At 42.5% G+C, this 72089-nt stretch overlaps 4 protein-coding genes and 1 pseudogene across 5 annotated transcripts; 1 reads left to right on the plus strand and 4 right to left on the minus strand.

Moving 5' to 3' along the window:
- Positions 1-8576: 8576 nt before the first annotated feature.
- LOC115537701 (proline-rich extensin-like protein EPR1) lies at positions 8577-10218 on the minus strand. The gene is made up of 2 exons (XM_030349747.1): positions 9481-10218; positions 8577-9325 (listed from the first exon to the last, which is right to left on the minus strand). Exons 1-2 carry the CDS (start codon positions 10216-10218, stop codon positions 9287-9289), a joined length of 777 nt encoding a protein of 258 aa, XP_030205607.1. The 3' UTR covers positions 8577-9286.
- Positions 10219-11680: 1462 nt separating this feature from the next.
- On the minus strand, positions 11681-15900 carry LOC115537785 (CD276 antigen). The gene is made up of 4 exons (XM_030349818.1): positions 15664-15900; positions 13217-13534; positions 12395-12661; positions 11681-12075 (listed from the first exon to the last, which is right to left on the minus strand). Exons 1-4 carry the CDS (start codon positions 15731-15733, stop codon positions 11696-11698), a joined length of 1035 nt encoding a protein of 344 aa, XP_030205678.1. The 5' UTR covers positions 15734-15900; the 3' UTR covers positions 11681-11695.
- A 6822-nt stretch (positions 15901-22722) lies between these two features.
- Positions 22723-42631, minus strand: LOC115537782 (butyrophilin subfamily 2 member A1-like). Its single transcript, XM_030349812.1, has 5 exons — positions 42412-42631; positions 41036-41353; positions 24708-24974; positions 24088-24387; positions 22723-23776 (listed from the first exon to the last, which is right to left on the minus strand). Exons 1-5 carry the CDS (start codon positions 42479-42481, stop codon positions 23448-23450), a joined length of 1284 nt encoding a protein of 427 aa, XP_030205672.1. The 5' UTR covers positions 42482-42631; the 3' UTR covers positions 22723-23447.
- Positions 28121-39373, plus strand: LOC115537788 (uncharacterized). 2 transcript variants are annotated; one of them, XM_030349822.1, is made up of 8 exons: positions 33550-33620; positions 33707-33793; positions 33893-33946; positions 34060-34095; positions 34199-34428; positions 34616-34775; positions 35347-35447; positions 39286-39373. In XM_030349822.1, the coding sequence occupies exons 2-8, from the start codon at positions 33754-33756 to the stop codon at positions 39346-39348; spliced, it is 684 nt and encodes a 227-aa protein (XP_030205682.1). In that variant the 5' UTR covers positions 33550-33620; positions 33707-33753; the 3' UTR covers positions 39349-39373. The 2 variants fall into 2 exon arrangements, 1 of the variants encoding a protein (XP_030205682.1); XR_003974882.1 differs by lacking the exons at positions 33550-33620; positions 33707-33793; positions 33893-33946; ... (2 more) ...; positions 34616-34775; positions 35347-35447 and adding an exon at positions 28121-28659.
- Positions 42632-59841: 17210 nt separating the features above from the next.
- LOC115537702 (craniofacial development protein 2-like) lies at positions 59842-60890 on the minus strand (annotated as a pseudogene).
- Between the last annotated feature and the right edge of the window lie 11199 nt (positions 60891-72089).

A 72089-nucleotide genomic window follows, 5' to 3' on the forward strand; every position in this document is an offset into this window, starting at 1 on the left:
GTACTCTCTTATGTTAGCAATTAGCAACCTTAAGGTTCCCTTTTAAGTTAAAGCCATTAGAAATTGTATCGCACCAGATCTAATCGACTATTTCTCTGACTGTTGTTTCTCTGATAGTCAAAGACTTACGGTGTAACCTCATCGTGGCTTTCCTTGCACTGTGTTCATTGTGGACTGAGCAGCTGTAGGTCGATTCTGTGTCACTGTAAACAGTCCTTAAGGAGCCACTGATGTCATAGAGTCCCTGGTCATCTTCATGGACCTCGGTTGTGTTCTGGAGGACAGTAGCCGGGCGAGGACTGACGGACCAGGTGAGCTGTGGTATTGGGTAGATTCCTCTAGACTGACAGGTGACAGTGTTGTTCACTAGCCGAATGTCCACTCCAACAACTGGAGCTGCAACAACATGGTACCACATTAAAACAAGCAAATAATGGTTACTATATTTCACCTGATTGCTACATATGCATTGCTCCTGATATAAATGGCGTAGTTTGCTATTGTTGCTAACCAAACCACCAGAGGCAGGCATAGCCACGGGGAGGGCCTAGGCCCGCCTACTTGTCAGTCTTGCCCTTCCGATCAGAGGGCTTTCCTTGGTTTATGTTCACCATCTTAAAAAGACACGTAAGTCTGCATTCCGCTGAGAGCTCAAGAATCAGTAAATCGCGACCAGCCATGTAGCTCACCTCCCCCCCTCCCCTCCTGAACTTTGCTGTGAGAGCCCTCCCACTATACAATTGAGCAGAGCCATTATATCTGCATGGGTTCATGCAGTTTTGCACAAGTTTCAAATGATTTCGCGTAATTTGTCAGCTGTTATCAAATGCCTTTAATAAATTCCACCTTTATGTCATAAATGTAACATGCTATTGATAATGTTTGCGCGGTACATTTAATCTAGGCCTATTTTATGTTCAATCAAATTGGCTTGTCAACCCGTTCTTTTCTGTGCCCGTCCATTTGAACCGTTCTGGCTACACCACTGCAAACCACATCAGAAACCAACCAAAATACACAGCGAACTGACATGGGAACGTTGCAATTTAATTTAGTTGTTGATCAAACTCAGGTCTCAGATTAAAGTAAAGTTAGTTAAGGGTAGTAGAGTAAAGTTTGTGAGGTGTTAGTGGACCATTAACTGAGTTATTGACCTTTGTTACTGTACTTTATGTAAACATATAGCCAATGTTCAGCACTTGAGCTCACCTCTCACTGTCAGGGTGACGAAGGTCTCCTGGTTGTACTGTGAAGTGCTGGCGTAACACAGGTACCTGCCCTGGTCCTGGAGGTTCACCCTGGTCAGACCAAGGGATGCGTTGCCCCCTGAGATCTGGTCATGGAACAGGGAGGTCCTTCCCTTGTAGAGAGGGTCCTGGTGTCCCAGTTGGTCCTGGTCATCGTAGTAGGAGTGGACCTGAATGATCTCCCCATCCTTCTTGACCCAGTGGAGGATCGTATCACTGTTTGGTTGGAAGTGGCAAGGCAGCACACAGCTCCCCCCAAACACACAGCCCACCGGGGTGTCTGGAGATCAGAGGGTACAGCTGTGGTTGGTGTTAGAACAGCACACACTTCTTATTCACTTTTTGGAAAAGGCATATGTAACTGTGAGGGAAAGGTGTAACCTCAAAGTTTCAAGTGTCTGAGCAGAGCTGCTGCCAGCATATTGTCGTAATGATAACTATGTATAAGTCACTACATGTAAATATTCCAAACTTCCACTTTCATGTGTAAATACACCCCTTTCACTTTCAGTTTTATCTCAGAACAGTACAGTAAAGTACCGTACTGGAATTTTCAAATGGTTTCTGTATGACTACTGTTCAAAAATATGAACTGCATTATCTAGTAGTAATATAACATATAATGTACTGTAAAACTATTATATTGTACCCTGTTTCCGTGATCTGTTGTTGCTATAACCCAAAATCGTTGTAAATTATTTATGTTGTTTCAAAGCTGCAATACGTCGTCTATGATCTTCAACACAGTAATCTATTCCATTTCATCACTATTAGAGAAAATGCTCTGTTTTGCAAGCCTCTGCCAACCAATTTGCCAACCAAAGGAGGGCCGTGTCATCCCCATGGTTACGACCCAAGGAACTTTGTAAGACTTTATAGTCTACCCTCATTGTGTATGAGCGTTATAATGAGCGATGTTGGTCATGAAACGCGGCACACAACGTGGCGTTATAGCCTACTAAGAGTCTGAGGAGTCTAACCCTCTCTCGGTTGCGGTCATCAACCGCTGCTCGGACAGAGCAGCCCACACACACCTCACCACCGGTGTCCCTTCGTCGGCACGTTGAAGAGTAGCCTATACTAAAGACACTTTGACGTCACAAAAATATCTCTACCTGCATTCGGGAGAAGAGTGGAACGCGCACTAAAACATAGGATTGATTTTAGGAAAAGATGACAGGGTTTAGGTTCTACCCCTAGATTTAAAATCATCAGAAGAAATGAAACGTTCTCCATATTCATACATTTAGTCAAGCTTACCTCCCTGAACGAGGACCTCCAGCATAAGAAACACGGCAGTGTGGACCAGAACGCTGTTGAGTTCTCTCATCTTGTTGATCCTTTCTGACTCTTGAGCAGTCGGCTGCAGCTCAGCTCAACCAGAGAGTGGAATTAACATATGCCTCAAACTGCGTTCCCTTCATAAAACTGCACATGATGGGGGCCGGGGCTTTAGCCCTCCTCAGTTTCCTGAGAAAGTAAAAGCGCTGTTGAGCCTCCTTGGCTAGCGATGCGATACGATTTTAAGCTTACCTCCCTGAACGAGGACCTCCAGCATAAGAAACACGGCCGTGTGGACCAAAACTCTGTTGTGTTCTCTCATCTTGTTGATCCTTCTGACTCTTGAGCCTCTCAGTCGGCTGCATCTCAGCTCATCCAGTCAGTGAAACGATCATATGACCCGAGTGGGGCTGTCCCCGACTCGGAATTTTATGAGTCGCCTTTTCAGTTCAGAGATTCCACTATTTGGCGGCCGTGCGGGGCAGGTCTTTTGGAGTTTTAAGAAATGAGTTTTCTATATTAACACTCTGCTTTGGTAGGGCTATAGGCCTTTTATATATGCTTGCGCGTTGGGCGCTCATTACGTTCTCACCTGAACAGTTTTCTATCAATCAAACTCGTTGGAATTGTAGCCAACTTATTCCTGCCGGGTTTTAATTAGGCTCCTGCCCATGATGAGGTCCGATAATGAACACGGGGGCTCATGTATAGGCTAGTGGATAATCCACTATGAGCCCCCTGTTCACGATCTGATTGCATTTATTGAGCCCGAAAGAATATACAGCGCTGTGTCGCCACACTGACTGCGCTCCTAGAGAAAATGTGGCAATAATGTAAGGGGAGACAGCCGCTTCCCTCTGCCAGATTCTGTCCAGCAAACAAAGTTACAATGAATCAATCGCCACAGTGACATCGACAGTGTCTAAATAAAGCTCCTCTTTATTATTATTAGAGCTATGAATGATGTAAATGGTGAATATTAAGCCTGTGATGGCATCTGTATACGCGCAGCTTGCAATTTATTTTCAGCACCAACTGCCGCTGCAGAAGAATAATAAAAAAACACAATAAATGTGTCGATTCATGCATATGGTCTGCCACGCCTAAACTGTAGGTTGGGTCTTTTACTGAGATCAAATAAAAACTCCTTGAAAATACACAAAGTAGGCCTAACGCTCCTAACCTTCTCCCCCACTCTCTCCTTTCGGCACGGCACCAGCTGTCTCTTCGGAGTCAAAGTCATATTTATTGTATTGTTTGTTTATATGTACTTAAGCCTACTTTAGACTGGATGCTGCTTGTTGCTGCCAAGAATGAATTCTTAAACTGTATATAATATTTCCTTTTTTTTGCCACGGCATGGGGCTTTTCCGCTCGCTTGTCACCGTTTGTAAAGAAAAATAGAAAAGGAAGACGGCGGGAAATCCCGCAGTCGACTACATGTAAATATTCCAAACTTCCACTCACACCAAACCCCTTTCACTTTCAGTTTTATCTCAGAACAGTACAGTAAAGTACCGTACTGGAATTTTCAAATGGTTTCTGTATGACTACTGTTCAATATGAACTGCATTATCTAGTAGTAGGCCTAATATAACATATAATGTAGCCTACTGTAAAACTATTATATTGTAGGCCTACCCTGTTTCCGTGATCTGTTGTTGCTATAACCCAAAATCGTTGTCAATTATTTATGTTGTTTCAAAGCTGCAATACGTCGTCTATGATCTTCAACACAGTAATCTATTCCATTTGATCACTGTTAGAGAAAAATCTCTTTTTTGCAAGCCTCTGCCAACCAATTTGCCAACGAAAGGAGGGCCGTGTCGTCCCCATGGTTACGACCCAAGGAAGGAGGGAGAAGGTTAGGGAGAAGGTTAGGAGCGTAAGGCCTACTTTGTGTATTTTGAAGAGTTTTTATTTGATCTCAGTAAAAGACCCAACCTACAGTTTAGGCGTGGCAGACCATATGCATGAATCGACACATTTATTGTGTTTTTTTATTATTCTTCTGCAGCGGCAGTTGGTGCTGAAAATAAATTGCAAGCTGCGCGTATACAGATGCCATCACAGGCTTAATATTCACCGTTTACATCATTCATAGCTCTAATAATAATAAAGAGGAGCTTTATTTAGACACTGTCGATGTCACTGTGGCGATTGATTCATTGTAACTTTGTTTGCTGGACAGAATCTGGCAGAGGGAAGCGGCTGTCTCCCCTTACATTATTGCCACATTTTCTCTAGGAGCGCAGTCAGTGTGGCGACACAGCGCTGTATATTCTTTCGGGCTCAATAAATGCAATCAGATCGTGAACAGGGGGCTCATATGGTGGATTATCCACTAGCCTATACATGAGCCCCCGTGTTCATTATCGGACCTCATCATGGGCAGGAGCCTAATTAAAACGTAATAATTGTTTCACATAAAGGCATGTCAAACAACCTTTGATGTATTAAATGTCTCTTAAACTAATCAACCCTGTTTTAGGGAAGACTATAGCCTACTGTAAAATAAAAGAGCAGCAATAAGTGTGTGTTGACACACTTTCAACAACAAGGTGGCCCTGTTGGGATTGAGAAGACACCAGCCATGCTTGGCCAGTATATTATAATAGAAAAACCGCCAACACCCCTCCCCTGCCGTCTGAGCGCCCGTCTGTGGAGTGTGGGGGGGGGACGACGACCACGACGACGACGACTCATGTGCCCGCTCTGGACCGCCCCGCCTGGTCCCTCAGCTGCTGGGCGAAGGCGAAGGGTCGGTCCCCCTCGCTGAAGGCCAGCGCCCGGAACCGCCGCCCAGAAAGTTTCCCCTTAACTTTGAACCACTCTAAATTGGATTGCAACAGTTCTGATCAACGCTCTACTACTGACTGTTGTCCGTCTGATATTCAAAGACTTATGGTGTAACCTCATCGTGGCTTTCCTTTTTGGGGTCAGAGCAGTCTCATTAATAATGAATGCACAGAGAAGGATTCACAAATTTATTTTGTGATTTATGTATAAATTACTCTCTTCTCACAAATACATTTAAATGCACACACAAATGGATATCGGTATGTATAAATGTAAAATAAATCCATAAACAAAAATAAACACATTTCTGATCCACACACAAATGTGTCTTGTTTTAAATAAATGTAATATAAATCAATAATCATATTCATTTTAAAAATATTAGCAATTTTCATCAAAAATGTATTTGGATGTTGTTACATTTATACAAACTGTTAAACTTGAATTAACAAGACGCTTTTCATTTGTGAACTTGTTTGCATTTGTGTGTGAACTGGACTGTATTCATTCTTCGTTTGCAACTGACGTCACAGCTAATTAAAATTCGTAACCAAACCGGAAGTCGGCCATCTTGGTAGGAAAGCAATCACAACATTGCGCCCCGCTACACTTGTTTCAGTCACTTAGAGTTGAGGTCATTCAATCGCAAAGCGCGTATCAAACCTCAATTCTTTTGCTATTACATTATTTTGTTTGGCTAATAATGCCCACCAGTTGTGCCGTGCACGGCTGTGCGTATAATTTCATACGGGAGAATAGGAATTGCAGTTTTTTAGGATTCCAAAAGTGATCACAACTCAGGGTGAGCGGACTCGACCGAGGAGCGACTTGGATTTCGAACATCTACCGGGGCAACATGGCACAAATAACATCGCCAACACTCGTATTTGTGGTAATCACTTCATAACTGGTAAGTTTTGGGGCTCAATCAATTTGTGAGTGGTTCTTTGCGAGGATTTTTGCGCCTGCAGTTCTAAGTTTTCTTTTACCAGGATACCCTTAAAGGGCAACTTCACCCATTTCACATAAGCTTTGTATTTTTAGAACCCCCCGCATATTTTTGAATGGTCTAGCATCATTCCCTTATTTTCTGGAGAGACTGGAGAGATCCGTATCGATCTCCAACACTTCCTGTTTTCAATGACGCAATATGACGATTTTTGCGTACAAGAAAATAGGAAGTGTAAGAGGGGATGATTCTCGTAAGACTACAACCACTAGTGGGGGTGGGACTAGTGTGATTGACAGTGCTCTGCCGATGACACGAATAACAAGCGACTTTCGCGGTTGATTTTGATTTCCATTTTCTGGAACCATAGTCTCATCTCCATAGGACGCGACTAGCAAGCACGCGTCCTAGAAAGGCTGCAGCCTTCACTTTGGGAGACAGCCATGGTTCCAGAAAATGGAAATCAAAATCAACCGCGAAAGTCGGTTGTTATTCGTGTCATCGGCAGAGCACTGTCAATCACAGCCCGGTGAACGGCACATGTGATTGGAATGTACGTCAGCCGAGAGCAACCAATAGGTTTAGAGCTAAATGGTCCCGCCCCCAGGAACGTTCTTTTTTTTTTCAGATTCGACTGTCAGGAGTTTCAAAATGAGTGGCGTCAGAACACTGCCAATATTCACGTGACTCAAAGCTTGCGCCTGTGTGGTCAAATCTCTGAAAAGTCAGTGCTGAAAAGTCATTTCTGAAAAAATACGTTGCAATGTCGTAAACGTACACCTTTACAAGTTTTTAAAACTAAATATTCAACCTTTCAAAACGTATTTCTCAATGTATGAACACCTGTTTGCAGAATCCCATTTACAAGGTTTCAAAACCGGGCAACAATGAAATACACTGTTAGAACAGTGCCAGATTTGAAACTCTGCAAATGCGCTGGTGAAATTGTTTGAACTTTGAAAATGTGTTGGTGAAAATGATGAAGAAGATAAAATAGAACACAAAATCATGTTTACAGATGTTTGAATTATAGTTTTAGTTTTTTTCAGGTTAAAATCTCTTTTTTCAGTGTTGCAAAACCTTTTTTACAAGGTGTTGAGTTTTCAAACCCAGACTTACAAGCCTTTGAAACTTTTTTTTTCAGGTTTGAATTATGGCAGGAAACTGACTCCAGAGGAATGCTGTTGTCGCGGTAGCATTGGCAGAGGACCAGGCGCTCCAAAATAAGTAGGCTATAGGCCATAGGCAGAGATACGGAAGCAGTTAGGTATTGCAGTAATACGAGTGATTGACATTGGCATTTAAACCACCAAAGTGGTCCAATCACAATGAAAACGGTTCATACTTCAAGTCACAATGAGCGCAGCCATCTTGAATTCTGTCTCGGAATTTTACTCGGTCACCACTGAGTTCAACCGAGATGGCGTGTTCGCCGTCCGAGGAAAAGGGGCGTGTTCATGCGTGTCGTTAGGCAACGTCCTCGGACCTCCGAGACAGATGAATAATAAAACACAGTTTTTGAGACTCGAGACGTGGCTGGATTCACAAATGCATTCTTTTTTAACAAGGAACTCTCTGTAGCAGATGCCTCCCTCGTTTTCAGCCAATCACATGACTGCACTTCCGACCTCTGAGTCCAGCCTCCGAGCCTCCCGGTTCCCTCGGTCAAATGTCTATGGGAAATAACATGTTTTCTTTTAATAATCGTACATAACAATCTCTAGGTGGCGAAGAAGTAAAAGCTGCGTCACGTTTTGAACTTCACACTTTTTCTATCTAGTTTCGACTGGGTTTTAGGATTGTCGGTGCCCTTAAAGTAGTAAACGGCACCGACAATGTAAAAACCCAGTCACTGCAGTCATGTGATTGGCTGAAAACGAGGGAGGCATCTGAATCCAGGGTGAGATCATTCAGCCATGTTTCTGTGAGGAAAGCAAGGCTACTCTCCCGGTATCTCCGCTGCAGTCTGGTTGCGCTCAGCGTTTGTTTTATCTAATTCAAAACATATATCAGAGATCTGAAGTTTGGTTGAGTGTAAAGAGACATTTTAATGGTAAAGAAACTTTTACTATATTATTTATTATAAAATATTATAGTAAAATCCGTAAGTCTTGTTAATAATAATGGGTTAAGTCTAATATTAGAATTCTCTGCAATGTATGGGCTTAATATATGTAAATGTGTCATTCATATTTGATGGATTGATCAGGTGGAAAAGATAACTTAAACACAAACGACATCAGAGGAATATAACACGCAAACAGCAGGGAGGGGAGAAATGAAGGGGAAAAAAAGAGGAATTTATTTTAATGTATTTATTTACTTGATTTGGGCGTCACATTAAAATAATAGTTTAAAGTGCACAGCACCAGATGAAGTGTAGGACTGTTTGCAACAAAACAATACAAGAATGGAAAACCATAATTTACATATAGCTGACTATATACATATATATACAATACACTGTTTTTCAAAAAGTATTTGAAAAAGGTTGATTACAACGTCATAATACTAATAAAATTAACAATATTAATAAATAACAAGTATTCTGTTGGAGATGCTTTTCTTTTAAATCTGTGTAGAAGTCCAATGACACAGACGGTACGCTAAGATAATGGATGCATGTTACAAGTTTCACGACTTGTTACAAATCTCAATGTAAAAGAAATTTGTGGGATCATAAAGATTACAAAAATCTCACCTCTTTTCAAGTGATCATCAAATCATTGTGTATTTAGTCTGAAAATGTTTCATTCCCATAAATCCAGACTCATGTGTCTGCACTCTTGGTTGTGTGTCACCAAGGTCGTCCATTTTGTCGTTGTTGTTGTTGTTGTTGTGGTGCTGAAGTTGCCTCGGTTGTATCCATCACATTGTCCGTCTGACCTTTTCAAAGTCTTTCTCTGGTGCAGAATAAAAATATCCTCCCAGTCCATCTCAGATGAAGACACCGGGCAACATAGCAGCAGACTCTAATCCCAGCAGAGGACTCAGAGGTCAGAATCAGCCCCTACCACTCCCAGTCAACTCCTAAGCACCGCAGTAGCACCTGATGGAGATAGACAGAAAGAGACAGACTTACAAGATGAAATCTGCAGAGAGAATGGACCATGAAACAATTCTTCCTTCCATTGGGATTAGAAACATTGGGATATATTAATATTAATTACCTGACTGCAGCTGTAACATATAATGAACACCCACCTGCTGCAGACTGTGTTTCACTGGAGGTAGCTGGAGTGATGGATGTTGGTAGATCTGCAGGCTGTGTTTCACTGGAGGTAGCTGGAGTGATGGATGTTGGTAGAGCTGCAGGCTGTGTTTCACTGGAGGGAGCTGGAGTGATGGATGTTGGTAGATCTGCAGGCTGTGTTTCACTGGAGGTAGCTGGAGTGATGGATGTTGGTAGAGCTGCAGGCTGTGTTTCACTGGAGGGAGCTGGAGTGATGGATGTTGGTAGATCTGCAGGCTGTGTTTCACTGGAGGTAGCTGGAGTGATGGATGTTGGTAGATCTGCAGGCTGTGTTTCACTGGAGGTAGCTGGAGTGATGGATGTTGGTAGAGCTGCAGGCTGTGTTTCACTGGAGGTAGCTGGAGTGATGGATGTTGGTAGATCTGCAGGCTGTGTTTCACTGGAGGTAGCTGGAGTGATGGATGTTGGTAGATCTGCAGGCTGTGTTTCACTGGAGGGAGCTGGAGTGATGGATGTTGGTAGATCTGCAGGCTGTGTTTCACCGGAGGGAGCTGGAGTGATGGATGTTGGTAGAGCTGCAGGCTGTGTTTCACTGGAGGGAGCTGGAGTGATGGATGTTGGTAGATCTGCAGGCTGTGTTTCACTGGAGGGAGCTGGAGTGATGGATGTTGGTAGATCTGCAGGCTGTGTTTCACCGGAGGGAGCTGGAGTGATGGATGTTGTTTGACCTGCAGGCTGTATTCAAACATACAGTTCAACAATATTGTTAAACATCTGCATTAAGTCCACACTTTATGTAATTTGCCTAATACATTCATTTAACAAGACTTTTATGTTTGCTTTAGCTTTCTGCTAAATCTTAAATACTTTAGCTTTATTTTCCTTTTTAACTTTCTATTTTACTCATTTCTTTGCATATGTTTTCTTTTACTTATCTATTATTTTATTTTAATGTATAACAATGTTTATATGTGAAGCACTTTGAGTCTGCCTTGTGTATGAAAAGTGCTATATAAATAAAGTTGCCTTGCCTTGCCTTGCCTAACACAAAATGTAATTTTTTAACATTCAACAATATATATATATATATATATATATATATATATATATATATATATATATATTTAAGCAATAGATCACGCCAGGCTGTGGTATGTGCTCATTATACCACTGTTAAGGGGCGTTGTCCGGCCCCGACGCGCAGCGGAGGGCCGGCGACCCCCTTCACCCCCTTTATACAATGGTTACTGTTACGGCGAAACGAAAGTCATAGACACACTACATTTAAAAAGAAACCAAGAAAGTCAAAGTAGCCGTTTTATTAAAGACTACCAAAAAGTAGTCCCTCCTGGCTGCCGCTATGCATCGACGGTCGCTATGCAACACACTTTAGCGTCCCTCCGAGAGAAGGCTCCGATAGAGCGGTTCGCCGGCAATTTATCCTATGGAGCAGTTCACTCGCCGATTTTAGACTTCAGTGAACTGTGCTATTGCTTTTAGACAACTGTTAAAATTATGGCAAAATGACTTCACACACACACACTAGTAAAAATACGGTTGTATTCTTTTACACTTTCCACTTCAAGGCGCGGAGTGATACTTTCACAAAATGATTGGGCATCATAGCAGTTATGTATACGCTCATTATACAACAGTTAGGAACCAATCAGATCGCTGGATTCAGGCCCCCCGTTGTATAAATATATATATATATATAATAAGATAATATATACACAATGACGACATAGCAGTGTATTAGCAAATAAAAAAAGAGACCACCAATAATTGGATGAACGTACAAGCTCTGTAGAGAGGAGAGGTGTAGACTGGGTACCAGATGTCCCTTCTCCATCAGAAGGAGAAGGTTTTTTTTTCAGCAGCTTTCTTGAAAAAAAACATATGTTAGCTATAAGGATAACTGCAAGGAAGACTCCAACTATGATCCATAGTGTTATTTTGGATCCCCCTGAAACAGAGAAAGAAAAGTTGATTATTCTAATAATATTTACTTACAATAATAATAATATTAAGATTTAAAATTATTATTTTCATTTTTAATAGTAGTATAATAATTACAAATATTAACAGGAGGTGCAATATACATTCAAGTAGCTCATTACCTAGTCAATAATATTTTCAACACAATGTCTAAAGCAACTTATCATTTATCAGCCCAAAAGAAAGTGTAATTCTTTTTTTTTCTTTTACATTTGATGATTGACATCGTCAAAATATTGTAAGCCCAATAACGCATTCACACCACGGATGGTTTAGCATCACACAGATTGATTTTGTATTTTCACCATGAGCCTCAGGGTCGTACGGTATCTTCAGTTCAATGTTGGCTACGTCTTCTTCGTCTGCGTTCCTTCGAGTACACCTGTACGTCCCTTCACTCTGGGCTGATGAGGTCACATACAGCAGGAGGCTGCCTGATTCAGACAGGTTTCTTACATGCTGCTGCCACTCTGTTTCAACCACCTTCTCTTGTCCTGCTTGTCTTCTGAGGATGGTCTGGTGGTGGTTGAAGGTCCAGGTGATGTCATCGAGCCCCGAGGCGTTACAAGGGAGTAACACCTCACTCCCGGGAGTACTTTGCATTCGAGCTGATGAAGATAGACACACGAGGGGACAGACAGACAGGCATATGATATTGTTATGAAATCTGCAGAGCTTTTAGACTATGATTAAATTGTTCCTAATTTGACCAATGGAGAACGCAAATCCCAGACCAATGACGTCAATGGTCCAACTTTTCTGCCAATTCTCAGCGGAAACGGAATAGACTTTGTAGTTCTCTCTTATGTTAGCTTTAAGCGAGTTGGAAGGTTTCCCCTTATTTTTTAACCACTCTAAATTGGATTGAAACTGTTCTAATCAACACTTTACTACTGACTGATGTCTATATGATACTCAAAGACTTACGGTATAACCTCATCGTGGCTTTCCTTGCACTGTGTTCATTTTGGACTGTGCAGCAGTAGTTCGATTGCATGTCATTGTTAACAGTCCTTAAGGAGCCACTGATTTCATAGAGTCCCTGGTCATCTTCATGGACCTCGGTTGTGTTCTGGAGGACAGTGGCTGGGCGAGGACTGACGGACCAGGTGAGCTGTGGTTTTGGGTAGATTCCTCCAGACTTACAGGTGACAGTGTTGTTCACTAGCCCAATGTCCACTTTAGCAACAGCAGCTGGATCAGGATATGCAACGACATGGCACCACATTAAAACAAAAAACAAATAAGTACCATGCCTCATTTGGTTTGCTGCATTTGTATTGCTACTGATATCAATGGAGTTGTAAGGCATTATTGCTCACCAAACCAGCAACGTTACATCAGAAAATATACCAAAATACACACACAACTGACATGGAAACGTTGCAATTTTATTCTGTGGTTGAAGAAAACACAGGTCTCAGATTGTAGGGTAATATTTGAAAAGTAAAGCTTGTGAGGTGTAAGTGGACCCTTAACTGAGTTATTGACCTTTGTTACTGTACTTTATGAAAATATATAGCCAACTACCCATTTGCTTTAGATGCATAGAAAAATTACATAATTCCGTAACTACACAACTTTCTGCATCGACTTGTTTTGACATTGGTTAAATCCCATGCAAAGGTCCCATTATACTTTTGCTAAAACCTGAATATAATTTGTTTATGGGCTCAAACTACCCGTCAGTGGGTTGCATTATAAAAATAATTGTTTAAAATAGGATGTGACATCAGGACTTGAGCTCACCATTCACTGTCAGAGTGACGAAGGTCTCCTGGTTGTTCTTTGAAGTGCTGACGTAACACAGGTACTTGCCCTGGTCCTGGAGGTTCACCCTGGCCAGACCAAGGGATGCGTTGCCCCCTGAGATCTGGTCATGGAACAGGGCGGTCCTTCCTTTGTAGAGAGGGTCCTGGTATCCCAGTTGGTCCTGGTCATCGTAGTAGGAGTGGACCTGAATGTTCTTCCCATTCATCTTGTTCCAGTGGAGGAGCGTATCACTGTTTGGCTTGAAGCGGCAAGGCAGCACACAGCTCCCCCCAAACACACAGCCCACCGGGGTGTCTGGAGATCAGAGGGTACAGCCGTGGTTGGATGTTAGAACAGCACACAGTTCTTTTTCACTTTTTGGAAAAGGCATATGTAACTGTGAGGGAAAGGTGTAACCTCAAAGTTTCAAGCAATAGAGCTAAGCGTTTCTGGTGATTGTGTAAAATGTTGGAAAGATACCCACGGGTGTGAAATACAGGATTGCACGCTGTCCAAGCAGAGCCGCTGCCTTAGCATATTGTCATAGTGATAGCACTGCATAAGTCACTACATGTAAACAATGTGATAAACAGTATATACCAAACTTCCACTTGCAACAAACCACTTTCACTTCTATCTCAGAACTGTACACCTACTGTAATTAACAAATGACTTACTTGCTTGACTTACAAACAATGCTTGACTGCCAGCGAATGTAATCAGGAAGGTTTATCCTCTGCTGGAATTTTCAAATCGTTTCTGTATGACTACAGCTCAAAATTATGAACTGCAGTATCTAGTAGTAATATAACATATCATTTACTGCAAAACTATTATATTGTACCCTGTTTCCGTAATCTGTTGTTGCTAAAAGAGGTAGTGAACCCAAAATCGTCCTCAATTATTTTTGGAGAGTGGCACCAATGATCCCCTCGGCCGCTCTCACGATGCACTGGAGGGACCTGCGGCCGGATGAGGCGCAGGCCCTGTACCACGCCGTGATGCAGCTGGTTAGGATGCTCTCGACAGTGCCTCTATAAAAAGTGCCCATGATGGGGGCCGGCGCTTTAGCCCTCCTCAGTTTTCCTGAGAAAGTAAAGGCGCTGTTGAGCCTTCTTGGCTAGCGATGCGATAAGATTTTAAGCTTACCTCCCTGAACGAGGACCTCCCCCATAAGAAACACGGCCGTGTGGACCAGAACTCTGTTGAGTTCTCTCATCTTGTTGATCCTTTCGGACTCTTGAGCCTCTCAGTCGGCTGCAGCTCAGCTCAACCAGAGAGTGGAATGAACATATGACTCAAACTGCGTTCCCTTCATGGGGAGGGAAATATGTTGCGGTGCCAGTCCTGTCTCACCTGTGCAGGTGGACTGCAGTGATGTCATGCCTGGTTGTTTGGAGGTTGTCTATCAAATTGTAGGATTTATCTCATAATGCCACATTTCGATCAGGTGTATTCAAATGAGTGGGTGTGGTCTTCTCAGACCAGAGCAGGCTGATGGGCCTGGAGCTCACCGCCTGGAGTGTCCAGATTCGGACGTCCCGCACTGTGCTTGCAGGAACTTTAATTCCTTTGACATTTTCCACACAAACACACTGCTCAATCGGTCTGCAACTGTTTAGGACTTGGTCACCCATGACCAGATCTTTAAGTGAACTTATCCGCCTGATTATTTCTAAAAAAGTCTTCAATACGGGGCAGACGAGTATCTGCTGCTCAGCAGCACTGCACAGGGTAGTTAGTGCTCCTATACATTACACCACCACGACGAAGAGAAGTAGGAGTGGACCTGAAGCTTCTTCCCACTTATCTTGATCCAGTGGAGGATCAAATCACTGTTTGGCTTGGAGCTACAAGGCAGCGCACAGCTCCCCCCAAACACACAGCCCACTTGGGGTTCCGGAGATCAGAGAACAGGGGGGTGTTGGAGGCATACTCTTCATTAACTTTAGAAGCAGGTCCATAAGTAATACTCTTATGGTGATAACGGCTAATAAATCACTACTAATTGATCTTGAATCACTCATAAAACATGACCTTTAGACCTCAGCAATCTATTATTTTTTTGTTCAGCAACACACATGTTATCTTCCCTGGCCTGCTTTTATTTCGCCTTCTCTCACACAACCTGACCCACCTTAGAACCTGGGTTAATCTTTAGACAGCTTTGGTTTCTGTATAAGCACAGTTCCAATGAGGTCAAAAATTATACGAGAATCCAGTAATTCTAGTAGGAAGTGAAGGTTTCAGATTTAATCAATGTACAATAAAAAAAATTATATTACCTATTACTATTCATTTTCAACATTCCAAGTAAAACCTAAGAATAAAATGATAGATAGAGTTCTGCTGCTAGTCCAAATATCAAGCATAACAAACCAAACAAAGAAGAAGTCTTGATAATAGGTTTGCCATAGAGACGGTTTACATTCGGTCCAGCTTACCTCCCTGAACGACGACCAGCCCCGTCAGTAACACGACCGCCTGAATCACAACACTGCCCAGCGCTGTCATTGTCTGTGTCGTCCTCTCTCAGCTGTACCTGTTGTTGGTCTGCTGACAGGACCGGGACACGACAATCTTTAACTGGACTGATTAGACCTCATGCCTGCTGTGATATTTATGAGTATCGTTTTCTAAATGATCAAGCGGAGCTTCGCACTATGTTGCTTTATGGCTTTGGAACATTCCAACACACGCGCCCAACATATCACATCATCATTATCCAGTTGCCGCTGATAGTAACGTAATGATGTAAGCAGTACGTGCACGCTTATGGTAATCATTAACACATATTTTACAGCTGCCAGTTTCTGTCATTTTATTGTCTTTTGTGTTTTTATTGTCTTTGGACTCATATTTATAACACGAGTTACGGATACATTTGCTATTATAGTGATTTTAAATTTTTAATAAAGAGAAGGAAAAATACTATTTAATCGAACAAAAGTTATTTATGTAAAAGGTGAGCCGGAACACGCAGGCGATCCAGGGGCAATGATAGCTCACGCCCTAACATCAAGAGTGCTGGTGAGCTGTCCGTTGTAGTATGTCGAGTAGCCCGGTAGTGCAGCAGGGTCCGCAGGAGTACTGCTGAGACCTGAAATCCCTCTGATTCATGCGCTCCACACCCCCATTCGCCTGAGGGTTGTAGAAGGCCGTGCGTATGTGTCTGATTCCCCGCTCACTCAGTAAAGTTGTGAACTGGGGTTACCACCCTTGCTCTTGTGCCCTCATACATGGTACCTATTGCCCGAAGTAGGTTAGGTGCGACACTGTAAGCCTCAAGAATGGTCATCATCACTTCTCTGTTTTTTGAGTCAAAAGCTTTTTTGAAATCAATAAAACACAGGACCGCCGTCAGGTTGTTCTTTTTTTACCTCTTCGATGATCCTCCTTAAGGCTAGGATCTGGGATATGGTAGCTCTCCCCTCTCTAAAGCCATTTTGGTTCTCTCTCAGGTGAGTGTCGATGGCTCCCTGTATATGATTCAGTATCATACGGTTGTACATCTCTGCGATGATACATGTCAGACTGATGCCTCGGTAGGCTTTGAGAGATCTCCAGATTTAGGCACAGGGATGATGTTGGATAGAGACCACATATCGGGCTTGATGTTTTCCATCAGAGCTAGGTTGCAGATCTCCAAGATGATGTCGTCCAGGTTGCAGTTTTTAAGGACCTCTGGGGCAAGGCCGTCTGGCCCAGCACTTTTCCCTTGCTTCAGGGTGGATTTTACTGCTGCAGGCTCGCTAATTGTAAAGGGGCCATCGTCAATTTTGAGATCTCTTAGGCCTGCCGATATTTCCTCCTCAGCTCCATCCACTCTCGGATTGGTGCCGAGGAGATCACGGAAGTGGGTGAACCAGGTGGTCACTCTGTCCTCTGGGCTGCAGCCTGTTACCTGTCCCTCCAGGGCCGGCCCTGACCAATTTGGCGCCCTAGGCAAGATTCTTGCTGGCGCCCCCTACCCCTTTGGATCTGCTTTGTCTTTGATTTTAGATAGAAAATTAAACACACGAAACGTATTACAAACCAAGTAACAAGCAATGAATCATAAATACAATATGGTATGCACAAAATACTGCAGACGTTAGAACTTTTAATAATTAAACACTTTGCAGTAAAAAAAAAAGTCTTGCAAAACAAGTGACAATGAATCATGTTGAAGATTAATCGAGATATAAACACTTAGACTAATTCAAGAGAGAGAGAGAGTAAAATAAAACGAGGGGTCCGGAGCAAGAATTGACAAAAGACTTTATCGTGAAGAAAAACAACAACGACAACAGCCTGAGTAGATCTATAGAGTCACTGTTCGAACATCGATTCCAGCTTCTCTTTATACACACAAACTGAGCGGCTTCTCCTTGAGGTGTCTGCCTCCATTCAGTCATAAATCCATCTTAAAGGCCCACTATGCAACTTTTTTAGCCAAAATTACATTAAGTATGCAGGTTGAGAGTTATGCTGATGGTTCTGCATCCATTTCTGGGTCGATTGGTGGGTGTGTCATTTACCCATGTCGCCTCTCCAGTGAAAAAGCGCATATGCAACTTGCTCTGTTTGGACCGACACAATCCGGATGTGACGCAGCGGAAGTATCCTCGAAAATGTAGTCAGATTGTAGTTTCGAAAATGCTTTACGGCACAGACACACACCCAAACATGGCACCGGCTAGATATAAACAGCCAGTTGCGAGGCATTTGTTGCATTCATCATGGATTAGAGATGCACCGATCAATCGGCCGCCGATTAAAAAAGCCGGTTTTGTATCCAATCGGCCACAATCGGTGACCTGCCGGTCACTGTCGTATTTTCCGGTTTTCGGCCGATCAAACTCATGCGCGGTGCGTAGCAGCTCAAGGCGCCCAGAGCGCGGGAAGAAAACATGTCGCATTAAAATCTGAAAGGACGCACTAAACTCACTATCCATGCGTCCCGGGGACGCATCTCATTTTCCCCATGAAAAACGATACATTGTGAACATTAAACAACTCGTGTTTAATCACAGTAACTGGCCAAAGAAACTTTCTTGTGAGCAGACCGGACAAGCGCTGTTTCAACCCTCTGCGCATCTACTCGGCGCAGACGTGATCCCCTGTACAAAGTATCGCGACATGCTAATTTAGCCGCTACCAAAACAACTAGCTCATCACCGCTGATTTCATTTCAACAATTAAAAATACGAAAAAAAACGGCATTGAACGGCAGCCGCCATATTGTTATGCCCAAACGGCGCCTGCGCATACATCGCGCTTCCAACGAGATCCCGTTTTTCTCGAGAAACAGGCAGAGAAGAGAGAACGCAAAAATACCACCAAAGAAAAAGATTAAACCTATTGCAGGTCAGCAAACTATTGCAGCTGCATTTTCTGTCCCCACTACCTCTGCACTCCTCCCTGACTCTGATCAGCCTAGAGAGAGTACCTCAACATTGCCTGTACCTACTTCTGCCTCCCCCTCTACTGAGCCTGATGAGCCCACTGCAGAAGAAGTGCCTCAACCTTCTACATGTTCCTCCCAAAAAAAGCGAACTTTTCTGAAGCAGTGGCTCACCACATACAAATGGCTGCACTTTTCAGATGACAATTTCATGTATTGAGTTTAACACTATTAATTTAATTTAAGAAATAGAATAATAATAAAAAAGAAACACATTTTTTAAACTGGGGAGTCGGGACCCATTGAATTTCTCAGGGACCCACCCAACTCGCCACCTGTGGGTCCCGGGGACTCACTACATTGAAAACCTATCAACATCACTGCTATTATATGATTATAATTATTTCTTAGAAAATCGGTATCGGAAAAACCGGTTTTGGCAGGTCAGACCTCCTTAAAAACCGGAAATCGGTATCGGCCAAGAATTTTGCAATCGGTGCATCTCTATCATGGATCAATTGACTGATAAGGGACCCAAGAGGCGACCGTCGGTGGAACAAAAGAAGAATGGACCAGAAAAGAGATCCGACACGAGTGAAAGGGGAACTATGCAACTTGTTTGGCTTGATTTACCTTAATATAACAGGCTAAGAGTCATTGTGATGGTTCTATTATACATTTTTGTTCGATTGTTCGTTGTTTCGACTCACCCTTGCGCATCTTGGCGGAGAGAAGGAATATGTTTCTGCCGGCGACCCGCCGCCCACTCTCGCGGGAGTCTCGGGTCTCGCAAAGTAACGAATTGCTTTACGGCACAGACCCCCAAACACGGAACCGGCTCGATATAAACAGAAGTCACTAAGGGATTGTTATATTTATCATAGATCAGCCGACTAAAAAGAGACAGAGAAACCCAATGTCGGAGGAACAGAAGAAGAGAAAAGGGAGACTGACCGGCAGAGAGGCCAGACACGAGTAAACATTGGGCAAGCTTTTCAGGAATAGCGTGAACTGAAAGAAAAAGAAGACTGCAAATCAGACGCCGACTCGGCCGTGTTGCTTTTGAAATTGAAAGTACCCTTGGGTGGCCTTTGTCTTCGTGGTATTCTTGTTTTCTCGACCGTTTTGTTGTGAGCCCTGTATGTTTCTAGCTTGCTTGGTTGCAACCATATAAACACCTTTGTTTCCATGGGTGTTTTGCTGTTCGTCTGTCTAGTCCCCCAGATACAGACTGAATCCCCGAATCCAGGTTCTTGTTTGTTTAGATTATTATTTTGGCCAAACCTCTTACACTGATTGTTCTGTTCAACCTAAAATAAAACAATTATAATCTAGGATATAAATTCTCCCCGTCAACTATAAAAAAGGATGGATTTATGTTTATTGCAATACAAATACACCCTTTTAAAAATGTATAACCTTGCCTACACTTTATGAACATCTACTTCGGACATGGCTCCACGCATTCGCCGGCTTCTTTGAAAACAAATGCACATGGCTCGCGTAGAAGTGCATGGGGAAGGGTCGTCAACGAGTTGTTACGACAGTGTTGTGAAATATCTCCTCCGAAGCTGTAGGGGGCGCTGTGTAGAGAAATGTGCGTGCCAAAATCAAGAAAACAGCGAAGAAATGCCCGAAGTTGCATAGTGGGCCTTTTGACCTGAATGGTCAGCAAATGGTCAGCAAAGATAGCCCAAGACACTAGGCTGAGGTCAGCATGCCTTAACCCCGTAGCTCCCTGCTCCTTTTAGGGGTTCCACCATCTGTTCTGAACCCAGACTCCCAGGCACCGTGTGTTTTCCACTATTAGATATACAGACCTCATAATAATCATGGTTTACCATAGAATATACTCATTAATTTCTACCACAATCACTCATACAATAAGGTATGCACAAAATACTGCAAAGAAATGCATGATGTTTACTAAAGGCATTCATAAGCAAAATAATGGATAGAGTTCAGATTCAAATTATTGTAAATACAATTAAATGTAGTATGGTTTATCTAGTTTGGTTCTAACCAGAGATTAAACAAGCACTCAACTGAAGTGTAAAAAAAATACAATAATGTATCAGGGCTGTGCAGAGGTAGACGGGACAGCAGCACCTGATGCTGTGTCACTTGGGGTGGTACTGACATTTTTTAAAAGTGCATCTGAAGAGAGAAGAGAAGTATATGTGACGATTGCATGTTACATTTTAATAAAAAAACAGATGCTTGGTGTGCTATACATGAGACTAATATAGACTAATAATGAAAATGTGATGAGATTCTTTCAACTTTATTGTCATCGCAATGCAATTCAGTCTAACCACAGTGCAAAAAACAGTAAAGTGCAGTGAAATGAATATATATGTATATATAGGCTATGAATGATATGTGAAAGCTAATGTATATATAGCCTATGAATGATATGTGAAAGCTAAGGTATGAAATATTAACAGTAATACACTTTAACTGCACTTTAACACTGATGTAATCTTTAACAAACATAAACTGTGACGCATAAAACCAAATGCTTACAACCACCCTATTACAAAGTCGATGGACAACTAAAAGCATTTTAACTGACATAAGCAGGAAAGACACCTGTAAAATAACACCTGAACAGGCCTAACGTTAGGTTTCCAAACGTCCCTGATGAATTTAAGGTGGAGTAACATTAACACACACTCAGCTATTTATTGATTATTAAACAATGCTATCGTCCGAAGTAGGCTAGCAAGCTAACACTCTGCTCCAACAACGGTAACTACGATGCATTAAACTATTAATTTCATGCACTTCATCACATTGACATTACTGTACCTCTATCTTTTTCACGTTTTTCCTCCTCTTCTTTCCTTCTTTTCCTTCCTTGGGCGCCGGATGGCTTCAGTCTTTTGGACATAATTCCGATACAGTGTCATTAATCTTTTTCTTCGTCTCTGGGTCACGGTCCGGTCAGATTCAGGCAGCTGGCCTCTTGACCCCGCCCCCCTCACAGAGGGCAGGTACAGAGTAACGAGCCAGGCAGGCACCCAGAAAAAAGGCTTCTCCATTATTTAATAGTCTTTGCTATGACTTTATGTTGCTGTGGGCTTAAATAATATTTTGAAATAATAGTAGTAATGGCACTGGTAAAAAAAAAGTAGTATTTATACACATATATATATATATATATATATATATATTTTTTTTTTTTTCTCCCCCCGTTTTCGGTGCCCCCCCGCGGATGACGGCGCCCCTAGAATTTGCCTATACTGCCTATGCCCAGGGCCGGCTCATTTACGCCGATACAGAAACCACACACACCGTGCGCAGCCCGAACTGTGACTGAACGAACTAACGCAGGTTAGTTCACACACACACACGCACAAACGCGCACGCACGCACTGCACTGGAAGGGACATTGCACCACTGTGCATTCCGTGCATATACCCCACACAACCGCCCATTGAACTGAACTGTACATTAGCGGCGCTGGTTCACACGAATAACTGTTCAGTATTCGTGTGTCTTTCTTGCCCGTTGTGTGTTATAATATATATAGATAAGATGTGATTTGTGCGTATGGTGATTTAGCACAGAAATGTGATGTATGTTTTTCCGGTTTAAATGTTACTGTTTATTGGAACAAATGTATGTACACCGTGTTGAACGTTGGCAAGTGTCGTTTGAACCATTTCTCTGAAAAATAAGCTGTTTCATTTTTTATTTATTTTGTATTTGGCTACTTACCTGGGGGTAGGGGCGCTTCACCTGTTTAGTCAGATCTTAGTAAAGTAGGGTGGTGTCAGGTCGGTTCGGTACTTCTAAACACTGCACACACTTCAGGCGGTCATTCAGGACATCCTGAACCCTAATTTACCCTGTCTAGGAAGCTACCGTTGATCTAGACGGCTAAACAGTGCACAACGTGTTCACTCAGCTGGACATTGAAGCCATAGGCATTGGGTGTGGGGGACCTAGATCCTGTCCCACTCAGTCCTCTCCAGACTAAGAACTGTGTTACCTTTACAAGGCGGCGGCAATAATCCCGACCGTCACACAGAGCATATATCTAGTTTGGATTGATTCAGATCATTGTTCATTGATTCAAGGATTCTTTCTGTTCTCAAAAAAATCTCGGAAATTTCTTGAATTACGTTTTATAGATGAAAACAAAATCACAGGGAGACTTCAAATGACAAGCAGTAGAGGATTCAAATATATATAACTAATGTATATGTAAATATATGTAACTTAATGGGTACAACATTACAAATCTGTGCACCACCAGAGGCATCCTGTGTTTGAGGTGAAGCTTGCTTCACCCAACCACAGTGAGGCAGTGAAGGCAAAGACAAATGATATAATTTACAGATATTTCCCTAAAATATATAAAGTGGTTGATATGACATTATAATGCAAATAAAATGAATGATAATAAAAAATCATGGGAGCAACCTTTACACCATTAAAATGCAGCTCAAGTTGTTTTTCCATGCGATCAACATGCAGACTATAAAACACCATGTGGGACATAGATAAAATACACAGTGAGCAATGTCTGTTTGTTGAAGCAGAAGAACTCCTTCAACTCTATCCATCCAGATACACATCTCTGCACCCCTGGAAGGGTGCTCTTTGGACGTCCCTGCCGTAGTGCTGAAGTTGTAGTGCTGAAGTTGTAGTGCTGAAGTTGTAGTGCTGAAGTTGCCTCCCTGATTGCCATCCAATTGTCAGTCTGACAACTGTCCTCTTCCCTGAAGCTGGTCAGCCCCTCTAACAACGCTCCCCTAAATGACATGTGAACGTTTAATCCTGGCCCCTACGACCCAGTCTGGCCTGCTGTGTCTGATGGTACGGGTCATACAGTCAGGAGGTTAAACCCTCTGCCCCAGACAGAGGAAGGACCTCCTGAGGAGAGTGTTCAGTACTTGGTTGTTTGAGAAAATAGAGAAAATAAATTAATGTGAAAACTGATAGAATAACTGACGTAATTACTAACATGAAAAATGGTATGAAACAGCATAAAACAGTTGGAACAAAAATATATGTGCAAAATGATTGACAAAATTGTATAGAAAATTTTAAAGAAACCCTTCCTCTAAAAGCTAAACAGATGAAGATGATGAGGATGATTACACTAATACTAATATAAAGAATGACTCCTACTATGATCCAATCTGTGCTATATGATCCCCCTGAAACAGAAAAAGAAAATGTTTATTATTATTTCTTTACTAAGAATGAGAATAATAACACTAACAATGAAAGCAAGACACATCCTAATACCTTGTCATTAAACATGACCTAGATAACAAGGTTTTAAACCCAATGTCTAAGGTGGCTTATCAGTTACTGGCCAACTGAACATGGTTCAGTAAAGAAGACAACGGACACCCTTGCCTTACCCCACAAAGCATCAGCTAAGTGTTGTTGCTCAATGTCGCTCTTTCAGACCACAGAAGGTTTAGCATCACAGATTGCCTTTGTATATTCACCGAGAGCCTACCTGCAATAGGGTCCTCCAGTATCTTCAGTTCAATGTGGGTTACGTCTTCTTCGTCTGCATACCTGAGAGTACACCTGTACGTCCCTTCACTCTGGGCTGATGAGGTCACATACAGCAGGAGGCTGCCTGATTCAGACAGGTCTCTTACATGCTGCTGCCACTCTGTTTCCACCACCTTCTCTTGTCCTGCTTGTCTTCTGAGGATGGTCTGGTTGTGGTTGAAGGTCCAGGTGATGTCATCGAGCCCCGAGGCTTCACAAGGGAGTAACACCTCACTCTTTGGAGCACTTTGCATTGGAGCTGATGAAGATAGACACACGAGTGGACAGACGGTCAGACTTTTGCAAGATATTGTCATGAAATCTGTGGAGAAAATGACCAATGTCACCATTTTCCCTTTCCAGACCAATGGAGAAGGCAAATCCCAGACCAGAAATCCAAACAAAAAAAATATTTTTTTTATGCGAAAAGACTTGATGTTGCAAACTTAAATATTTTCACAACAAGGTACGAAGCAGTACTCTCTTTTGTTTCCGATTAGAGGCCATTACAAATTGGATCGCACCATGTAATCTTCAATTTACTTCTGACTGTTGTCATTCTGATATTCAAAGACTTACGGTGTGGCCTCATCGTGGCTTTCTTTGCACTGTGTTCATTGTGGACTGAGCAGCTGTAGGTCGATTCTGTGTCACTGTAAACAGTTCTTAAGGAGCCAGTTATGTCATAGAGTCCCTGGTCATCTTCATGGACCACGGTTGGGTTCTGGAGGACAGTAGCCGGGCGAGGAATGACAGACCAGGTGAGCTTTGGTCTTGGGTAGATTCCTCCAGACTTACAGGTGACAGTGTTGTTCACTAGCCGAATGTCCACTCTCGAAACAGGAGCTGCAACGACATGGTATCGGATTAAAACACGAAACTCAAACAGCTAACGTTTATGGCAAGCCGAATTGTCATTTATTAACTCAGTTTGACTATCCGGAATTTACATTGCAGATATCTGCAATTCAGTTTCGCCTAGTCAAAACTAACATTTCCGCAACTACATTCCTCCTATCCGCAATAGTCATTTCAGATATCCACAAAGACATTCCTCGTAGGCGAAATGACGTCATTTTCGCCATTCATGTCTATGGGGTTTCTCATTGCGGATATCTACAATTCAGTTGCGGATATCCACTTTGTGAATTACGGATATCTGCAACTGAATTGTAGATATCTGTAATTCCAGTTTGAGATATCTACAATTTGATTCTGACTAGTCATAATTCCAGTTCAAGATATCTTTAATTCACCTCAATTCAAGATATCTACATGTCCCTTTTCTATGGCAAGCCGAATTGACATTTATTAACTAAGTTTGACTATCCGGAATTTACATTGTAGATATCAACAACTTCATTCAAGATATCTGTTACGTAGTTGTGACTAGTCGAAACGACAGTTAGAGATATCTGTGACGTAGTTTTGACTAGTCGAAACGATAGTTAGAGATATCTGTAATTCAGTTTTGACTAGGCGAAACTGAATTACAGATATCTGCAATGACTTCACGGAAAACGACATTCAACTCGTCACACATCTTAAATGACAATTGCAGATATCTGTAATTCAGTTTCGCCTAGGCAGAATGAAAGTTAAAGATATCTCAAACGTCATTTGAGTGTTGGGCATTACGTTTTAGATATCCAGAAATACGTAATTTCCCCTTGCCGCCATAATCACAGAAGAAGTGGGTTCATTTCCGAATGGAATAAGAAAGGAGCAGTCATGGCCTTGGCTGTGATTGAAAAGATCACGAGAAAATATGGATCGATGTAATCAGTGAATTGTGTGAATGATGATTGAACGAGGAGCTGCTCCGCTCCCGCTTAAAGTAAACGGTCCTATAATTTGTCATTACAGATATCTGAAACGTCATTACAGATATCTGAAACGTCATTACAGATATCTGAAACGTCATTTCGCCTAGTCAAAACTCGAATTCAAGATATCTATAATTCAGTTTCGCCTAGGCAGAATGAAAGTTAAAGATATCTACAATTGTAGATATCTCTAATCAAAATTCCTTTCAAGATATCTATAACTTGATAATAGATATCAACAACGTCATTTTGACTAGTCGTAACTCCAGTTAGAGATATCTACAACGTCATTTTGACTAGTCGTAACTCCAGTTAGAGATATCTACAACTTCATTTCGCCTAGTCAAAACTTAATTTAAGATATCTGAAAAGGGACATGTAGATATCTTGAATTGAGGTGAATTAAAGATATCTTGAACTGGAATTATGACTAGTCAGAATCAAATTGTAGATATCTCAAACTGGAATTACAGATATCTACAATTCAGTTGCAGATATCCGTAAATCACAAAGTGGATATCCGCAACTGAATTGTAGATATCCGCAATGAGAAACCCCATAGACATGAATGGCGAAAATGACGTAATTTCGCCTAGGAGGAATGTCTTTGTGGATATCTGAAATGACAATTGCGGATAGGAGGAATGTAGTTGCGGATATCCGAAATGTTAGTTTTGACTAGGCGAAACTGAATTGCAGATATCTGCAATGTAAATTCCGGATAGTCAAACTTAGTTAATAAATGACAATTCGGCTTGCCATACTTTTCAGATATCTTAAATTAAGTTTTGACCAGGCGAAATTAAGTTGTAGATATCTCTAACTGGAGTTACGACTAGTCAAAATGACGTTGTAGATATCTCTAACTGGAGTTACGACTCGGCGAAATGACGTTGTAGATATCTAATATCAAGTTATAGACATCTTGAAAGGAATTTTGATTAGAGATATCTACAATTGTAGATATCTTTAACTTTCATTCTGCCTAGGCGAAACTGAATTAAAGATATCTTGAATTCGAGTTTTGACTAGGCGAAATGACGTTTCAGATATCTGTAATGACGTTTCAGATATCTGTAATGACAAATTATGGGACCGTTTACTTTAAGCGGGAGCGGAGCATCTCCTCGTTCAATCATCATTCACACTGATTACATCGCTCCATATAGCACCATGTCAGAGCAGCCGGAGGTCGAGGGAGTCGGGGTTTTTAACCGTCTTTTTAACGCTGCGGCCCGTGCCAGGCAGGAGCTGGCAGCGAGCAATGAGGATTCCCGATTACTCTCTTCAACAAGAAGACTATTTCGCCGTCAAGTTCCTGGAGTTCGGGGTAAGTTTGGCCATTTCGGGGTAGCTGTGAAGTTTGGGGTAGCTGTTAAATATATTAACCTATCTTTTGTTTTTCTGGGTTGACTACAGCCTCATACATATGCAAGTGTAACGTTAATTCAGCTTAGAGTTTAGATCGGGCCCAGAAAATCAAGCCCGACCCGGCCCAAGTCCGTGTACGTTCTGTCCGAGCCCGGCCCGACACATAAACTAATTATGAGCCCGAGCCCGATTTCAACCCGCCATTTTTTTTTAATACATGTGTAACTTTGTACACATTTGTTACTTGGGCCTTTTCTGCTAAATATATATGTAAACATGCATATCAAACATGCATTGAAATTGCATATTGTTAATGAATAGGCCAATAGGCTACCCTGGGTGTGGAGAGGCTTTAGGGTTTGCAAAAATACTGTATTTATTGCTGTGACCAGTGGACATAACAGTAAGACCAATACATTTAATGATTGCTCTAGTAAGCACATGGATACATACAGTAAATTAATAAATATAAACAATTATTGCTAAACATAGGTTAATACATTTGTGTGAGGATATACCCAGCTAACAAGGGACGTCCTGGGGACGTTCGGGGACGTCCCTGTTTGGTCCCCTATAGGTTATACCGCGACGTTATCCTTAGGACGTCCTTAGGACGTTGTTTAGACGTTATTTAAGTTCCTAAAATGTCACAATTAGTAATTTAATTTTAAACTTTCAGGGGACGTTCCAGGAACGTCCCTAGTTGGTTATGATATGACATTATTTTAAAAACTTTCGGGGGACATTCGGGACGTTCCAGCAACGTCCCTGGTTGGTTAAGAAAATGGCATTAAATTAAAAACTTTCGGGGGACATTCGGGACGTTCCAGCAACGTCCCTGTTTGGTTATGAAATGACATTATATTAAAAACTTTCGGGTGACATTCGGGACGTTCCAGCAACGTCCCTGGTTGGTTATGAAATTACATTATGTTAGAAGTTTTCGAGGGACACTCGGACGTTCCAGAAACTTCCCTGGCTGCTCGTGACTTCTGACATGACGTCTCGTGGACCTGCCTGGTTACTTGGTTGGGTCCCTATCAACGCTCGTGAACCCTGTTGTAGAGTGAGACGTCGAGAGAGAGAGAGAGACAGCAATTTTTTGATCCCACATCCAGCTAGTAAAAGTACCGTTTTATAATCATTTTGTGTAAATATATATTTAACTTAAGTTTTAGTATTGATAGTTTAGTTATTTAGTTGTTATTGTGTTATGTTATAGTGTAGTTTAGTGTATAGTGTTATTAGTATAGTGTATAGTGTTATAGTTGAATAGTTTAGATTAGTTTTTTGTGAAGGTGGGAAGGACAGACACCCGAAGGACATCATTTGAGGTAAATACATTTTAATACAAATTTACGTTCTACCTGTATCTATGTATTTGTATGTTTATCTAACGTGAAAATGCCATAGCTATGAATATCGATATTAATAACTGTACAACTAGCTCAAACTGAAGAGAAGTCGGCTAAATTGAGATGTCGCGACACACGCGTATAAACAATGTTATCGATAGCACTAAGTAGGAATATGCCTACACGTCAGTTGTGTTGCCCCATTAAGGATATATAAAATACAAAAACAGCTGAATTGGCTACTTTTGGACAGGTGAAGACTACTGCTATAGTCTAGTAGCTCAAAAGCTAGTTACTTTTTGACAAGAGCCACAAGACGTTAAGCGAGAAAAGCATCAGAATGACAGTTGGCTGCCTTTGCCATTTGACATTGTTGTCCTGGTTACGGACTCAGACGCGCATGCTCTCTTAGTTACTGTTGCTACGTCGAACAGAGTGGAGAGCCGAGTGGAGCGCCAGTCGTGTTGCTCCTATGTAATGCTGCCTGTAATAAAGATGTAATGGCATTTTTGTGATGAAAAGAGCAGTGATATAAGTAAGGAATAATCACCGAGAGGCCGGGCAATAAACAGTTTGATATGCCCGGCTCGCGGACGGCTTACTACCCGAGACGAAGTCGAGGGCGGTAACCTTCCGCGAGCCGGGCATATCAAACTGTTTATTGCCCTGCCTTGAGGTGATTATTCAGTTTATTCTACTTCGCGCCGGCCAACATAATAAAACAATTCAAATACTTTAATAATTAGCCTTTTTCTTATTCGTATTGCATGCTTATTAAATGTATACTCTGTTTAAGTTCATCTCCCTCGAAAAGTAGTTCCCTTTAGAACTACGGTGAATAACGTTAGCTCAGCTGTAGGTAACTCGTTTCTGTAGCAACCACACAAGGCTGGATCTGATCACTAGTTTAATAACGTAGCTGCTACATTCGTATCAAGTCAGCTTTAATGACGATCGATCAAACATGCACTCCTTGGTTTATTTTTACTATGGACCTCATGTTGGAAATGTATGTGATAGAAAACGATGCAAGCGGCCTACTGTGCTCAGTCAGCAGCAAGTAGAACCGACAAGTTTCCAGTGCATAGTTTAATGAAACTCTGAACAGGCTACATAACCTACAGACACGTAACTACGATAATTAAGTTAGACAAAAAAAAAAATACTACTTTTATCAAAATGACCCACAAGCTGTCCATTACAATTCCAATACTTTTGTATTATTTAAACTGCACTACATACGTCAACCATGCACAATTCAATATACATTTTAATATGGGATATTCTGTATAAAAACCACCAGGATATATATATATAGAAAATAATGTGTCAATTTACTCATATGGTTATATTGGCTTTTTGCTATGATTTTGTTGCTTGAAAATGTATACATTATAGTTCTCAATGGCAAGAGTTTAACAATTTATATATATTTATATTTTTTTTTCATTTTGCAACTTCTGTATTTCCGGGTGGATGTACTTTCTGAAGATATGGCAAACAGTGCTGGAAGATCTGACGATCTTAAGATGTTCAAAAAAAAGGTAGGATAATACTAATATTATTTTGAAATTAGTACTGTCACTCTTCAATCAAATACAAAAAAATATAATGTGTTTTATAATGTGGCTCAAAATTTTCAAGGCACACCATTTTAGGGCTGTATCCACTGAGCAGATGTCGTCAGCTGATCAGAGGCGAGAATACAACCGGATCTGGGCAAGGGTGTCAAGAGCCCAGAAAAAGAATACATGTGATGGAGAACCAAATGAGCTGCAGAATCACAATGATCAGGAGATGTGCAGTGATGATAGCCCTGGGAGTGGAGGTGGATGTACCATCGAAGAGCAGCTGCATGACGATACCAACATTGTCCCTGAGACTGAGTTGGAACAAATGGAGACATCAGAGGATTCCTGTGATGGTGATGAGGACAGTGCAGTTGCCTCTTCCTTTAGGGAGCAACTTAAAGAATGGGCCATTGATTTTGGAGAGAAACACAATGCTGTGGATGCCTTATTGAAGGTCCTGAAAAAAAATGGTCATCCAGAGCTTCCTTCCACTGCAAGAACCTTGTTGGAGAGTACCAATGAAGTGGATGTGGAGACTGAGTCTGGAATGCAGTGTGTTCAGTTTGATGTTAGAGGGCAGATTCTGGAACATCTTAAAAAGTATCCCCAAGCAGTGCTTGAAAAATTAGACAGTGTAGACATCTCCCTGAATGTTGATGGCTTGCCTCTTTTTAAAAGCAACAACCAATCTCTTTGGCCTGTTCTCTGCTGCATCAATTTGTCACCTAAATCTATTTTCCCCCTGTCTCTGGCTTTGGTGTCATCCAAACCAACCTCCCTCAACTTCATCAGCGAAACTGTCAGCAAATTGGAGAACGTGATGCAGAATGGCTTGGAGTGGGGAGACAAGGTGATACGTGTCCAGATAAGGTGCATAACTTGTGACGCTCCTGCGAAGGCACTTGTCAAGTGTATCAAGCAGTACTCGGGGTACTTTGGTTGTGACAGGTGTACACAGAAGGGGTTCTGGGATGGACGGATGACCTATCAAGAGGTTGAAAACCTCACACTGAGGACTGACCAATCCTTCAGAGAGGTAACTCAACTGGAACATCACCATGAAGGAAAAACATCACCTTTCTCCAACCTCTCTATTGACATGGTCACATCCTTTCCTGTGGACTATATGCACCAGTGTTGCCTTGGGGTAATGAAGAAGCTTTTGCTTTTGTGGACAAAAGGAAAGAAGGAGACAAGAATGTCCTCAGGGCAGATTAAGGAGGTGAGTGTGAGACTTGAGCACCTGAAGACAGCTATTCCAAACAATTTCGCAAGAAAGCCAAGGGGTTTGGAACATCTTGAGCGTTGGAAGGCCACAGAGTTCCGTCAGTTTGCTCTTTACACTGGCAAGGTAGTCCTGAGGGGAGTTCTTCAAGATGACCTGTTTGAGCATTTCATGGCTTTCAGCGTTGCAATGTGCATGCTAATTTCTCCAAGCCTGGTGCAAGCCCACTGCTCGTATGCACATGAACTGCTCTCATTTTTTGTACAGCAAGGAAGGTTTTTGTATGGGGAGTGCTTCCTAGTCTACAACGTCCACTCCATGCTGCACCTTGCTGCTGATGCTAAAAAATTTGGCTGCCTGGACAACTGCAGTGCATTCCCCTTTGAGAATTATCTTCACCATTTAAAAAAACTGGTCCGCTCGGGAAGAAGTCCTCTGGTCCAAATTGTGAAAAGACTGAATGAGGGTGGAAGTCTCAGGAGGGAACTTACTGAGAAAGAAGGCAAAGTAAGTAGCAAACATCCAAACAACATTTACATGCTAAATGACAAAGCATGCTGTGAGGTATTGTCAACAACCCCAGAAAAAAATGATGGCGCACAAATGTTCCTTTGTAGGGTGTATAACCACCTTGAACCCTACACCTCAAGTCCCTGTGACTCTCGCCTTTATGGAGCAATACGGTCAAACATCCGAAACACAAGCATGAAACTGATATCAGAGATATGCCTCAAACAAAGGGCAATCATGTTTGAGGAGGAATATGGCTCACGAGTGTTCTTTACCATTCTCCACTCCTTTTCATGAGACTCTACCTTGGCCGCAGCATCGCCCCAGTCTCCAGTCTCCATCACTGACACATCGCCTCAGTCACCATCACTGACATACCTGGCAGCAGCATCGCCCCAGTCTCCATCACTGACACATCACCTCAGTCTTCATCACTGACCGACCCGGCAGCAGCATCGCCCCAGTCTCCATCACTGACACATCACCTCAGTCTCCATCACTGACCGACCCGGCAGCAGCATCGCCCCAGTCTCCATCACTGACACATCACCTCAGTCTCCATCACTGACCGACCCGGCAGCAGCATCGCCCCAGTCTCCATCACTGACACATCACCTCAGTCTCCATCACTGACCGACCCGGCAGCAGCATCGCCCCAGTCTCCATCACTGACACATCACCTCAGTCTCCATCACTGACCGACCCGGCAGCAGCATCGCCCCAGTCTCCATCACTGACACATCGCCCCAGTCTCCATCACTGACAGACCTGGCAGCAGCATCGCCCCAGTATCCATCACTGACAAACCTGGCCGCAGCATCGCCTCTGTCTCCATCACTGACATACCTGCCAGCAGCATCGCCCCAGTTTCCATCAAAATGTCTTTGTACTTCAGGTTCATCGTCTGAAGTTTTCGGTGGTGCATTTTCTTGAGGAAAATGAGGTGGATGTGGCACCATCATTATGGTTGGAGAAGAGCAATGGGGTAAGGCAACTCATTGAAAATTGCATAAATTGCATGGTGTCATACAAAAAAAAAGCATACACAACAATTGCAAATATCTTACAGGTTCTGAATTGCTATTGGCCGGCAAATAATGCCAGCGTTCTGGTAAGACGCTGTGCTCTGCCCGACAAGGTACTTTGGAAAAAGTACAAAGTTGGCGTTTTCTCTACAACAGGTAAGATGTGTTTCACCCCCATAATGACAAATACATTTGTTGTGCTCGAATGATAAATAAAATAAAACAATTTAAACCTAGAATCGCCTTTGACTGATAGCATATCTGTAATTTACATTTAAATTCTAATTGTTGCACCTTTCCATTAACAGACAGCTACAGCCTGGCCAGGGAGAGGGCAAGAAAGGGGCAAGACACCTCTCAGGTGGAAACGGTGGAAATAAATTCGAGGAGGATAAACGTTCCTGCCAGGTACCAGGAGCCTGATAGTGACGGTAATTATGTGTCTATACGTATATATATATATATATGAGTTCTCTGTTGAATATATTGTAAGACTCATGTTTTTAATTTTTTTCTTTTCATACATGCCTCATGAAGATGAGGAAGAAGTAATAAAGAAAAAAAAAAAAAGAACAATAAAACCTGGAGTGTTGCCAAGAAGGCCTGCGTGTAAGTATTTGCAATAGTAGCTATGGTTGAAAAACAAAAAAGTTGTTAATTCTGTTTGCCAACTGTTTCTTTTTCTTGTTTTGCAGTCCCTTCACCACCTATCATCACACCTGTCAGGGTCGATGATGAAGGCATGGCTGGTGTATCAGCTGCTGGAATCCAACCACATAATAGTAATAGTTTGTTAGTTGGTCAAACTAGTTTGTTGGCAATTATTCAGAGCTAGGCTACCTAGCCTACATCACTTATTGTTCTTTGCATTTGCTCTGCAGTTACTCCATGTGAATCCTCCACCATCGGGGGAGAAACCTATGAGGCCTTTCAAGGTACCTTAATACAGACACATAGCTACACTATATAAACCTATTTGTACCTGTTCCCAGTTTAGCCCTGCATTTACATTTTCAATGACTTGATTATTGAAATAATTTGGTTTTAGGGAACCATCAAGATGGAACGGATACAGTCTCCAAAGGTATCTTTGAAAAAGTCATCCCTTCCCATTGATTATTACAACGACTGAGGAAGCATTTAATGAATCTCGATTGTAATGTTAATTATTATGCTTGTTTCCACAGAGATTTTCAGTTTCCTGGAGGGTATGGAGAGGAGGATTATGCTGAAGTTGGAAAGGATGCACGAGGACATAAGAAATGGCAATGGTAGAGTCATGGAGGCTGTGGAGTCCAGGCCAGGAAGGACATCTGAGGCAGCTGAAGAGGACATGTTAGAGGGTCCATGTCAAAACCTCGCAGACTTGGAGGACCTCTGCAAAAAGATTGCAGACCGCTCTTTTAAAAAGAAAATGGTATGTCCTGGAATATTAGAAATTAGACCAAGAAACCAATAGACCTAGTCTAAGTTTATTTTTCTCTTTATATTGCTGGGACACATTCTTTAATAGAACATAAATATGTACAACTTGTTAAATGTGTCAAATATGTTGTTTGAAATGAAATGGTTTTGAGGTGATTTTTATTATTTTATTTCTTTAGATTCGGCACCTGAGCCTTCTTGGAGGCAGCAATGTCGGGGATGGGGTTCGAAGGATGCTGAGAAAAATCGGCACTAATGAGCTGTGGAAGGGGTTCAGTTTAAAGGGGAGAAAGGGGAAGAGACCCTTCCACAGTTTATTAATTTATGACGTGGTGATACGTAAGTTAAATCTCACACACACACACGTATAGTCTTCATCAAAAAATATATTGCAGCACATTCAAGTGCTAAACATTCACTGTAGGCTACAATGCTTTAAATAGTACACTGTAGGGATCGACCGATAGATTTTTTTAGGGCCGATACGATACCGATATTTTTTCATCAGCCTTAGCCGATACGCCGATACCGATATTTAGAGCCGATACTGCTTTTGCTCCCTCAATCATAAAAATTACACTGATAACAAATGTTACAAGTCTCAATTTAAAAAAAGGAACATTTATTGAACTTCAATATAAAAAACATTATTTAACAAATAGTAAAAACAGGTGAGGTAGAACAAGTAAGAACAAGTAGATGAACAAACAAAAGTAAAAAAAAAAATATATATATATATCGGTCGATCCCTAGTACACTGTATAACAGTTTTTCCATTACTCTGCTGGCAAATACAGACAAACAAACAAACCACAATGAAAACATAACCTCCTTGGGCGGTAATGGAGATTTCCCTTGATTACACTTGTCCCACCATTACTAGGTCAGTCATATGAATATTTTTGTTTAGGTGCCTGCAGCCGTACCTTTCCGAATGTGGACTGCCAGAAGGTGGAGGAGGCCATTGCGGTTACCCTCAAACATGCTCCCCACCGCAGATCAACAAACCAGGTATATACACATATTATATACACTTATCCAAACATATGATCAGCTGTCCATTACAATTTAAAATAACTTTTAATTATTTTAACTGCACTACATACGTCAACCATGCACAATTTAATATACATTTTAATATGGGATATTCTGTATGTAAACCACCAGGCAATACATACTGTCGCAGCCCAGCTCTCAGCACGACGCAACAAGGGAATTTCAAATCACATTCTTTATTAATGCTTTGAATTGAACAAGTTACAAAGTGGTCAAATGAACAGAAAATAGAAAATAAAGTGGTTCTGGGATGGACGGATGACCTATCAAGAGGTTTACCAGTTCATTCAGCAGAGAGGGCGGTTGTGGGGGGGTGGTTGTGGGGGGGTGATTGTGAGGGGGGTGATTGTGAGGGGAGATTGTGACCCCTGTCTCTCTCTCCCCATGACCACACCTCGGGCCGATCGCCGCCCTCGGCGGCGATGTGTCTTTCCAATCAACTTGAAATGGTACTTTCGGCGCCAACCATGGGTGGTGGGGGGTGATTGTGAGGGGGGTGGTGTGGGGGGGGATTGTGAGGGGGGTGGTGTGGGGGGGGTGATTGTGAGGGGGGTGATGGTGTGGGGGGGGTGATTGTGAGGGGGGTGGTGTGGGGGGGTGATTGTGAGGGGGGTGGTGTGGGGGGGTGATTGTGAGGGGGGTGGTGTGGGGGGGGTGATTGTGAGGGGGGTGGTGTGGGGGGGTGATTGTGAGGGGGGTGGTGTGGGGGGGTGATTGTGAGGGGGGTGGTGTGGGGGGGGTGATTGTGAGGGGGGTGGTGTGGGGAGAGATTGTGAGGGGTCAAATAGTTTTGAAGTGATGATAGCCCTGGGAGTGGAGGTGGATGTACCATCAGAGGATTCCTGTGATGGTGATGAGGACAGTGCATTTGCCTCTTCCTTTCCTTACTTGTGAGGGGGGGGGGGGGGATTTTCAGTTTCCTGGAGGGTATGGAGAGGAGGAAAGGATGCACGAGGACCTAAGAAATGGCAATGGTAGAGTCATGGAGGCTGTGGAGTCCAGGCCAGGAAGGACATCTGAGGGGGGGGGGGGGGGGGGGGGGGGGGTGCATGCTCATTTCTCCAAGCCTGCGGCAAGCCCACTGCTCATATGCACGTGACACGCCTCAGTCACCATCACTGACAAACCTGGCAGCAGCATCGCCCCCCCCCAGAAATGGCAATGGTAGAGTCATGGAGGCTGTGGAGTCCAGGCCAGGAAGGACAGAGGTTTTTAAATGTCTTCTTGTTTTGCAGTCCCTTCACCACCTATCATCACACCTGTCAGGGTCGATGATGAAGGCATGGCTGGTGTATCAGCTGCTGGAATCCAACCACATAATAGTAATAGTTTGTTAGTTGGTCAAACTAGTTTGTTGGCAATTATTCAGAGCTAGGCTACCTAGCCTACATCACTTACTGTTCTTTGCATTTGCTCTGCAGTTACTCCATGTGAATTTTTAAATGTTCATGACGACCTCCACAATCGATATTCCAGGGGTGAGGATGAGGGATCTTTCTCACTGTCTGGAAAAGACAAAAAAATATATATATACATCAAAAAGTTTGCTCTTGAAAATAATTACTAACTTTACACAGTTGTTTACACTTTTTGTCATTTAGCTTTCCTCAAAATTCAATACTTAGAAATGATGAAATTATAGCGCATTGATTACAACCGTTAATTCAAAATTCTTATAATTCCAAACCAGGACGTTGACAATAACTATTTTTTGTTGCAGAGGAACAATTGCGAAATAAACCATTTTTAATCAATAACTTCGTATTGAAATGTTAATTTGTTGACTGTAGAATTGTTAAAAAAAAAAAGCAATATAACACTCGTGGGAGTGGGGTAGGTTAGGATAATTCCACGTGTGTTGTTGCCTATACGCAACTCGGCCTCCGAACACTACCCGTGGGATTATCCCTTATCCACCCCACTCGTGCTATATTGCTTAAATATGCATAAATAACATTAACATAAAGGCTTAATATATACATATCTCTGACACACAGCAAATAGGTAATAAAAGGAAATAGTGGTGATTACTATATGACTATACTGCCATCTACATCGTCATTTAAATCCATTTTGGTAATCTCTAATTATAATTTAACTGCCATTAACGTGCGTCAGTTCAACTAAACTTCGTTTAGAGTAGCCAGACATACATCTCCACATATTAACTAACACTTACATATTAGCTGCTAACTAAACTAACGTCATTTAAGTACGGAATTATCGCGTACATTATATAATAGGAAGAAAACAGACTTACGGTTCGCAGTGACGCAAAAACATGTCTAAGAATAATATGTTACAGGACTAACTTCTACCAATTAAACTGTCAGTAACAAGCAAACTAAAACCGTGCAGACTCCTCTGGTGTTTTGCCGCGAACTGACCAGATCACAAGGATGCTGCTGAGCAACGGATCTCTGCCCATGCGCCAATCTGTTACGGTCTCTGCATGGCCTTTCTAAAAATTACTGTTCGACATTTATCATGTCCCCAAAATCTAAACTATACTTTCTTGTACTTGAGATTGATTACATTAGGTTTACAAAGTAATGAGACATCTGTGCACTTAAAAAAAAAAAAATCACCTTTCTTCTCGTTCACCTCATCTGAATAACTGTGGAATTGCGCTAAATAGGATGACTTGTTTGTTGAATGGACGGAATGAGACGTTCACTGTCTGAAGTATATTTTCACATTTATTTCACATCTCACTAGCTCTATTGGCCTACAATTTCGTTTGCATCGATTGTATTAACATTTTGTATTGTTTTGCATTCACAAGATTGCATTCACACGTGTCATATTTCAGCTAGCTAGCCCAGCACACGATTTATTGCATTCACACGTGTCATATTTCAGCTAGCTAGCATACGATTTATTTGCATTCACACGTGATATTTCAGCTAGCAAGCTCTATTGACCTACATACGGTTTGAGATCAATTGTTATAAGAAAATAACTAATAAGGCCACTTACCCTTTGTTGAATCCAAGTGAGGAAATTATCAAATTTTTTGAGGGCGAGGCAGCGACAAATCCATGTGACTGGCTGTGTGACTGGCTGGTCACAAACTGCCACGACGTTATCAAGGTTATCGTCGCTATTAACGTGCGCACGCACCAGTCGACCTACGTTGTTACGATGGCGTCACACGGTTGAAGAGTACCGCTTGTTGATTCGTCTGAGATTTTGTACAATATTTTTAACGAATATATTGTAGCGACCCTGGGACAGTTAAATAGTTTGTGTGTTATGTGTTACATTATATTTCGTTGTCCGTTATGCCAGTTGTTCTATGTGCATGTATTGTAATGTTCTTCTTGTCAATCAGCGTGGGGGCGAATCATTAGGTCAGCTGGGGGAGGGCCTTGGAAGAACAGGAGGGTGGGGGCCTGCACGCGAGTGAGACCGTGTTGGGGGTTGCCGGGGTAACTGGGGTTTGTTTTGGTCCGGTTTTCCAGCTGTTGGTGACAATGTTGTTACAACGTTACGGGTTTCAGTGACCTGGTTTTTGGTTCATTAAAACTACCTTCAACTAATGGCTCGACATGATTATGTCACCGGCTAGGTCGTTACAATGGGATAAAATGATAGCAGATCAGATCAGGCAAACTCTTCATAATAATGTTCTTGAAGCCTTAATGTTCGCATTTGCTCTGCAGTTACTCCATGTGAATCCTCCATTATCGGATGTTTTTATGTTAATATACTAATGCATTACATTACATCATAATTCTCACTAAAAGCAGGTAAAATTGCTCTGTTGTCTAACTGTAGCTAATTGTTGCAGGTATTGATTCCGGACGACCTGGTGGAGGACGAGGAGGAGGGGGAGGACGAAGTGGAGGAATAGGAGGAGGAGGAGGGAGAGGAGTCAATCCAGGCTTTAACCCATAAATAAAGAATTTGTTTATACTTTTAAAACAGTGTTTTTTTCTTCTATAAGCATATACATAATAAGTTACATACACAATACAGCCTGTTATACTGTAAGTAGATTTATTTTAAATAAAGAAGTTAAATAACATTGTTGAGTGAACACATTTAGTTTAGTTTTTTCACTATAGGCTACATTTACTAGTTAATATGCATATATACTTTGTATACAGAAAAATATCCATTAAATGCATGTGACTAGGTTGAGAAATTGATCCTGCATATATGAAGGTCCAAAGCATGACCTGCTACCAAAATCTGGGGATGTCCCCTGAACGTCCCCTAAATGTTGTGAGGACGTTACATAGACGTCCCGGGGACGTTTGTTTGCGACGTCCCCGGGACCTTTAGGGAACCATACAAAAGGACGTCATGGGGACGTACCGGGGACGTCCCGGGGACGTTTGTTTGCGACGTCCCCGGGACCTTTAGGGAACCCTACAAAAAGACGTTGTGGGGACGTTCCCCTTGCGACGTCCTTATAACTTTCGGGGACGTTCAGGGGACGTCCTAGGGGACGTCATTTTGTTAGCTGGGTACATCTTGCAAACAGACAGGCTTTTCATAGTTATAGCGTTTTAGTTAGCCTAGGTAAAATATCGTTTTATCACTGTAATATGACATTATAGCTTTAGCTTTAATATAGGCTATATTTAGTATACTTTCATAAGAATTGGAGGCAACTTATTTATTTTATTTTAAACAAGTTGCCTTTATTCGACAGGACAGTAAGAGCACTGGGCCTCAGGGCGAAGCAATTATCTCCGCTGCGCGTCGGTGTCCTGTTTGCCCTGTCGGGGCTTATTTTCCCGATAATGACCGGCGTTCTACATTATCCCTTACATATAGGCCTATGAATGCAGTGATAAACGGACACACCTGAACGAATGCGACCGACAGAGAAACTTCGGTCTTCCCCAGCCTGGAAATGTGTGCCAACTAGATTTTTCACTTCAGCCAAACAGCGTTTGAGTTCGTTGGTCTCCGGTGATATCAAATATTCAATTCTTCCGAGATTTCTTTGACAGCTTTCAATAGAACGACGTTCTCTCTCTCTCCACACATCCCCTGTGTGTGGGCTTGTTCAATTTCATGGCATTTTCTCGTGATCTTTTCGATCACAGCCAACGCCATGACTGCTCCTTTCTTATTCCATTCGGAAATGAACCCACTTCTTCTTTGATTATGGCGGCAAGGGGAAATTACGTATTTCTGGATATCTAAAACGTAATGCCCAACACTCAAATGACGTTTGAGATATCTTTAACTTTCATTCTGCCTAGGCGAAACTGAATTACAGATATCTGCAATTGTCATTTAAGATGTGTGACGAGTTGAATGTCGTTTTCCGTGAAGTCATTGCAGATATCTGTAATTCAGTTTCGCCTAGTCAAAACTGAATTACAGATATCTCTAACTATCGTTTCGACTAGTCACAACTACGTAACAGATATCTTGAATGAAGTTGTTGATATCTACAAAGTAAATTCCGGATAGTCAAACTTAGTTAATAAATGTCAATTCGGCTTGCCATAAACGTTTGCTCAATACAACGTTTCTATTTGTATAGGATGGAATCCTATACAAATAGAAATTGAGCTCACCTCTCACAGTCAAGGTGACGAAGGTTCTCTGGTTGTTCTGTGAAGTGCTGGCGTAACACAGGTACCTGCCCTGGTCCTGGAGGTTCACCCTGGCCAGACCAAGGGATGCGTTGCCCCCTGAGATCTGGTCATTGAACAGGGAGGTCCTTCCCTTGTAGAGAGGGTCCTGGTATCCCAGTTGGTCCTGGTCATCGTAGTACGAGTGGACCTGAAGCTTCTTCCCACTTATCTCGCCCCAGTGAAAGATCATATCCCCGTTTGGCTGGAAGCGGCAAGGCAGCACACAGCTCCCCCCAAACACACAGCCCACCTTGGTGTCTGGAGATCAGAGGGTAGAGCCGTGGTTGGTGTTAGAACAGCACACACTTCTTATTCACTTTTTGGAAAAGGCATATGTAACTGTGAGGGAAAGGTGTAACCTCAAAGTTTCAAATAATAGATAATAGTAGATAATAGATAGTTTCTTGTGATTGTGTATGCAAAATGTTGGAAAGTTATCCACAGGCGTAAAAAACATGATAGCGCGGTGTCCTAGCAGAGCGCTACCGTAGCATATTGTCATAGTGATAGCACTGCATAAGTCACTACATGTCAAACAATGTGATAAACAGTGTTATACCAACTTCCACTTACACCAAACCACTTTCATTTTCACTTCTATCTCAGAACAGCACACCTCACTAAACAAATAATTGCTTGACTTACAAACAATGCTTGCAGCTTGACTGCTAGTGAATGTAATCAGGCAAGTTTATCTTCTGGTGGAATTTTCAAATGGTTTCTGTATGACTAGAGTTCAAATATATGAACTGCATTAGTAATATCATATGATGAACTGCAAAACTATTATATTGTACCCTATGTTTCCGTGATCTGTTGTTGCTAAAAGAGGTAGTGAACCAAAAATCGTCATCAATTATTTATTGTTGTTCCAAAGCTGCAATATGTCGTATATGATCTTCCACACAGTAATCTATTCCATTTGATCACTATTAGAGAAAATGCGCTGTTTTGCAAGCCATGAAACGCGGCACACAACGTGGCGTTATAGCCTGCTAAGAGTCTGAGGAGCTTAACCCTCTCTCGGTCGCCGACATCAACGGCTGCTCAGACAAAGCTCCACACGTCCACACACGTCCAGGTCCATTCGTCGGGACGTTGAAGAGTATACTAAAGAGACTTTGACGTCACAAAAATATCTCTACCTCTGTTGGGAGCAGAGGGGAACGTGCACCAAGTGTTTGGAAGAGACTGGCATAAACACAGGATTGATTTTAGGATAAGATGAAAGGGTTCAGGTTCTACCACTAGATTGTACAACTATCAGAAGAAATGAAACGTTCTCCATATTAGTTCATACATTTAGTCAAGCTTACCTCCCTGAACGAGGACCTCCAGCATAAGAAACACGGCCGTGTGGACCAGAACTCTGTTGAGTACCTTCATCTTTTTGATCCTTTCTGACTCTTGAGCCTCTCAGTCGGCTGCAGCTCTGCTCATCCAGTCAGTGAAACGATCATATGACCCGAGCTGCATTCCCTTCATGGGGAGGAGGAGGAGGAGGAGGAGGAGGAGGCAAGGAGAGAGAAATATGTTGCGGTGGCGTGTTCAGGGAGTGGCCTAGGGTGGCACGGGCCACCCCTGAAATCTGATTGGCCACCCCAAGTGCCACCCCAATATTCACGGCACTGAATGTAAACTGGAAGCTTGTTTAGAGTTGCAGTTCCTTCTCAAACCTGAGAGGCAGCAGAGATGCGCTAAAGTAGTATGTAGCCTGCAAAAAAAAAGTCCCGAAGAAGAAGAAGTTTGAGCAAACCTACACGTGAAACAAACTGTCTATGGAAGCAACACGTTTCTGGAGCGTCGTCGAGAAAGATGTGAGTAACCTACATTTCACTACACTTACTGTGCCTGTATTTAAAAGCTGTAACGGTAATAAGCTAAACGTTTATCCTGTCTTGTTTTATTTATTTTTATTGTAATTGGCACAAGGCTGTCATCATCTCATCTCATTAGCAAACACTGTTTTGACTGTCAACGATGCTAAAGCTAACATTTAGCTATTCTGTACTGCGTAACATTGTTATGTTAGACCCGTGTAACATCAATATCATTCGTGTGCATGCACAATTATCTATTGTACAACATATAAGAATGTCGTGCATTATGGGACTATTACAGTATGAAAAGAGGTCAGAATCAGGCCCGCCGACAGGGGGGGACAAACGGGTACGTTGTCCCGGGCCCTGGACTGGCCCTTGAATGGGGGGGGGCCCATAACTGGACCCCCATGAAGTTGGGATTAATTATTGTATTGTGGTATTTTTTTCTAAATTGAACAATGGACAATACAAAACCCTGACCATTCCATTGGGATTAGAAACAATGGGATATATTGGTATTAATTAACTGACTGTAGCTGTAACATACAATTAACACAACTCAGGCTGTGTTTCACTAGAGGGAGCTGGAGGGCTGGATGTCTCTAGACCTACAGGTTGTGTTTCACTGGAGGAAGCTGGAGGGCTGAATGTGGTGCTGGATGTTGCTTGACCTGCAGGCTGTGTTTCACTAGAGGGAGCTGGAGGGCTGGATGTCTCTAGACCTACAGGATGTGCTTCATTGGAGGAAGCTAGAAGGCTGGATGTGGTGCTGGATGTCGCTTGACCTGCAGGCTGTATTCAAACATACAGTTCAACAATATTGTTACACCACTGCATTAAATCCTTCGGCATTCTATTGCATTTAAAGTAGCACTGTACAAATACACTTTATATAATTTGCCTAATACATTCATTTAATAGAAGATGTAACTGTAACATTCAACAATATATAATATATATATAGTAAGATATAATAAGATAATATATATACAATGACGAGAAGCATTGTATTAGCAAATACAAAGAGACCACCAATTATTGGCTGAACGTACAAGCTCTGTAGAGAGGAGAGGTGAGGATGGGAGACCAGATGTCACCTCTCCGTCAGCTCGGGACATCGGAAGATGATCCAAGACGGTTATAGAGAAGACACAGTTAAACTATTACAAGCAAAAACATGTAGCTGCTTGGTCAATAAAATGGTTTCCTTTTGGACTCAATTGAAACAGCTCTCATCCTTACTAAGAAACAGCTTTCTTTTTTTTTTTTTGGGGAAAAATGTATTTAGATTGTTTACGTTCTGCTAATAATTTGGGCCAGCAGTTCAATAGGCCTGCCCTACTTTAACTCTTCTAAATGACTAAATAGATGAACATATGATGAGTCAAACCCTGCTATGTCTGAGGGTACGGTGAAAAAGTCAGGAGGTTTAACCCTTAACACAGATAACTTCCTCAGCCTTTTCCAGCCGTGCTCCCTCAAAAGAAGGACCTGGGTTCAATCTGACCAGATGGTCTCTGGGGAAGCATTGCACACTTCAGGAGATGCAGACGGGTGTTAGATGATGGTCGAAGTTCCGGATTGAGGGCTTTCGTTGCTTACTTTCAGTTTTTTTCTTAGGTTTGACTTTTTTTCCTCCTAAGACTAAGACTACGGTACTTCAACTCTTCTTAAAGGGGACATATTATACTACCAGGTGTGAGTGTGATTAGCCATTACAAGCCGTTTTGAAAATGTGCAGCTTCTGACATCACAGGTGGGCGTGTCCACCTAGATGTGTGCTGGATAGATCAGTCTACCAGCCTACCCAGTGGACTGTAGCAAACGTTGCTTATCTATCCGTCATACATCTAGGTGGACACACCCACCTGTGATGTCAGAAGCTGCACATTTTCAAAGCGGCTTGTAATGGCTAATCACACTCACACCTGGTAGTATGATAAGTCCCCTTTAATGACTAAATAAATAGATAAACATATGACGAGTCAAACCCCGCTTTGTCTGAGGGTTCGAAGTACCGTATTGATGGCTTTTAGGGATGCAAACAATTAATCGATTATCGATTAATTGTCGATAAGAGATTACTCGATTATAATAAATTACTTGCAATTAATCGCGTTTTTAACCCGTAATTCCCCACCCGTCCACGTGAGGGCGCACTTGACGCCAGACGTACTTGACGCACACGCGGGAACACAAGCGGGAACACAAGCGAAGCAGGACAAGACAAACGAAAAGCGGGACACTGACGCAATGGCCGTTTCTCAATTCGCGTTCTTTTCTGTACTTGTGTGCTTGCGTTCTTGTGAAACGTCATCAGTCGTAGCCCAAGTACTGTTCCAATTCAAAGTACCGGTACGCATCAGGCGAAGTACTGTCGTAAAACCCGGAAGTGTTCTTGATGCGTTCTTAATTTGGCCGAAATATCGAGCCTGCATCGATGGTGACTTGTGTGGACTTGGGACCGTTAAATATCCCAGGATGCATTTCGCATTTCTGTTTTAAAATATCAGTGTGTAAGCTATAAAATAGGCTATAGGAACATTTTAAAAGTATAACAAAGATCGAGGCCTATTCAACATATTTACATACTATTATTTTAAAATGAAAGAGGGGTTTTGTTTTACATAATTTGTTTATATTGTATAAGTCGCTGATGGAGGAAACCCATCGCAACGGAATTCCCGGTCGGATCCATCTGATCGTGTGTGTGTGTGTGTTTCTATTCTATCCTCGCTCGTTCGTAATTCTTATTTTAATAGCCTACTCTCCAATAATATAATAATAGGCTAGGCTATATATTAAAATGTAGAAACGGCAATCTCATACAATCTTTTTCAAGCCACTGATTGTACAGCTGGCTTGCCGTGTGAATACGCATAACTTTTCATTTATATCATTCAAAATATTAATATAGCCTAAAGAAGCTGGTGTTTTGTTTTATATAATTTGTTGATATTGTTCAGTAGTTTTATACCTACATGAGGCCGTAGCACAGTTAACAGACGAGCTGAGCTTGTAACGTCATCGAGTCCGCTGCTGTTCCAATTGCAGGTGCGTACCCCCGTCCTCGGAAGTGTTTACTTGAAGTCCGGACTTGCCAAGTACGACCTTCCAAGTTCGCGAGTACGTAGTACGCGTACTAGGAATTGAGATGAAGAGGGCAAAACGGGGTGCAGTATGGAGCCACTTTAAGTTGGTTAATGACGACAAAGCCAAATGCACAATATGTGGAAGTATTTTAAAGTACAACAACTAAACGACTTTGTTGAATTACCACCTAAATTTGTCACATTCAGAAGGAAATCCAGCTTCTGAGAAGAATTGCCGCTTATCAATTAATCGATCATCGATCGATAAGATGAAACAACTATCGATTAATGAATTACTCGATAATTTGCATCCCTAATGGCTTTCGTTGCGTTGTTTGACTTTTATTCTCCTAAGAAAAATTAAAAAAAAGAGATACATTAGTAATGGCTTCATCTCAATCATTTTTGTTAAACCACTCAGTCCCACATCACGAAAAAATTACCCAGAAATAACCTCACCAACTTTCTTGACATAATCACAGTTAATAAAATTAGTATTTACCAGATGATGATGATGCTGATGACGATAGCTGCAAGGAAGACTCCTAATGGGATCCAATGTGTTCTATTGGATCCCCCTGAAACTGAGAAAGAGAAGTTTCTTCCAAAATAATAATTGGATCTTTTATAATTATTTTCATTATTAATACTAGCATAATAATAACAAACATTAGCAAGAGGTAAAAAAAAAGACAATGTACATTGACATCAAAGTATTGCAAGCCCGATGTCCCTTTCACACCACGGATAGTTTAAGCATCACACAGATTTATTTGCAGATTCTGAGCTGTATTAGTTCTAAGCCAGACAGTGTTGCTGATAATAATGTCATGAATTATATCAAACTACCACTAAAAAAATGTAAAGCCTCTCAATTTTACAAGACTGCTAATGCTTCTCTGTTTAATGATTCTAATATTATGAGATTGATTCGGCAGAGGGACATTAGTGTAGAGATCAAGTGTGACAATTGGGCAAAGATGTTGGTGGATTGTGGTAAATATGTGAGAGAGGCAAGGGGAAACCTCACACAAAACAAAATATTACATAGATACTTTTATACTCCATCTAAAATCCACAGAATGAAACTATTGAATGATAACCTATGCTGGAAACGTAAAACTGAAATTGTTACTTTTCTTAATTTTTTCTGGGAGTTTGCTATGGTCAGACCTCTCTGGACTCAGATTATTTATATTTTAAGCAATTGGTTTGGTTCAGAAATTCCTTTAAGCCCAGAGCTCTGTTTACTGGGGGACCAATCTCAAATACCTAATTTATTAAAGTGTGAGTTTTCTGTAATTATTGTGGGTATAATAACGGCCTGCCGAGTTATTTTAAGGCACTGGAAAATACCAAAGGCCCTACGAGTTGAAGAATGGGTCAACTCAATGACTGAAACTGTGAACTGTGGGGGGCGGCGTCCTCTTGGGAAGGGTCTTGGGACCACATAAAGGTGGACAATGAACCCACCTAATACAGCTATAACTTCCGGGTCCACGGTAACAAATGTATTCGATTTTTGTCATTAGCCTGTAATTAATTGTGGGGTCTGATCATGTCACACTCCTGGGGGGGAGAAGAAAGTAAAAGAAACATTGGCCCCTGTTTGTTGGTATGGTTTCTACTAAAGATTTAGTAGAACATTTACTTATTCTCATTAACTATTTGTTTGTTTGAATAGTTGACCTTTAGCTATCTGAATGGTTGATTTTATTTTTTTATTTTTTTATTAAGAGTTGGAAATTCATTTAGTGTATGCCGCCATGAAATCCATGAAATTGAAGCTATGAAATTTATGAATTTTGTGTTGCGCTCTAAACGCATGTCGTTGGCAGATACAGACAAGAGCCACAAGAGCCGCAATCATGTCTTGTTGTGCGGTTGGTCGCACAAACCCTTTTAATAAGACTGATTATCCCATTTATTCTACTTCTTGCTTGCCAACATAATAAAACAATTCAAATACTTTAATACTTATGCTTTTTTTTATTCGTATTGCATGCTTATTGAGTGTGGGAGAGAGAGAGGTCATGTTTCCCGAAGCTCCGCTGGGCATTGGAAAGAACTACTTAATTCATCGTTCATTTCTACTTTATCTTATTTTATTTACCTAACAGTATATAGTTTGTTTCCGTCGTCCTCAATCGCTCGATTCAACAATACATTTTGGCACTTTTTACTCCCGGATCAGACCGCAGAAAAAGCCTTGGACTTTCCTATCGCCAACATGCCTCTGTATTTGGATATCTCAGGCACGGAGACTGGGAAATGCACAGACTGCACCAAAATGCAACAGAGGGTGGCTTTAATTGAAACGAGACTAGCAGCAGTAGAAAAATGCAAAGGACTATCACAGGATACAGTGCCGATGGGTGAGTTTGCTGAGCTCACTCAGATACAGCAAGATGATCAAAGCTACACTGTATCCTTCCCGAAGCTGGACAAGAGAGAGACAGTTCCAGCTGCGTCTCACTGGAACAGAGTCGGCGCTAAGCCAAAGCAACATACCAAAGTGAATCAACAAGTTCACTCAACACCAAATGCTAAGCTACCCAAAGCTAAAGTTATCAGCCCGATTAGCCCGTCACTCAAATCAACCCTGCCACTGAAGAACCGGTTCCTGCCACTTCAAGAGTCCACAAACGCGCCTGCCACCGATGCACCCCTGAGCCCCGAGATGCGTCCGGACGGACAGTGCGGACAGAGACGGAACAACCAGTCGCCACGGAGGCGGGCTGCGCATGTGTCTGCCACCGTCCAACAAGGGCCCATCTCAGAGAAAGCAGATGAACCAGACACTCTGATTATAGGAGACTCAACTATCAAGGATATAACCGGTAAGAAGATCAAAACATGCATCTTCCCATATGGAATGGTTAGTGATATCAACCATAAACTAGCCAAAATCATATTGGAAAACCCCAAAATCTCACAGATTATTGTGCATGCAGGATTTAATGATATTCAAAGAGAACAGTCAGAACTTCTGAAGAGGGATTACACTGATCTATTGGATACACTGGACAAAATACACATCAAGTCTTCCATCAGTGGACCCATACCAACAGTTGACAGGGGAATAAACAGATTCAGTCGTCTACTTGCACTGAATACATGGCTTTCCAGAGTCTGCAATGAAAGAGGAAGGGACTTTATTGACAATTTCAACTTATTCTGGGGGCGCAAATATCTTTTCAGAGCAGATGGCCTACACCCAAACAGGTTAGGCTCAAAACTGTTGAGGGACAATCTTCTCTTCTCGCTTTACGCACAGGCCACAATCTTGCCATGGTCTGACGCACAGGCCACAATCAGAGCACAGGTTGAGAAGAAGCGAGACTACAGCCTCCCCCACACAACTACTCTGCCACTATCTGACACACAGATAGCAGACAGCCCACAGACCTTGAAGAGAGACAACAGCCCGCCCAACGCCATCAACACTGTGCCCTCCCCCATCGCTGATGCTGGCTTGGCGAGGAACGGCCACCCCCCTCCTCTGCACTCCCCCATCGACGATGACCTCCAGCCTCATCTCTCCCATAGCCACAACAACAACTCCAGCTGGGATAGAGTCTCCGATGTCTCCCTTTGCGATTTTCCAGCCGAATTTAAGAAACTGGAATATGCTGGCATCAAACTTGCATCTGTGTCAATGATAGCATCGCCACGTCATGGCCGCAGGCTATCACCCAGGAGGATGGCGCCCCACCCCCACCACCGTACTGATAGTAGTTCTGAGTATTACTGAGACAAAAAAGGGTTCAGCCGTAGACACAGTATAAAGGAAGTTTCTCATAATCTGCTGAACCCAAGGTTGCCTACGTCAAAGCAGGGCAACTTTCACATTCATGCTGTAACCACTAAGAGAGTAAACAAAGGGAAACTTAGACACACTGCTAACCTCACAAATCTCATATCTATTGCCTCCAAACCAAAAACAACCTTAAAGCCCATCAACAGCACCATCAGGATGGCTCTACTTAATGTGAGGTCTCTTAATAACAAATCATTTTTAGTTAATGATTTTATTAACACTTCCAAACTGGATTTTATGTTTTTAACTGAAACATGGCTGGAACAAAATAACAGTGCAACCGTTCTGATAGAGACAGCTCCTCCCGACTATAACTTTTTTGATGCATGTAGATCTGGAAAAAGAGGTGGAGGGGTTGCTGCTATATTTAAAAATGTATTTCAGGGGAAACAGATGTTATTTGGTGATTTTCCATCGTTCGAATACCTTAGTGCTGTATTGAAATGCTCCCCCAGAGTTCTCTTATTAATTATTTACAGGCCACCCACATATTCTGCAAATTTTTTCTATGAATTCACAGAATTATTGTCTAGCATCTCCACAGAATTTGACTGTCTAGTTATAACTGGTGACTTCAATTTTCATACTGATGATTTGAATGACAAGTGTGCAAAAAAACTTTTTACCATTTTGGACACATTTGAACTGTCTCAACATGTGAAAGAGGCTACTCATTGTAAGGGGCACACTCTAGACCTGGTTATCACAAAGGGCCTCAATGTTTCTGATCTCTCTGTGACTGATCCTTCCTTGTCTGACCACTTTTGTGTTTTCTTTAACATATCTTTTATTCCCGACATACAGAAAAAATCAAACACTGTCAAAAAACGGTATATCAATGAAGATTCTAATGTACTTTTTAAAAAGGCCATCTCCTTGCTACCACCTCTAAACCCATGTTCTGCTGATGATCTTGTAGAAAACTTTAATTTGAAAATTTTGAAAGTCATAGATGTCATTGCACCTTATAAGGTTAAAACGATTTCTGGAAAGCAAAAGGCACCCTGGAGAAAAGCTGCTTCTGTAACAGCACAGAAAAAGGAATGCAGGAAGGTTGAACGCATCTGGCGTAAAACAAAACTTCATATTCACCATGATATCTATAAAGAGAGCCTCCGTGCCTACAATTTAGACTTAAAAAATGCTAGAGAAACATTTTTCTCCAATATCATTAAAACCAACACTAATAATGCAAAAACCCTATTTGCAACTGTTGACAGACTGACCAACCCCCCAACAGAAATTCCACCTGATCTCCATTCCACGCAGAAATGCAATGAGTTTGCAGCTTTTTATATTGATAAAATTGAAGGTATCAGACGAGCCATCAATATCTCCACGTCAAACAAAAATGTTGGACTACCACCCTGTTCAGGCAAAAATTACGTGGCAAGGATGGCATGCTTTAATGTTATAGACTCTCAAAATCTTGTGGAAACTGTGACACAACTAAAGCCATCCACCTGTTGCCTTGATACTATACCTACCAACCTCTTTAAGAATGTTTTCGACTGCCTAGCAGTAGACATATTGCAGATAGTTAACAACTCTCTCCAGTCAGGCAAGTTCCCAAAAGCTTTGAAAACTGCAGTTATTAAACCCCTTTTAAAAAAGCGGATCCTAGATGCCTCTATTATTAACAACTACAGACCAATATCAAATCTACCCTTCATAAGTAAAATCATTGAGAAAGTTGTCCTCCAGCAACTAAATCACTTCCTGGCATCAACTGGTTGCTATGACACCTTCCAATCAGGATTTCGACCCCTGCACAGCACTGAGACCGCCCTTATTAAAGTTGTAAACGACATCCGTCTTAACACAGACTCTGGCAAAACCTCAATACTAATGCTACTTGACCTCAGTGCTGCATTCGACACTGTAGACCATACATTACTTCTGGAAAGGTTAGAAAACTGGGTGGGGCTTTCAGGCACTGTCTTAAATTGGTTCAGGTCCTACCTACAAAATAGGAACTACTTTGTTTCCATTGGCGACTTTGTATCAGAATCAACCAACGTGACATGTGGAGTCCCACAAGGTTCGATCTTAGGACCCTCTTTATTCAACATCTACTTGCTTCCACTAGGGCAAATCATGCAAAATAACAATATTGACCATCATTGCTATGCTGATGACACGCAAATCTATGTATCGCTATCACCAAATGACTATCGGCCCATAGATCTGCTGTGCCAGTGCATTGAGCAAGTGAAGGAATGGATGTGCTGAAATTTTTAAATGAGGACAAAACAGAGATAATTGTATTTGGTTCTAAAACGGAAAGGCTTAAAGTAACCCAACACCTTCACTCTCTGTCCCTGAAAACCTCAATCAAAGCCAGAAATCTAGGGGTTATCATGGATTCAGATTTACATTTTGACAGTCACATCAAATCAGTTACAAAATCGGCATATTATCACCTTAAAAATATAGCAAGACTTAGAGGGCTCATGTCCACCGAAGACTTACAAAAACTTGTACATGCCTTTATCACTAGTAAGCTTGATTACTGCAATGGTCTCCTCACAGGTCTCCCAAAACAAACTCTGAGGAAGCTTCAGCTTGTTCAGAATGCTGCTGCTAGAGTTCTAACAAAGACCAAAAAATTTGATCATATTACACCAATTCTGAAATCGTTACATTGGCTTCCTGTAGGTCAGAGAATTGATTTTAAAATCATGTTGCTAACCTATAAATCCCTACATGGTTTAGGCCCAAAATACTTAACTGATATGCTTCCACGACATCAGCCTTCTAGACCACTAAGATCCTCTGTGACCAATCTGTTAATTATCCCCAGAGTAAACACAAAACATGGGAAAGCAGGATTTAGTTACTATGCAACAAATAGCTGGAATAAACTCCCAGAGGATTTAAGACTTGCCCCAACTCTGAGCACCTTTAAAACAAGACTGAAGACTTTTATGTTTGCTATAGCTTTCTGCTAAAATCTTAAATACATTGCACTTTCTAAAAAGCTTTTTTAACTTTGCCTTTATTTTCTATTTTAATACTAAAATGCCTTTTTCTATTCTACCCATTTCTTTGCATATGTTTTTCTTTTACTTATCTATTATTTTATTTTATTGTATGACAATGTTTATATGTGAAGCACTTTGAGTCTGCCTTGTGTATGAAAAGTGCAATATATATAAAGTTGCCTTGCCTTGCCTTGCCTTATTAAATGTATACTCTGTTTGAGTTAATCTCCCTCAAAAAGTAGTCCCCTTTAATTAAGATCGATCAAACATGTTTTTGACACCTCGAAGGGCATTATTATGCATATACCATGGTCAATTGCCAAGGAGAAGAAATTAAGATCATTCATTTATATTTAAGGTCTTCACATAAATAGGACGGACCGTAGCTACAACTTGGCTACGGGAGGTATTCGAGTCCGATGAGCTATGAGCCAGAGAGCTAACACTATGGATTGTACATATTTATAAATCGAAATACGTCCCAGCCTTTATACTACAGATACTCTAGGGTTCATGTAACCGCGTTGTCTGATTACAGTTTAATTCATTTTTCACATTTTACCAGCTCTCCTTTTGAAGAATACTCACCGCGCCATTCGTTTCAATGGGAATCGCGACGTTCTATACTTTCAACATAAAGTGTACATATTTATAATTCGGAAAATCGTCCCAGCCTTTATACCACAGATACTCTAGGGTCTATAGCATATAACTGCGTTGTCTGATTACAGTTGAATTTATGTTTCACAATTTACCAGCTCTCGTTTTGAAAAATAATCACTGCCATTCGAATCGTTTCAATGGGATTCGCGACAGTCTATACTTTCAACATAATGTGTACATATTTATAATTCGATAATAATTCGTCCCAGCCTTTATACCAGAGATTTTCTTTTTGCAATCTTTCTGCACACGCATCCGCCGTGTTGATAAACAAATAATTCCTCTATCCTATGATCTAGTAACCATTTAAGTACCGTCTGTGAAAATTGTATAAATATGTAAATTCTGAAAAATAAAATAATAGTAATAAAAAAATCATCACACAGATGTATGTGTTTGTATTTTCATCAACAGCCTACCTGCAATAGGGACCTCCAATATCTTCAGTTCAAAGATCTTCAGTTCAATGTGGGTTACGACTTCTTCGTCTGCGTACCTGAGAGTACACCTGTACGTCCCTTCACTCTGGGCTGATGAGGTCACATACAGCAGGAGGCTGCCTGATTCAGACAGGTCTCTTACATGCTGCTGCCACTCTGTTTCCACCACTTGTCCTGCTTGTCTTCTGAGGATGGTCTGGTTGTGGTTGAAGGTCCAGGTGATGTCATCGAGCCCCGAGGCGTTACAAGGGAGTAACACCTCACTCCTGGGAGCACTTTGCATTGTAGCTGATGAAGACAGACACACGAGGGGACAGACAGACAGGCAACTGATATTGTTATGAAATCAGCAGAGATTTTAGACTTTGATTCAATTTTTTCTAATTTGACCAATGGTGAACGCAAATCCCAGACCAATGATGTCAATGGTCCAACTTTTCTGCCAATTCTCAGCGGAAACGGAATAGACTTTGTAGTTCTCTCTTATGTTAGCTTTAAGCGAGTTGGACGGTTTCCCCTTATTTTTTAACCACTCTAAATTGGATTGAAACAGTTCTAATCAAGACTTTACTACTGACTGGTGTCTATATGATACTCAAAGACTTACGGTATAACCTCATCGTGGCTTTCCTTGCACTGTGTTCATTTTGGACTGAGCAGCAGTAGTTCGACTGCGTGTCATTGTAAACAGTCCTTAAGGAGCCGCTGATGTCATAGAGTCCCTTGTCATCTTCATGGACCTCGGTTGTGTTCTGGAGGACAGTGGCTGGGCGAGGACTGACGGACCAGGTGAGCTGTGGTTTTGGGTAGATTCCTCCAGACTTACAGGTGACAGTGTTGTTCACTAGCCCAATGTCCACTTTAGCAACGGCAGCTGGATCAGGACATGCAACGACATGGCACCACATTAAAACAAAAAACAAATAGGTACCATGCCTCATTTGGTTTGCTGCATTTGCATTGCTACTGATATCAATGGCGTTGTAAGGCATTATTGCTCACCAAACCAGGAACGTTACATCAGAAAATATACCAAAATACACACACAACTGACATGGAAACGTTGCAATTTTATTCTGTGGTGAAAACACAGGTCTCAGATTGTAGGGTAATATTTGAAAAGTAAAGCTTGTGAGGTGTAAGTGGACCCTTAACTGAGTTATTGACATTTGTTACTGTACTTTATGAAAATATATAGCCAACTACCCATTTGCGGAAAGACGCATAGAAAAATGACGTAACTCCGTAACTACACAACTTTCTGCATCGACTTGTTTTGACATTGGTTAAATCCAATGCAAAGATCCCATTATACTTTTGCTAAAACCTGAATATAATTTGTTTATGGGCTCAAACTACCCGTCAGTGGGTTGCATTATAAAAATAATTGTTTAAAATAGGATGTGACATCAGGACTTGAGCTCACCTCTCACTGTCAGGGTGATGAAGGTCTCCTGGTTCTTCTGTGAAGTGCTGGCGTAACACAGGTACCTGCCCTGGTCCTGGAGGTTCACCCTGGCCAGACCAAGGGATAAATTTCCCCCTGAGATCTGGTCATTGAACAGGGAGGTCCTTCCCTTGTAGAGAGGGTTCTGGTATCCCAGTTGGTCCAGTTCATCGTAGTAGGAGTGGACCTGAACATCCTTCCCATTCTTCTTGATCCAGTGGAGGAGCGTATCACTGTTTGGCTGGAAGCGGCAAGGCAGCACACAGCTCCCCCCAAACACACAGCCCACCTGGGTGTCTGGAGATCAGAGGGTACAGCCGTGTTTGGTGTTAGAACAGCACACAGTTCTTATTCACTTTTTGGAAAAGGCATATGTAACTGTGAGGGAAAGGTGTAACCTCAAAGTTTCAAGTAATAGAGCTAAGAGTTTCTGGTGATTGTGTAAAATGTTGGAAAGATACCCAAGGGCGTGAAATACAGGATTGCACGCTGTCCAAGCAGAGACGCTGCCTTAGCATATTGTCATAGTGATAGCACTGCATAAGTCACTACATGTAAACAATGGGATACACAGTATATGCCAAACTTTCACTTGCAACAAACCACTTTCACTTCTATCTCAGAACTGTACACCTACTGTAATTAACAAATGACTAACTTGCTTGATTTACAAACAATGCTTGACTGCCAGCGAATGTAATCAGGCAGGTTTATCCTCTGCTGGAATTTTCAAATGGTTTCTGTATGACTACAGCTCAAAAATATGAACTGCAGTATCTAGTAGTAATATAACATATCGTTTACTGCAAAACTATTGTATTGTACCCTGTTTCCGTAATCTGTTGTTGCTAAAAGAGGTAGTGAACCCAAAATCGTCCTCAATTATTTTTGGAGAGTGGCACCAATGATCCCCTCGGCCGCTCTCACGATGCACTGGAGGGACCTGCGGCCGGATGAGGCGCAGGCCCTGTACCACACCGTGATGCAGCTGGTTAGGATGCTCTCGACAGTGCCTCTATAAAAAGTGCCCATGATGGGGGCCGGCGCTTTAGCCCTCCTCAGTTTTCCTGAGAAAGTAAAGGCGCTGTTGAGCCTTCTTGGCTAGCGATGCGATAAGATTTTAAGCTTACCTCCCTGAACGAGGACCTCCAGCATAAGAAACACGGCCGTGTGGACCAGAACTCTGTTGAGTTCTCTCATCTTGTTGATCCTTTCTGACTCTTGAGCCTCTCAGTCGGCTGCAGCTCAGCTCAACCAGAGAGTGGAATGAACATATGACTCAAACTGCGTTCCCTTCATGGGGAGGGAAATATGTTGCGGTGCCAGTCCTGTCTCACCTGTGCAGGTGGACTGCAGTGATATCATGCCTGGTTGTTTGGAGGTTGTCTATCAAATTGTAGGATTTATCTCATAATGCCACATTTCGATCAGGTGTATTCAAATGAGTGGGTGTGGTCTTCTCAGACCAGAGCAGGCTGATGGGCCTGGAGCTCACCGCCTGGAGTGTCCAGATTCGGACGTCCCGCACTGTGCTTGCAGGAACTTTAATTCCTTTGACATTTTCCACACAAACACACTGCTCAATCGGTCTGCAACTGTTTAGGACTTGGTCACCCATGACCAGATCTTTAAGTGAACTTATCCGCCTGATTATTTCTAAAAAAGTCTTCAATACGGGGCAGACGAGTATCTGCTGCTCAGCAGCACTGCACAGGGTAGTTAGTGCTCCTATACATTACACCACCACGACGAAGAGAAGTAGGAGTGGACCTGAAGCTTCTTCCCACTTATCTTGATCCAGTGGAGGATCAAATCACTGTTTGGCTTGGAGCTACAAGGCAGCGCACAGCTCCCCCCAAACACACAGCCCACTTGGGGTTCCGGAGATCAGAGAACAGGGGGGTGTTGGAGGCATACTCTTCATTAACTTTAGAAGCAGGTCCATAAGTAATACTCTTATGGTGATAACGGCTAATAAATCACTACTAATTGATCTTGAATCACTCATAAAACATGACCTTTAGACCTCAGCAATCTATTATTTTTTTGTTCAGCAACACACATGTTATCTTCCCTGGCCTGCTTTTATTTCGCCTTCTCTCACACAACCTGACCCACCTTAGAACCTGGGTTAATCTTTAGACAGCTTTGGTTTCTGTATAAGCACAGTTCCAATGAGGTCAAAAATTATACGAGAATCCAGTAATTCTAGTAGGAAGTGAAGGTTTCAGATTTAATCAATGTACAATAAAAAAAATTATATTACCTATTACTATTCATTTTCAACATTCCAAGTAAAACCTAAGAATAAAATGATAGATAGAGTTCTGCTGCTAGTCCAAATATCAAGCATAACAAACCAAACAAAGAAGAAGTCTTGATAATAGGTTTGCCATAGAGACGGTTTACATTCGGTCCAGCTTACCTCCCTGAACGACGACCAGCCCCGTCAGTAACACGACCGCCTGAATCACAACACTGCCCAGTGCTGTCATTGTCTGTGTCGTCCTCTCTCAGCTGTACCTGTTGTTGGTCTGCTGACAGGACCGGGACACGACAATCTTTAACTGGACTGATTAGACCTCATGCCTGCTGTGATATTTATGAGTATCGTTTTATAAATGATCAAGCGGAGCTTCGCACTATGTTGCTTTATGGCTTTGGAACATTCCAACACACGCGCCCAACATATCACATCATCATTATCCAGTTGGCGCTGATAGTAACGTAATGATGTAAGCAGTACGTGCACGCTTATGGTAATCATTAACACTGAACACTGCCGTGTTCTGAATATTACAGCTGCCAGTTTCTGTCATTTTATTGTCTTTTGTGTTTTTATTGTCTTTGGACTCGTATTTATAACACGAGTCACGGATACATTTGCTATTATAGTGATTTTACATTTTTAACAAACAGAAGAAAAATACTATTTAATCGAACAAAAGTTATTTATGTAAAAGGTGATGTCAGGTGAGCCGGAACACGCAGGCGATGCAGGGGCAATGATGGCTCACGCCCTAACATCAGGAGTGCTGGTGAGCTGTCCGCTGTAGCATGTCGAGTAGCCCGGTAGTGCAGCAGGGTCCGCAGGAGTGCTGCTGAGACCTGAAATCCCTCTGCTCTGAGCTCTGATACCGTTCCTCAGCGTCTGATTCATGCGCTCCACACCCCCATTCGCCTGAGGGTTGTAGAAGGCCGTGCGTATGTGTCTGATTCCCCGCTCACTCTGTAAAGTTGTGAACTGGGGTCACCACCCTTGCCTTTGTGCCCTCATACATGGTACCTATTGCCCGAAGTAGGTTAGGAGCGACACCGTAAGCCTTAAGAATGGTCATCATCACTTCTCTGTTTATTGAGTCAAAAGCTTTTTTGAAATCAATAAAACACAGGCCCGCTGTTAGGTTGTTCTTTTTTACCTCTTCGATGATCCTCCTTAAGGCTAGGATCTGGGATATGGTAGCTCTCCCCTCTCTAAAGCCATTATGGTTCTCTCTCAGGTGAGTGTCGACGGCACCCCGTATATGATTCAGTATCATTCGGTTGTACATCTCTGCGATGATACATGTCAGACTGATGCCTCGGTAGGCTTTGAGAGATCTCCAGATTTAGGCACGGGGATGATGTTGGAAAGAGACCACATATCGAGCTAGGTTGCAGATCTCCAAGATGATGTCGTCCAGGTTGCAGTTTTTAAGGACCTCTGGGGCAAGGCCGTCTGGCCCAGCACTTTTCCCTTGCTTCAGGGTGGATTTTACTGCTGCAAGCTCGCTAATTGTAAAGGGGCCATCGTAAATTTTGAGATCTCTTAGGCCTGCCGATATTTCCTCCTCAGCTCCATCCACTCTCGGGTGGGTGCCGAGGAGATCACGGAAGTGGGTAAACCAGGTGGTCACTCTGTCCTCTGGGCTGCAGCCTGTTACCTGTCCCTCCTTCGACCTCTTGCGCCCACTCATCTCATTTCTGACCCTCCATGACTCCCCAGACCGTTGTTCCCCCTGCGCTGCCTCCACTCCCCGTACCTTCTCCATCAGCTCCTCCCCTCTGATCTTTTCGTAGGCATTGAAGAGTCTTTCTTTGGCCTGTCGGTTGCTAGGTGTGGTCGCTATGCGAGTTCGAAAGGCCTGGGCTGGTCGCCGGACCTCATTGCTAGGCAGGCCTACCGGAGATGTTCTGTGTGTTTGGAAACCAAATGTTCTATGAAGATGGATGGATTATTATGTAATTTGTAATATGTATTATGCAATATGCTATCTATGTTAGTAATACACATTCTTGGTCAAAGCTTTGTCACTCCTCCTCCACCATTGCACAGTTCTCTGCATGACATCTGGATGTCTAGACCCTGGGGAGTTTCTGATCCTCTCCTTCATTACGCTGGTTGCGCCTGGTTGCCTCCACGTTAGCGGCAACAAACCGCTCATACACTGTGCTAGGGCCTTCCGCCGTGTCCAGCAGTTGGAAGCGGTTCCTCACTTCAACTGTATCTGGCTTGGCGGTCGGGGCTTCCCGAAAAGGTCTTCCAGTCGTGGTAGATCTTTGGGCTAGGCTTGGGGACCCTCAGGCTCAGTCGCACCCTCATGGAAACCACTCTGTGGTCTGAGCCAATGGAGTCGAACGAGCTGTACAGCTCTGTGTTCTGGATCGAAGTCCTCCACTTGCGCCTTACCAGTATGTAGTCCAGCTGACGTAGCATACCAGAAGTCCGGTCCTGGAAGGTCCATCTCTTGCCCATTCTCTTCCGGAACAAGGTGTGTACAGCCCGTAGCTCGTGTTCCGTTAGCAGGGCAGCAAGTTGTTCACCGTTGCGGTTACTGCTTTCATGATACGTGATTGGTGCATCCCCTGGTCCGAGCCTCGCGTTGAGGTCCCCCAGAATTGCTAGGAAGTTGTGAGCCGGAACATCCCGGATTGCTGTTCTATGGTCCCCATAGAACTCTTCGACTTTCTTGATTGGCCCTACATTGGTAGGTGAGTACACTACCATGATGGCTGTAGCTGGGTTGCCATCGGAGTCTGCGATTAGGATCCTGTCGGTGTGCTGGTGCACCCTACGGAGAGCCTTCCGTGCTCGAGGACTTAGCAGTAGCCCCACACCTCCCTTTGCAGCCTGGGCCTCGTTTCGCCATGCTGATGAGGTGATGAACGAGTAACCCCCCACTCTGCAGTACACAATCTGGTCCTGTTCATGTACTCTCCTGTGCTTCTGGACTCCCAGGATTTCCGCTCCCCTTTCCTCGGCACAGTGTGCTAGCTCTGCCAGCCTTGCTTCTTCTCTCGCTGTGTTTGCGTTGAAGGTTCACTTCCCATTATAAGTGGTCTCCGACAACGCAGGTGTGCGTTAGATGGGTCACTGTGTTCAGACTGAACCCTCCCTTTCAGGTTTGGGGTCCTGACGTCATACTGCCCCCCATCGGAGGGATCAGCTCCTCCATCTGCCACGTGATCCCTGCGGACTCCCGCCACTGGAAGTATAGGATTTGCAATGATTGGATTCTCCAGACTGTTGAACTTTACAATGTGCATAATATAGGGCTGGGGGGCACAACTCCTCACAGCTAAACTCTACCTGCTGTTAAAGTACTATGAACCATTCTTAGTCGGACCCCTCACCTAAGACCTCTGCCTTGGGAGACCCTACCAGGAGCACTAGGCTCCAGACAACACAGCCCTCAGGTTCATAGGGGCACACAAACCTCTCCACCACGAAAAGGTGATGGTTTCCGGATGTTTCCCATTCAACAATATATATTATATATATATAATAATATAAAATAAGACAATTCAAGATTCAAGATTCAAGATAATTTATTGTCATTTCAGCCATATACACAGTATACAGTGAAATGAAATAGCGTTTCCCAAGAACATAAGGTGCATAACAACATGCTACATATAACTGCAAACCAGTAAAGTGACTTGTGGAATTTAGTAGTGCGGGAATATAAATATGTCTATGTGTCTGAGTAGTGCGGGAAATATGAATATAATAAATATGAATATGAATATTAAACAGGTGCAATAGTGCATAAACCAAGGGCCGTGGTGGAACGCTCCGTTCACTTGCATGGCTATATGACTATATGCTCTGTAAGGTGACCTTGGGTGTCTTGAAAGGCGCCTCTAAATTAAATGTATTATTATTATTATTATTATGGGCCCTTCACATCAACGCCAGCTTCTTCGGTTGCTAAGCGACGTCAACGTCTTTGGCTAACTATTTCTCTGCTAATCAACACACTACGTATGGTAACAAATAAATTGAAAAAAGACACCTTGCGAAGTTAGGCTATTTTTTCGTTTGGCAAGTAGCCGCTCATAATCGAAAATAAGCCCCCTCAGGTCGAGGCACATCTGTTTCGCGTCGGTGTCCGGTTCGCCCTGTCTGGGCTTATTTTCCTGATAATGACCGGCGTTCTATTATCCCACTTAACGTCAATATTACTCTGCATGTGGAAGGGAAAATAGCTGTGGCTGTTTTCCGAGACCCCCAAAGATATTTGAGTTTACTGCTTTCATGGGAGCCAGACCTCTCTCTATGGGAGCTCAGCTCCCACTGCCTCCCACCTAACTCGAACCCCGGCGATTTCACCTTATCTCAGGTTTCCTGTTTAAAACTGTTACGTATTTTAAGAATCTAAGCTACCCACTGTTACGTATTTTAAGAATCTAAGCTACCCACACATAGACCCAATGATGCAGGACCAAACATATTAGCCGTAAATACCATACATACCAACAAGGGGAGCAAGACCTTACTGAAGGCTGTAATAAATACTTTAGCCACAGAAGGCAGCATCACAGACCAGGCGAGAAACCCGAGGGTTATCTCACATCGGCTCCCCCCCACTACTTCCGGACTGCGCTGGTCAGATCATAACAGCCTACAGATCCACATTGTCTTCAGAAACTCCCGGTAGCTCTTGGATAGGGGTTAGGTTTATGGATCAGCTAGGAGTCGCTCAGCACGTGTTTAGAATACATCTTCAATCTCTCTTTGCTTCAGAGTATCAGTTTACCATACCGAAAATACTTTATACAAATAAAGTCTCTTTAAAGCTATTCCTTTGGATTCGAATACTTTCCCTGAAGAAATACGCAATAAAACCGAGGGGGTCAAATCCCCCGGTCGTCACGATGCGGGGTTTCTTGGTTCACTGGGGAAGGCGGGGCTGTGCACGGAGTCTCTGACCTCTTTAGAATAATTTGTATTATTGCATACTCCCGAATGTTGTTTATGAATGATGACACCGGCATGCAATAATGAGTTCACTCTATAGTAGGCTAACGATGCTCTTAGCGTCCTACGAGTACCCTGGAGCACTCGTTAGCTACGAGCGTTTTCAAGACGTTCGTTACCAACGATGCTTTCGGGAAACGGTGTGAAAACTGTACGATGCTCGTACGACCCACTCTGCGGTCCACTTAGGCTATCGATGCTTTTGGGAAACTGGGCCCAGTCCCTTGGAGTTGAGGAGTCGGATGGCCTGGGGGAAGAAGCTGTACTGTAGTCTGGTTGTGGCGGAACGGATGCTCCGGTACCTTCTGCCAGACGGAAGGGGGGAGAATATATATAATATACTGTATGCAATGACAACATAGCAGTGTATTAGCAAATACAAAGAGACCACAAATAATTGGCTGAACGTACAAGCTCCGTAGAGAGGAGAGGTGAAGATGGGAGACCAGATGTCCTTTCTTCATCAGCTGGGGACATCGGCAGATGATCCAAGACAGTTATAGAGACGATAAAGTTAGACTATTAACAGCAAAAACATGCAGCTTCTTGGTGGATAAAACAGTTTCCTATTGGACTAAATTGAAACAGCGCTCATCCTTGCTAAGAAACAGCTTTTTCTGGGAAAAATGCATTTTGATTGTTTAAGGTCTGGTAATAATTTGCCGGCCGGAACAAAATCATAGATGGGCTGGATGTGGCCCATGGGCCAGCAGTTCAACAGGCACTGCCCTACTTCAACTCTTCTAAATGAATAAATAGATAAACACAGTGTTTCCCCCAGCACTGTATGGTTAAAGCCTTAACAACAACAGGGCCCCGCCACCAATGTATATAAAAAACATGTATCTATCTATTTTTTTTTAGATGCTCCTCGACCACCTTGACTAAGACATTTCCTTGGGGAAACACATACACATACGTTACACATATGACAAGTCAAACCCTGCTATATCTGAGGGTACGGTGATAAAGTCAGGAGGTTTAACCCTTAACACAGACAACTTCCTCAGTCTTGCCCAGCCGTGCTCCCTCACAAGAAGGACCTGGGTTCAATCTGACCAGATGGTCTCTGGGGATTGGGGAAGTATTGTTATACTTCAGGAGACGGGTGTAATACATGGTGGAAGTACTGGATTGAGGGCTTTTGTTACTTACCTTTTCTTGTTTTCTTTGGTTTTAATTTTATTCTCCTAAGAGTAATAAGAGTTATATTAGTAATGGCTTCATCTCGATCATATTTGTAAAACCACACAGTCCCAAATCACCAATAAATGACCCAGAAATAACCTCACCAATTTTCTTGACAAAATCCCCATGAATAAATTGTGTACATTAATATTTACCAGATGATGATGCAGATGCAGATGACGATAAGTGTAGTGAAGACTCCTAATGCGATCCAATGAGTTCTATGGGATCTCTCTGAAACAGGAAAAGAGAAGTTGATTATTTCTTCCATAATAATAATAATAATAATAAAATGGTTTATTATTTTCATCATTAATAGTATTATAATAATTCAAAATATTAACAAGAGGTGCACATTCAGGCTCATATCCTAGTCAACAATGTTTCAACACAATGTATAAATTGACTTTTAGACTAGTAAAAAAATTTCAACGATTTTTTTTCTTTTGTATTTGATAATTGAAATCATTAAAGTATTGTAAGCCTGATAACGTTTTCACTCCACGGATGGTTTAGCATCACACAGATTGATTTTGTATTTTTAGCAAGAGCCTACCTTCAACAGGGTCCTCCAGTATCTTCAGTTCAATGTGGTTTACGTCTTCTTCGTCTGCGTACCTGAGAGTACACCTGTACGTCCCTTCACTCTGGGCTGATACATACAGCAGGAGGCTGCCTGATTCAGACAGGTCTCTTACATGCTGCTGCCACTCTGTTTCCACCACCACCTCTTGTCCTGCTTGTCTTCTGAGGATGGTCTGGTTGTGGTTGAAGGTCCAGGTGATGTCATCGAGCCCCGAGGCGTCACAAGGGAGTAACACCTCACTCCTGGGAGCACTTTGCATTGGAGCTGATTAAGACAGACACACAAATGGACAAACAGACATATGTTATGTTAACAAATCTGCAGAGAAATTGGACCATGACACAATTTTCCCTAATTGACCAATGGAGAATGCAAATTCCTGACCAATAATGTCAATGGTCCGACTATTCTGCAATGGGGTAGATGTTGCAGTCCAAAATATTTTCACAACACACATCTGAAGCAGTACTCTCTTATGTCATCCACTAGCGAGCGTGACAGGCCCCTTTAAGTTGCCACCGTTGAAAGTCAACACTTTCTTTTTGACTGTTGCCCTGCTGATATTCAATGACTTACGGTGTTGCCTCATCGTGGCTTTCCTTTCACTGTGTTCATTTTGGACTGAGCAGCTGTATGTCGATTCTGTGTCATTGTTAATAGTCCTTATGGAGCAACTGATGTCACAGAGTCCCCGGTCATCTTCATGGACCTCGGTTGTGTTCTGGAGGAGAGTAGCCGGGCGAGGACTGACGGACCAGGTGAGCTGTGGTCTTGGGTAGATTCCTCCAGACTGACAGGTGACAATGTTGTTCACTAGCCGAATGTCCACTCTAGCAACAGGAGCTGCGACGACATGAAACCACATTAAAACAAGAAACTAATAGTTACCATGTTTCACTTCATTGCAACATATGCATTGCTATTGAGATCAATGGCCTAGTTCGTTATTATTGCTAACCAAACCACAAGAGGCATAGCCACGGGCGGGACTATGCCCGACAACTTTTCAGTCTTGCCCTTCCAATCAGATGCCTTTCCTTTGTTTACGTTCACCATCCAAAGAAGACACGCAAGTCATTATTCCGCTGAGAGCTCCAGAATCAGTCAATCGCCTCCAGCCGGAAGCTCATCCCCGCCTCCCCTCCTGAACTTTGCTGTGAGAGCCCTCCCACTACACGATTGAGCAGAGTCTCTCTCTCTCTCTCTCTCTCTCTCTCTCTGTCTCTGTCTCTGTCTCTGTCTCTCTCTCTCTCTCCCCCTCCATCTATTTTCATCTTTGGAGTAGGCATGGTCGTATATGGCCAATCAGTTTCTAATTGATTTGAAGCTACGTTCCTGCAGTTTTGCGCATGTTTAAAATGTTATGCCAACCCAGTATTGTCAGCTGTGACCGAAAGCGTTGAAGTGTTAAATTTGACGCGCCGATGCAGTGGTCCATGCAGTTTTGCGCAAGTTTAAAATGTTTCCGCGTAATTTGTCAGCTAATCTAGGCCTATTTTATATTCAATCAAATTTGCCTGCCCACCCGTATTTTTATGTGCTCATCCATTTGAACCTTTCTGGCTAAACCACTGCAACGCACATCAGAAAACATTCCAAAAAATACTCCGAACTGACATGGGAACGTTGCAATTTTATTTTGCTGTTGAACAAAACTCAGGACTCAGATTGTAGGGTTACATCTGAAGAGTAAAATTTGTGAGTTGTAAGTGGACCATTGAGTGTAAGTGGAGTTATTGACCTTTGTTACTGTACTTATATAGCCATATACACAATTTCTTTCGTAGAAAAATTACAAAACGTAACAACACAACTTTCTCCATCAACTTACAGCTGGCATTGGCCAAAGCCTATGCAGAGGTCACAATTTATTTTGCTAAAACATGAACATAATGCGTTTATGAGCTCAAACTAGTGGGTTGCATTATAAATAAATTTATTTTTTAAATAAGATATGACATCAGGACTTGAACTCACCTCTCACTGTGAGAGTGACGAAGGTCTCCTGGTTGTTCTGTGAAGTGCTGGCGTAACACAGGTACCTGCCCTGGTCCTGGAGGTTCACCCTGGTCAGACCAAGGGAGGCGTCGCCCCCTGAGATCTGGTCATGGAACAGGGAGGTCCTTCCCTCGTAGAGAGGGTCCTGGTGTCCCAGTTGGTCCTGGTCATCGTAGTAGGAGTGGACCTGAACGTTCTTCCCATTCATCTTGACCCAGTGGAGGATCGTATCACTGTTTGGCTGGAAGCGGCAAGGCAGCACACAGCTCCCCCCAAACACACAGCCCACCTGGGTGTCTGGAGGTCAGAGGGTACAACCGTGGTTGGATGTTAGAACAGCAAACACTTCTTATTCACTTTTTTGGAAAAGGCATATGTAACTGTGAGGGAAAGGTGTAACCTCAAAGTTTCAAGTAATAGAGCTAAGCGTTTCTGGTCATTGTGTAAAATGTTGGAAAGTTACCCACGGGCGTGAAATACAGGATCGCGCATGTCCAAGCAGAGCCGCTGCCTTAGCATATTGTTATAGTGATAGCACTGCATAAGTCACTACATGTAAACAATGTGACAAACAGTATATACCAAACTTCCACTTGCACCAAACCACTTTCACTTTCACTTCTATCTCTTTCGACTCGACTTTCGACTTTCGACTTTATTGTCCCCAAGGGGAAATTTTTCTTCACGTCACAGTACATTACATATTTCTCAGAACAGTACACCTCACTAAACAAATACTTGCTTGACTTACAAACAATGCTTGACTGCTAGTGAATGTAATCAGGCAGGTTTATCCTCTGGTGGAATTTTCAAATGGTTTCTGTATGACTAGAGTATAAAAATATGAACTGCACTAGTATCATATAATGTACTGCAAAATGATTATATTGTACCCTATGCTTCCGAGATTTGTTGTTGCTAAAAGAGGTACTGAACCCAAAAAATCATCATAAATTATTCTCAATATGTCGTGTATGATCTTCCACACAGTAATCTGTTCCATTTGATCACTGTTAGAAAAAATGCTCTGTTTTGCAAGCCTCTGCCAACCAATTTGCCAACCAAAGGAGGGGTGTGTCATCCCCATGGTTACGACCGAAAGAATTTTGTAAGACTTTATAGTCCCTTATAGTAACCCTCATTGTGTATGAGCGTTATAATGAGCGACGTTGGTCATGAAACGCGGCACATAACATGGCGTTATAGCCTGCTAAGAGTCTGAGGAGTTTAACCCTCTCTCGGTCATGGACAACAACCGCTGCTCAGACAGAGCTCCACACGCCCACACACACCTCACCACCGGTGTCCCTTCGTCGGGACGTTGAAGAGTAAACTAAAGACACTGACGTCACAAAAATATCTCTACCTGCGTTAGGAGCAGAGTGGAACGCGCACTAAGGGTTGGCAGAGACTGGCATAAACACAGGATTGATTTTAGGAAAAGATGAAAGGGTTTAGGTTCTACCCCTAGATTGTAAAATTATCAGAAGAAATGAAACGTTGTCCATATTAGTTCATACATTTAGTCAAGCTTACCTCCCTGAACGAGGACCTCCAGCATAAGAAACACGGCCGTGTGGACCAGAACTCTGTTGAGTACCTTCATCTTGTTGATCCTTTCCGACTTGTGCCTCTCAGTCGGCTGCAGCTCTGCTCATCCAGTCAGTGAAACGATCATATGACCCGAGCTGCATTCCCTTCATGGGGAGGAGGAGGAGGAGGAGGAGGAGGAGGAGGCAAGGAGAGAGAAATATGTTGCGGTGCCAGTCCTGCCTCACCTGTGCAGGTGGACTGCAGTGACGTCACGCCTGGTTGTTTAGAGGTTGTCTCTCAAATTGGAGGATTTATCTCGTCAGGCCACATTTCCATCAGGTGTATTCAAATGGGTGGACGTAATAATGATTTTACATTATTAAGTCCATACATTATTACATTACATTACAAATAACATTAGAAATAACATTATTAGTATTTACATGAAGTTATGTCAAACAAATCATACTCAAACAAATCGTATAAGAGACGTTTATTAAATGCCTCTCGGCCAGCTGCAGTACGGCACAACCATTCAAGGAATGTTAGCTATGGGAGGCAAAAAACTAAAGAAAAAAGAACAATGCAATTCCTGCCACACCTGTTCTTGTGGTCATTGATCACCTGTTTTAGCCGCAATGGGATTCCACGCTTAGTCGATCCGAGTCGAGCCAGACCAATACAGTATAATAGAAAAATGCCAGTAGATTACGGTTTTCTTTTGTAATGTTAAAGCTTTAAAAACCTCTTGCTGAGTTCAGCCCTTCAGCTTGGCATGCATAATGTTACACCTTTCCTGCACTTCGGTTCCCAGACCAAAAATCTAGTGTTTCTAATACTAATCCATGATCACTGAAACAATTTTGTTTCTGCTGGGAGTGCAACACAAAAATCAACAACGGCGGATGTGTCTTGTATCTACATACTAGTTACTTTGGTTTACCTCATTTTGGGGAACTGGTCTCTACAGTTTGTTGATTCTGGCTTGATTTTGGATATCGTCAATGTATAAGTAGTCAAGGTTTTCAGTAAACGCATCCTGAACTATTTAGTGAAGAAAGATTACAAAGTAATTAATGAGATGCAGTTGAGTGCAACTAAACCATATGCTGGATTACGAAGCACTTATCGAGACTCTAAAGGCTCTTTTTTGGTCTTTCTACCCACAGCTTGCACATGGTCTATATAAATATATGTTTGCATTCTTTCACCATGAGAGGGGCCAAAGAGCTGCTCGTTTTTCTTCCTTGAGTTCTTTTGAGTTGTCCACACATTTCCAAAACAGACAAGCAGAACGAAAACCAGTGATGAGGCGAGGTTTATTCTCTAAGGGGGTTCAAGCGTCTTTGCTCGGAGTGTCCGTTGTGTTTCCACCGTTGTCCGCTCCGTTCAACCAGTGTAATGGGGGCGTTTAGCAGAACCCAAGTGCACAGACAGACGACTGGCGCAGGATAAGTACAAGGCTTTATTTGGGGACAGGATCGACAGGCAGAGGGTAGTCGGCAGGCAGAGGTCGGCAACGGGAGGGCAGATGGACAGACCAGGAATAGGGAATGGGTAAGCAGACAAACCGACAGGGACTCGACGGCAGGCGGGATAGTCAGGCAGGCAGAGGTCGGGGGCAGGCTGGTGGATCAGGAGCCGGGGTCAGAAGAGCAAAAAGACCAGCAGGGGCTGGGCAGCAGGCAGGATAGTCAGACAGGCAGGGATCGGCAACGGGAGGCAGACAGGTGGATCAGGAGCCGGGGACAGAGGAGCAGACAGACCGTCAGGGGTTGGGCGGCGGGGAAGGGTCCTATAAACCTGGGGGCCAGCTTGCGACTCTCCAGCTTAAGGGGAAGGTCTCGGGCGGAGAGCCAGACCTTCTGGCCAGGCCGGTAGGCAGGGGCCGGCAAATGGCGCTTGTGGGCGGCGGCGGCAGAGTGGCGACCTGCGGCCCTAGAGAGAGCAGTGCAAGCCCGGGTCCAGGTGCGTCGACAACGCCGGATCAGGGCTTGGACCGAGGGGCAAATCCCCAGATGCCAAAGCCCTGGGGATAGTTTAGTTTCAGGTCAGGGGTCACCCAGGGTTTATTATTTGGAAAACATCGTACCCTCTTTACAGGTACAGGGTTATTCACACAGAAATTAATGTAATCTGTGACACAAGTAGTCATACTAGCTACATCTTCCCCGTGAGGACTGTACAGTACTTCCCAATCAGTACTGTCAAAACAGTCCAAAATTCTATCGTCTCTGGTGTTACTGTTGACATATTGGGTGAATGTGGGGAGAGTGGAAGACAAGGGGGCGTGGTTAAAATCCCCAGAAGTGAGAAGGAGCGCTTAGGAGTTGGATGTCTGCAACTGTGGTACAACAGTGAGTAGAAGCTCGCAAGCAGAGGCAGCATCAGCAGACGGCGGGGATGTACATGGTAATGGCAATGACGTGAAAATTCTCTAGGGAGATAAAAAGGACGGATGCTGCCCCCTGTCCGCTCTCACGAGTTTAAAACCATCCAGGGTGAGATCATTCAGCCATGTTTCTGTGAGGAAAGCAAGGCTACTCTCCCGGTATCTCCGCTGTAGTCTGGTTGAACTCTGGCTTTGTTATATTGAATTCAAAACATATAATATCAGAGATCAGAGGTTTGGTTGAGTGTAAAGAGACGTTTTAATTGTAAAGAAACATTTACTATATTATTTATTGTAAAATATTATAATAAAATCTGGTAGTCTTATAATAATATTGGGTTAAGTCTAACATAAGAATTCTCTGCAATTTATGGGCTTAATATATGTAAATGTGTCATTCAGATTTGATGGATTGATCAGGTGGAAAAGTAATTTAAACACAAACGACATCAGAGGAATATAACACGCAAACAGCAGGGAGGTGAGAAATTAAGGGCAAAAGAGGAATTTATTTTTATGTATTTATTTATTTGATTTGGGCGTCACAATAATAGTTTAAACTGCACAGCAGCAGATGAAGTGTAGGACTGTTTGCAACAAAACAAAATGGAAAACCATAATTTACATTTAGCTGACTATACATATATACACATTACACCGTTTTTCAAAAAGTATTTGAAAAAGATGGATTACAACGTCATAATACAAATAAAATTAATAATATTAACAAATAACAATAGGTGTATTCCGTTGGAGATTATTTTCTTTTAAATCTGTGTAGAAGTACAATGACACAGACGGTACGCGAAGATAATGGATGCATGTTACAATTCATCATAGCCTTAAAGATGAACTTAAGTTTCACGACTTGTTACAAATCTCAATGTAAAAGAAAATAGTGGGATCATAAGGATGACAAAAATCTCACCGCTTTTCAACTGACCAAACTACAAATCGTTGTGTATTTAGTCAGAAAACGTTTCATTCCCATAAATCCAGACTCTTGTGTCTGCACTCTTGGTTGTGTGTACTGTGGTGTGTCACCAATGACGTCCATTTTGTTGTTGTTGTGATGTTGAGGTTGCCTCGGTTGTACCCATGACATTGTCCGTCTGACCTTTTCAAAGTCTTTCTCTGGTGTAGAATAAAAATATCCTCCCAGTCCATCTCAGATGAAGACACCGGGCAACAAAGCAGCAGACTCTAATCCCAGCAGAGGACTCAGAGGTCAGAATAAGCCCCTACCACTCTCAGTCAACTCCTAAGCACTGCAGTAGCACCTGATGGAGATAGTTTCACTAGAGGGTTGGAGGGCTGGATGTCTCTAGACCTTCAGGTTGTGCTTCACTAGAGGGAGCTGGAGGGATGAATGTCTCTAGACCTTCAGGTTGTGTTTCACTAGAGGGTGCTAGAAGGCTGGATGTGGTGCTGGATGTTGCTTGACCTGCAGGCTGTGTTCAAACATACAGTTCAACAATATTGTTACACCACTGCATTAAGTCCTTCGGCATTCTATTGCATTTAAAGTAGCACTGTACAAATACACTTTATATAATTTGCCTAATACATTAATTTAATACAAGATGTAACTAACATTCAACAATATATATATATATATATATATATATATATATATATATATATATATATATATATATATATATATATATATAATAAGATATAATAAGATAATATATACACAATGACGACAAAGCATTGTATTAGCAAATACAAAGAGACCACCAATAATTGGCTGAACGTACAAGCTCTGTAGAGATGAGAGGTATA

This window comes from Gadus morhua, chromosome 23 (genome assembly GCF_902167405.1).
Source record: "Gadus morhua chromosome 23, gadMor3.0, whole genome shotgun sequence".
In the NCBI taxonomy this organism is placed as follows: Eukaryota; Metazoa; Chordata; class Actinopteri; order Gadiformes; family Gadidae; genus Gadus; species Gadus morhua.

Excerpts from the sequence above, each read along its gene's own strand:
- LOC115537701 (XM_030349747.1), bottom strand. The coding sequence starts at position 10,218 with ATGTTTGAATACAGCCTGCAGGTCAAACAACATCCATCACTCCAGCTC. Across the intron at positions 9,326-9,480 it reads TGAAACACAGTCTGCAGCAG|GTGCTACTGCGGTGCTTAGG; the intron begins GTGGGTGTTCAT and ends TATCTCCATCAG.
- LOC115537785 (XM_030349818.1), bottom strand. The coding sequence starts at position 15,733 with ATGACAGCGCTGGGCAGTGTTGTGATTCAGGCGGTCGTGTTACTGACG. Across the intron at positions 13,535-15,663 it reads GCTGGTCGTCGTTCAGGGAG|ACACCCCGGTGGGCTGTGTG; the intron begins GTAAGCTGGACC and ends TCTGATCTCCAG. Across the intron at positions 12,662-13,216 it reads CGTCACTCTGACAGTGAATG|CTGCTGTTGCTAAAGTGGAC; the intron begins GTGAGCTCAAGT and ends ATCCTGATCCAG.
- LOC115537788 (XM_030349822.1), top strand. The coding sequence starts at position 33,754 with ATGGCTGGTGTATCAGCTGCTGGAATCCAACCACATAATA. Across the intron at positions 33,794-33,892 it reads TGGAATCCAACCACATAATA|TTACTCCATGTGAATCCTCC; the intron begins GTAATAGTTTGT and ends TTTGCTCTGCAG. Across the intron at positions 34,429-34,615 it reads GCTCTTTTAAAAAGAAAATG|ATTCGGCACCTGAGCCTTCT; the intron begins GTATGTCCTGGA and ends TTATTTCTTTAG.
- LOC115537782 (XM_030349812.1), bottom strand. The coding sequence starts at position 42,481 with ATGAAGGTACTCAACAGAGTTCTGGTCCACACGGCCGTGTTTCTTATG. Across the intron at positions 41,354-42,411 it reads GGAGGTCCTCGTTCAGGGAG|ACACCAAGGTGGGCTGTGTG; the intron begins GTAAGCTTGACT and ends TCTGATCTCCAG. Across the intron at positions 23,777-24,087 it reads ACTGGAGGACCCTATTGCAG|GGGGATCATATAGCACAGAT; the intron begins GTAGGCTCTCGG and ends TTTCTGTTTCAG.